The sequence below is a fragment of the Lagenorhynchus albirostris genome, chromosome X (genome assembly GCF_949774975.1).
Source record: "Lagenorhynchus albirostris chromosome X, mLagAlb1.1, whole genome shotgun sequence".
Classification (NCBI taxonomy): Eukaryota; Metazoa; Chordata; class Mammalia; order Artiodactyla; family Delphinidae; genus Lagenorhynchus; species Lagenorhynchus albirostris.
The window spans coordinates 23,464,077-23,536,165 of NC_083116.1; the positions used below are offsets into that span (position 1 = coordinate 23,464,077).

The window sequence follows — 72,089 nt, forward strand, 5'->3', positions numbered from 1 at the left end:
ATTTCTCTTTTTTTCATCATGCCTAATAAAAGGGGAAATACTTCATGTTAACTGGCTTTTGAAGTCTGGCATCCCTAAGTTGCCAGTATTGTGCCAGAGAAGTGATAGTGAAGCATTCTGTTACCAGAGAACAGCTTACACATTGGTAAGATATGGTTCTCAGGTTTATAGTTCATGCAGAAACATGACTATGCTATACTAAAATAGTACATAATAGAGCATTAAAAACACATAAACTTTGGGTGCATTGGGTTATCTTTGTGTGGTATATCTATGATATTTAGAAAATAATGTTAGAAAGGTGTTGTTAACTCAAAGTTATTTAATTAGAAAACTTAACAAAAGAAGTGAGGACTTGTGAACATATGTATGTATTGGAGAGGAGATAGTATATACTGGAAATAGGCAACCTTTTTTGAGGTTGATGACTTTCATACTTTCTAGAGAGAAATAAAGCATACTGTACACATAGAAAATAAGAGCCTTGGTTCTCCTAGTTTCCTAAATTTTCAAAGTACTAATATTCATTTAGACAGTGCTACTTTTTTTTGATAAATTAATCAACATGCTTCAGATACTTACAATACCCTGAGTGTTATTAAAAATCTACAGAGTTGGCCCCCCTCAATTAGGAGCATGATGGGGCAGCACATTGTATGTTGATTTGGGGAGCTGCATTAATTATCAAATATAATCCAGAATGAAATCAAATATACAAAATAAATCAGGAATGGGTCTTCTTTTAAAATCAATAAATGAACAGTGAGTCAAGGGTAAATGTTTGTAGGAGAGAATCCAACTTATTATCTAAGATAGGAAATATTTCTCAAACGTCAAATAACTACTTTTATTTCAAAGGAAAGTTTAGAAAGAAAAAGGATATTTGAAATTCTCTTTTGTCATGAAATTCTCCTTTTAAGACACATTAAAAATTATTAAAATCTGGACCTAAATAATTGAACTAGGTACAGTAGCATCTCTATTTTCAAAGAAGGCTCTGTCTCACCAGTGCTTGTTAATAAAAACCCCATCATAGTAAAATACAAGCTGGCATTTATTCCATGTTGTTTTAAACAAGTTTGTGTAGCATACTTGAAGTGTATTTTCTTGATAATTCCTATTGTACCATACATGGCCTCCTATTGAATGAGCAAATGATGATCATAGCAATCATCCAAGTTATAGTACTTCAAGTCCTGTTACAGTTAACTCCAGAAAGAAAATGCTGTGGACTGTTGGTTGTCATATTGTTACATTTTTTTTCAACTTTCACTTGGCTCTTTTACTTTTCTGTTTTTGTAAAATTGTTAGGATGTCAAATCAGTCTCCATACACTTAAATATTATGAAACTGCTTAACAGCTATGAATGATGACGTTACAGAAGGTAGAGGTTAGTATAAAACACTTGAAGGTCAAAAGAAAATTTTAGCTGGAACTATAACACTTAACAAAATATGGGACCTAAGCCTAACCCAGACATATGTGCTAAAATTACTATTTAAACATGATTTTATTATGTTATTTATATATTTTGGTAGATGAATAATGATGTCTTTTGCATATGCTTAAAGAGTAATTTTATGTGAACCAAAGCTTTAGTAGTAACCCACTTTTTCAAAAACTGCCAATTTGAGCAACTAAAGAACACTGGATTTCATTTTAACTGAGTTCAAAAGAAGGTTTTAGATAACTACTGATCGATTTATTTTTAAATAATTCACTTAAAAATAGATTCATAGGGCTTCCCTGGTGGCGCAGTGGTTGGGAGTCCACCTGCCGATGCAGGGGACACGGGTTCGTGCCCTGGTGTTGGAAGATCCCACATGCCGCGGAGCGGCTAGGCCCGTGAGCCATGGCCGCTGAGCCTGCGCGTCTGGAGCCTGTGCTCCGCAACGGGAGAGGCCACAACAGTGAGAGGCCCGCGTACCGCAAAAAAAAAAAAAAAAAAAAAAAAGAATAGATTTATAAAATCTTCTGAAGGGAATCACTCCAAATTTAAAACTTCAAATTCTTTCCAAGGAATTAATGTTTCATTTTGCTACAGAGCTTTGCTTGCCCAAATCCAGAAGAATATTTTTTCCCTCCGGTTATAGTGTCTTAGAGCAGAAGTAATTTATTCCTGCATACATAATTATTTATGATGTTTTACATGCTTATTATGGTAATGCTAGCTTTTTTGCAAAAAAGAACAGTGTTCACTAATAGAGAGTGGTGGGATTCTATTCTCACTGGACATTATTAAGAATCATTATTAGCTGCCTACCCTTTTATAGCATCAATACAGCCTTCTGGTATTTAGTCAATATATTCTCATATCTCATATTTAATTAATCTCAATGATAATAAATTGATGTCTGTCTCCCATTGTTTTAAGTTTAACCTTGAAAAAGCATTTTTATGTTTTGTTCTTTAGAAAAAAAAATATTTATGGGAATCATCACTTTAATCTAGTATGCATTTTTAAGCCATTGATAAAGATCACCTATCCCCTGACATTTCATGGGGTGAAATTAGCATATTCATTAATTGTGTTTCTATTCCCATTTCTACTCCCAAAGTTAATTAAAGAAGTCTGACTTAATTATGTATCTTATAGTCATTTCTGTCAGATACAGGACAAAGAAACCCATTTAAATATAATACCACAGATTCCATTTCATGGCTATGACATACTCTTGTGTTCATTTACACTATATGACCTGATTTTTTTCCTGAAGAATATGTTCATTGACATATTATCAGTTGGGACTCAACGAGAGAACCTGAATCAATAAAAGATGTATAGATATAGATATGAAAGCTTCAGATTCTTTCCTAATAAATCTTCAGGCTTATTAAAATAACTTGGCTCACATAATTGTGGGGCTGGCTAAGGAAACCTAAAATCCATAGGCAGGTTGTAAGTAAGGGCAGGATGGATCCCACAGGCATGGGCCTATACTGTTGTCCACAGGCTGAACTCATCTCCCTCTTTCTCCGTCTCTCTCAATCTCTCTAAAATTTCAGCACTGTTTTTAAGGTCTTCCAGCTGATTAAATCAGACCCACCCAGATTATCCAGAGCAAGCTCCTTTACTTAAAGTCAACTGATTAGGGAATTTACATTAGCAACATAACTTCACAGCATCACCCAGATTAATGTTTGAATAAACATGGAATGTAGCCTAGTCAAGGTGATACATTAAAAAAAAAACAACCTGTAGCCATGAAGCCTAATTTAAATCAATAAAAATCTATTACCATTTCAAAATATTATACGAATTTAAGCTTTTTATGTATTGGTGTTATATCTTTAGAAGGTAGAAAAAAAGTAACCGTTTGAACTGATCGGCCCTTTGATATTGCTAACAGGAGCAAGAGGAAATTAGAAGACATGGGAGTTAAATACTCAACAAAGTACACCAACAATATATTCCTTCTCAACCTGAATCCCAAGACAAATAAATAACTCCTGCAACCAAGGAAGACTGCAAATACGGTTAAATGATTCAGTCATGAAACTTTATGTAGCAAATAGCATATCAAAATATATACAGGAGGGGCTTCCCTGGTGGCGCAGTGGTTGAAAGTCCACCTGCCGATGCAGGGGACACGGGTTCGTGCCCCGGTGCGGGAAGATCCCACATGCCGCGGAGCGGCTGGGTCCGTGAGCCATGGCTGCTGAGGCTGCGCGTCCGGAGCCTGTGCTCCGCAACGGGAGAGGCCACAACAGTGAGAGGCCCGCGTACCGCAAAAAAAAAAAAAAAAAAAATATATATATATATATATATATATATATATATATATACACAGGAGAATTTCATTTCCAGAAGTGACAGATCAGCTTGACTCAAACAAGCCATTCTGCAAAAATCAACTAGAAAAGCTGTGGAAAATATCGTTTAAAGTATTTCTGAAGGCATGAGTGAGCTGCCAAGGCAGCCAGAATCTGCAGGGCCAAAATCCAGAAACAAAGGGGAAAAAAAATTTAAGGAAGGCATTTCAATTCAATTTTCCCTTCCATGCATTAACCAATTATTATACGGCTTCTGAGAGGCTGAGAAACCATCAGTGCTTTGAGCAGTCTCATGAGTCAAAGGGAGAACCAGAATTCAGAGCTCAATAAGGAGGAGTATCTCTCAACACACCTGGCTTTCATTTTAGACTTTTGAAGGCTCATCTTTCAGGAAAACAGGGAACTGGACATAGACAAGACCACATAAAGGATTAAATTCAGCTTCTAATGTAACCAATCACTGAATTTATGGAGGTATTATGTCCATATTCTAATGAAAGTAAGAAGCAAAAGCAAATTCTCTCTTAGGAAAGACTATACAGACTCCTAAACTTAACGATGGTTTCACTTATGATTTTTTGACTTATTGTCATTCGAAAGTGATACGCATTCAGTAGAAACCATACTTTGAATTTTGGTCTTTTCCTGGGCTAGTGATATGTGGTAGAATACTGTCTTGTGATGCTGGGTCAACAATCAATACACTTACAACCATTCTGTACCCATACAACCAGTCTGTTTTTCACTTTTTGTTCAGTATTAAACAAATTACATGACATATTCAACACTATTATAAAATAGGCTTTGTGTTAGATGATTTTGCCAAATTGTAGACTAATATAAGTATTCTGAGCAGGCTAGCTACGGTGTTTGGTAGGTTATTAAATGCATTTTTGACAGGATATTTTCAAATTATGATGGATTTATCAGGACATAACCCCATCATAAGTTGAGGAAGATCTGTAATTCTGAACCTCAAAGTATCTTTAAAACACTTCATATGCCATTTCTGTCATGTAATAAAACAATAAACATACTAGCAGATAAGACCAGGTGACCAATATCAACAGAAAACTAGATAATAGAATTATCGATAGATGTATAGGATATTTAAATGTTAAGGTTACCAGACACAAAATTTTAAATAACTGTAATTAATATTTTTAAAATGAGAATTTCAGTACAGAATAGGATGCTGTAAATAACAAACATATGGGCACTTCTGGTTTTCCAGTTCAGTATATAAGGAACTTAGAAGTCACCACTCCATTCCAATAAGTAAAAAGCTTAACAAACTGAAACATCGGAAAACAGGGAAGATGGGGAAAACAGGGAAGATGGCGGAAGAGTAAGACGCGGAGATCACCTTCCTCCCCACAGATACACCAGAAATACATCTACACGTGGAACAACTCCTACAGAACACCTACTGAAGGCTGGCAGAAGACCTCAGACCTCCCAAAAGGCAAGAAACTCCCCACGTACCTGGGTAGGGCAAAAGAAAAAACAGAGACAAAAGAATAGGGACGGCACCTGCGCCAGTGGGAGGGAGCGGTGAAGGAGGAAAAGTTTCCACACTCTAGGAAGCCCCTTCGCGGGCGGAGACTGCGGGAGGCGGAGGGGGGAGCTTCGAAGCTGCGGAGGAGTGCACAGCAACGGGTGCGGAGGGCAAAGCAGGGAGATTCCCGCACAGAGGATCGGTGCCGACCGGCACTCACCAGCCCGAGAGGCTTGTCTGCTCACCCGCCGGGGCGGGTGGGGCTGCGAGCTGAGGCCGGAGCTCAGGGAGAGGACTGGGGTTGGCGGCTTGAACATAGCCTGAAGGGGTTAGTGCACCACAGCTAGCCGGGAGGGAGTCCGGGGAAAAGCCTGCACCTGCAGAAGAGGCAGGAGACTTTTCCTTCCCTCTTTGTTTCCTGGGGTGTGAGGAGAGGGGTTTAAGAACGCTGCTTAAAGGAACTCCAGAGACGGGCGCGAGCCGCGGCTGAAAGCGCGGACCCCAGAGACGGGCGCGAGCCGCGGCTGAAAGCGCGGAATCCAGAGACGGGCGCGAGCCGCGGCTGAAAGCGCGGAATCCAGAGACGGGCGCGAGCAGCGGCTGAAAGCGCGGAATTCAGAGACGGGCGCAAGCCGCGGCTAAAAGCGTGGACCCCAGAGGCGGGCGGGAGATGTTAAGGCTGCTGCTGCCGCCACCGAGGGGCCTGTGTGCGAGCACAGGTCACTCTCCACACCCCTCTTCCGCGGAGCCTGTGCAGCCCGCCACTGCCGGGTTCCCGGGATCCAGGGACAACTTCCCCGGGAGAGCGCACAGCGCGCCTCAGGCTGGTGCAAAGTCACGCCGGCCTTTGCCACCGCAGGCCCGCCCCGCACTCTGTGCCCCTCCGTCCCCGCCGGCCTGAGTGCGCCAGAGCCCCCAGTCAGCGGCTCTTTTAACCCCATCCTGTCTGAGCAAAAAACAGACGCCCTCCAGCGATCTACACGCAGTGGCAGGGCCAAATCCAAAGCTTAGCCCTGGGAGCTGTGAGAACAAAGAAAAGAAAGGGAAATCCCTCCCAGCAGCCTCAGAAGCAGCGGATTAAAGCTCCACAATCAACTTGATGTACCTGCATCTGTGGAATACCTGAATAGACAACCAATCATCCCAAATTAAGGAAGTGGACTTTAGGAGCAAGATCTATGATTTTTTCCCCTTTCCTCTTTTTGTGAATCTGTATGTGTATGCTTCTGTGTGAGATCTTGTCTGTATAGTCTTGCTTCCACCATTTGTCCTAGGGTTCTATCCGTCCATGTTATTTTTAAAATTTTTTTCTTAATAATTAATTTTAATAACCTTATTATACTTTACCTTCGTTCTTTCTTTCTTTCTTTCCGTCCTTCCTTCCCTCCTTTAGACAACGAATCATCCCAAATTGAGGAGGTGGTCTCTGACAGCAAGATTTAGGATTTTTCCCCATTTACCTCTTTTAGTGAGGGTGTATGTGTATGCTTCTGTGTAAGATTTTGTCTGTATAGCTTTGCTTCCAACATTTGTCCTAAGGTTCTTTCCGTCCCCCTTTTTTTTTTCTAAATAAGAAGTTTTTAATTCAATAACTTTATTATACTTTATTTTATTTTTACTGTATCTTCTTTCTTTCTGTCTTTTTTCCTTCTTTCCCTCCTTCCTTCCTTCCTCCCTCCCTCCCTCCCTCCTTTCTTTCCTTCTTGCCTTCTTGCCTTCTTTGCTTCTTTCTTTCTTTCTTCCTTCCTTCCTACCCTCCTTTCCTTCTTTCTTTCCTCATACTTCTACTAATTCCCTCTACTTTTTCTCCCTTTTATCCTGAGCCTGTGGATGAAAAGCTTTTGGTGCTCCAGCCAGGAGGCAGGGCTCTGCCTCTGAGGTAGGACAGCCAACTTCAGGACACTGATCAACAAGAGACCTCCCAGCTCCACATAATATCAAACGGCAAAAATCTCCCAGAGACCTCCATCTTAACACCAGCACCCAGCTTCACTCAACGACCAGCAAGCCACAGTGCTGGAAAACCTATGCCAAACAACTAGCAAAACAGGAACACAACCCCACCCATTAGCAGAGAGGCTGCCTAAAATCATAATAAGGCCACAGACGCCCCCAAACACACCACCAGACGTGAACCTGCCCACTAGAGAGACAAGATCCAGCCTCATCCACCACAACACAGGCACTAGCCCCCTCCACCAGGAAGCCTACACAACCCACTGAACCAACCTTAGCCACTGGAGACAGACATCAAAAACAGGAGGAACTACAAACCTGCAGCCTGCAAAAAGGAGACCCCAAACACAGTAAGATAAGCAAAATGAGAAGACAGAAAAACACACAGCAGATAAAGGAGCAAGATAAAAATGCACCAGACCTAACAAATGAAGAGGAAATGGGCAGTCTACCTGAAAGAGAATTCAGAATAATGATAGTAAGGTTGATCCGAAATCTTGGAGATAGAATGGACAATAGATTGGACAAAATGCAAGAATCAGTTAACAAGGACCTAGAAGAACTAAAGATGAAACAAGCAACGATGAACAACACAATAAATGAAATTAAAAGCACTCTAGATGGGATCAATAGCAGAATAACTGAGGCAGAAGAACGGATAAGTGACCTGGAAGATAAAATAGTGGAAATAACTACTGCAGAGCAGAATAAAGAAAAAAGAATGAAAAGAACTGAGGACAGTCTCAGAGACCTCTGGGACAACATTAAACGCACCAACATTCGAATTATAGGGGTTCCAGAAGAAGAAGAGAAAAAGAAAGGGACTGAGAAAATATTTGAAGAGATTATAGTTGAAAACTTCCCTAATATGGGAAAGGAAATAGTTAATCAAGTCCAGGAAGCACAGAGAGTCCCATACAAGATAAATACAAGGAGAAATACGCCAAGACACATATTAATCAAACTGTCAAAAATTAAATACAAAGAAAGCATATTAAAAGCAGCAAGGAAAAAACAACAAATAACACATAAGGGAATCCCCATAAGGTTAACAGCTGATCTCTCAGCAGAAACCCTACAAGCCAGAAGGGAGTGGCAGGACATACTGAAAGTGATGAAGGAGAAAAACATGCAGCCAAGACTACTCTACCCAGCAAGGATCTCATTCAGATTTGATGGAGAAATTAAAACCTTTACAGACAAGCAAAAGCTGAGAGAGTTCAGCACCACCAAACCAGCTTTACAACAAATGCTAAAGGATCTTCTCTAGGCAAGAAACACAAGAGAAGGAAAAGACCTATAATAACGAACCCAAAACAATTTAGAAAATGGGAATAGGAACATACATATCGATAATTACCTTAAATGTAAATGGACTAAATGCTCCCACCAAAAGACACAGATTAGCTGAATGGATACAAAAACAAGACCCTTATATATGCTGTCTACAAGAGACCCACTTCAGACCTAGAGACACATACAGACTGAAAGTAAGGGGATGGAAAAAGATATTCCATGCAAATGGAAGCCAAAAGAAAGCTGGAGTAGCAATTCTCATATCAGACAAAATAGACTTTAAAATAAGGACTATTAAAAGAGACAAAGAAGGACACTACATAATGATCAAGGGGTCGATCCAAGAGGAAGATATAACAATTGTAAATATGTATGCACCCAACATAGGAGCACCTCAATACATTAGGCAAATACTAACAGCCATAAAAGGGGAAATCGACAGTAACACATTCATAGTAGGGGACTTAAACACCCCAATTTCACCCATGGACAGATCATCCAAAATGAAAATAAATAAGGAAACACAAGCTTTAAATGATACATTAAACAAGATGGACTTAATTGATATTTATAGGACACTCCATCCAAAAACAACAGAATACACATTTTTCTCAAGTGCTCATGGAACATTCTCCAGGATAGATCATATCTTAGGTCACAAATCAAGCCTTGGTAAATTTAAGAAAATTGAAATTGTACCAAGTATCTTTTCTGACCACAACGCCATGAGACTAGATATCAATTACAGGAAAAGATCTGTAAAAAATACAAACACATGGAGGCTAAACAATACACTACTTAATAATGAAGAGATCACTGAAGAAATCAAAGAGGAAATCAAAAAATACCTAGAAACAAATGACAATGGAGATACAATGACCCAAAACCTGTGGGATGCAGCAAAAGCAGTTTTAAGGGGGAAGTTTATAGCAATACAAGCCCACCTTAAGAAGCAGGAAACATCTCGAATAAACAACCTAACCCTGCACCTCAAGCAATTAGAGAAAGAAGAACAAAAAAACCCCAAAGCTAGCAGAAGGAAAGAAATCATAAAAATCAGATCAGAAATAAATGAAAAAGAAATGAAGGAAACAATAGCAAAGATCAATAAAACTAAAAGCTGGTTCTTTGAGAAGATAAACAAAATAGATAAACCACTAGCCAGACTCATCAAGAAAAAAAGGGAGAAGACTCAAATCAATAGAATTAGAAATGAAAAAGGAGAGGTAACAACTGACACTGCAGAGATAAAAGAGATCATGAGAGATTACTACAAGCAACTCTATGCCAATAAAATGGACAATCTGGAAGAAATGGACAAATTCTTAGAAATGCACAACCTGCCAAGACTGAATCAGGAAGAAATAGAAAATATGAACAGACCAATCACAAGCACTGAAATTGAAACTGTGATTAAAAATCTTCCAACAAAGAAAAGCCCAGGACCAGATGGCTTCACAGGCGAATTCTATCAAACATTTAGAGAAGAGCTAACACCTATCCTTCTCAAACTCTTCCAAAATATAGCAGAGGGAGGACCACTCCCTAACTCCTTCTACGAGGCCACCATCACCTTGATACCAAAACCAGACAAGGATGTCACAAAGAAAGAAAACTACAGGCCAATATCACTGATGAACATAGATGCAAAAATCCTCAACAAAATACTAGCAAACAGAATCCAACAGCACATTAAAAGGATCATACACCATGATCAAGTGGGGTTTATTCCAGGAATGCAAGGATTCTTCAATATACGCAAATCTATCAATGTGATAAACCATATTAACAAATTGAAGGAGAAAAACCATATGATCATCTCAATATATGCAGAGAAAGCTTTTGACAAAATTCAACACCCATTTATGATAAAAACCCTGCAGAAAGTAGGCATAGAGGGAACTTTCCTCAACATAATAAAGGCCATATATGACAAGCCCACAGCAAACATCATCCTCAATGGTGAAAAACTGAAAGCATTTCCACTAAGATCAGGAACAAGACAAGGTTGCCCACTCTCACCACTATTATTCAACATTGTTTTGGAAGTTTTAGCCACAGCAATCAGAGAAGAAAAGGAAATGAAAGGAATCCAAATTGGAAAAGAAGAAGTAAAGCTGTCACTGTTTGCAGATGACATGATCCTATACATAGAGAACCCTAAAGATGCTACCAGAAAACTACTAGAGCTAATCAATGAATTTGGTAAAGTGGCAGGATACAAAATTAATGCACAGAAATCTCTGGCATTCCTATATACTAATGATGAAAAATCTGAAAGTGAAATCAAGAAAACACTCCCATTTACCATTGCAACAAAAAGAATAAAATATCTAGGAATAAACCTACCTAAGGAGACAAAAGACCTGTATGCAGAAAATTATAAGACACTCATGAAAAAAATTAAAGATGATATAAATAGATGGAGAGATATACCATGTTCTTGGATTGGAAGAATCAACATTGTGAAAATGACTCTACTACCCAAAGCAATCTATAGATTCAATGCAATCCCTATCAAACTACCACTGGCATTTTTCACAGAACTAGAACAAAAAATTTCACAATTTGTATGGAAACACAAAAGACCCCGAATAGCCAAAGCAATCTTGAGAACGAAAGAAGGAACTGGAGGAATCAGGCTCCCTGACTTCAGACTATACTACAAAGCTACAGTCATCAAGACGGTATGGTACTGGCACAAAAACAGAAAGATAGATCAATGGAACAGGATAGAAAGCCCAGAGATAAACCCATGCACATATGGACACCTTATCTTTGATAAAGGTGGCAGTAATGTACAATGGAGAAAGGACAGCCTCTTCAATAAGTGGTGCTGGGAAAACTGGACAGGTACATGTAAAAGTATGAGATTAGATCACTCCCTAACACCATACACAAAAATAAGCTCAAAATGGATTAAAGACCTAAATGTAAGGCCAGAAACTATCAAACTCTTAGAGGAAAACATAGGCAGAACACTCTATGACATAAATCAAAGCAAGATCCTTTCTGACCCACCTCCTAGAGTAATGGGAATAAAAACAAAAATAAACAAATGGGACCTAATGAAACTTCAAAGCTTTTGCACAGCAAAGGAAACCATAAACAAGACCAAAAGACAACCCTCAGAATGGGAGAAAATATTTGCAAATGAAGCAACCGACAAAGGATTAATCTCCAAAATTTACAAGCAGCTCATGCAGCTCAATAACAAGAAAACAAACAACCCAATCCAAAAATGGGCAGAAGACCTAAATAGACATTTCTCCAAAGAAGATATACAGACTGCCAACAAACACATGAAAGAATGCTCAACATCACTAATCATTAGAGAAATGCAAATCAAAACTACAATGAGATATCATCTCACACCAGTCAGAATGGCCATCATCAAAAAATCTAGAAACAATAAATGCTGGAGAGGGTGTGGAGAAAAGGGAACACTCTTGCACTGCTGGTGGGAATGTGAATTGGTACAGCCACTATGGAGAACAGTATGGAGGTTCCTTAAAAAACTACAAATAGAACTACCATATGACCCAGCAATCCCACTACTGGGCATATACCCTGAGAAAACCAAAATTCAAAAAGAGTCATGTACCAAAATGTTCATTGCAGCTCTATTTACAATAGCCCGGAGATGGAAACAACCTAAGTGCCCGTCATCGGATGAATGGATAAAGAAGATGTGGCACATATATACAATGGAATATTACACAGCCATAAAAAGAAACGAAATTGAGCTATTTGTAATGAGGTGGATAGACCTAGAGTCTGTCATACAGAGTGAAGTAAGTCAGAAAGAAAAAGACAAATACTGTATGCTAACACATATATATGGAATTTAAGAAAAAAATGTCATGAAGAACCTAGGGGTAAAGCAGGAATAAAGACGCAGACCTCTTAGAGAACGGACTTGAGGTTATGGGGAGGGGGAAGGGTGAGCTGTGACAGGGCGAGAGAGAGTCATGGGCATATACACACTAACAAACGTAGTAAGGTAGATAGCTAGTGGGAAGCAGCCGCATGGCACAGGGATATTGGCTCGGTGCTTTGTGACAGCCTGGAGGGGTGGGATGGGGAGGGTGGGAGGGAGGGAGACACAACAGGGAAGACATATGGGAACATATGTTTATGTATGACTGATTCACTTTGTTATAAAGCAGAAACTAACACACCATTGTAAAGCAATTATACCCCAATAAAGATGTTAAAAAAAAAAAAATTCAACCACTTAGGGAAAATGAACAAATGCCTTGAAAAACTGACTCAAAGAGAAATGGATACAAGAAGAAATAACAAATCTAAATTGCCCTAAATTGCTTTCATAATTAAAAACCTCCTCACAAAGAAGAAAAAAAAAAAAAAAGAAAAAGAAACGAAATTGAGCTATTTGTAATGAGGTGGATAGACCTAGAGTCTGTCATACAGAGTGAAGTAAGTCAGAAAGAGAGAGACAAATACCGTATGCTAACACATATATATGGAATTTAAGAAAAAAAAATGTCATGAAAAACCTAGGGGTAAAGCAGGAATAAAGACGCAGACCTCTTAGAGAACGGACTTGAGGTTATGGGGAGGGGGAAGGGTGAGCTGTGACAGGGCGAGAGAGAGTCATGGGCATATACACACTAACAAACGCAGTAAGGTAGATAGCTAGTGGGAAGCAGCCGCATGGCACAGGGATATTGGCTCGGTACTTTGTGACAGCCTGGAGGGGTGGGATGGGGAGGGTGGGAGGGAGGGAGACGCAACAGGGAAGACATATGGGAACATATGTTTATGTATGACTGATTCACTTTGTTATAAAGCAGAAACTAACACACCATTGTAAAGCAATTATACCCCAATAAAGATGTAAAAAAAATAAATAAATAAATAAAAAAAACAAAAAAAAACTGAAACATCAACAGCTCTTCTTAGGTTGATCAGAAAAGTGAGGTCACAAGCAAATCGCTGCCCCCCAAACTGGAAGGAAACACAGGCGGATACAGAGAATCACTACATACCAGAACAGAAACCAAGGAGCAGAAACCTCCACAGGAACCAGTGCCAGGATAGGAAAACCTGAACTGTAATGAATGAAGTGCTGGAGGCTCAGTATGTACAAGTCTGAGAGATAAAAACTCCAGGGGGACCTAGTCATAGAGGGACCCCCTCACAGTGAATACTGGAGAAAATTTTCCTCATGCTTCTGGCAGGGGAAGGGAAAAAGGAACCATTTTGAAGTATGCCATATCATTCTGTTCTTAATAAAGTCTGCCCTTGGGAAAAACTATTTAGCCAAAGCCTAATTTACTGAGGTTTTTTTAGAGCCTAACCAACCTGACTTGCCCAACTTCAGCTCCCTTTAGCCATCCTGCCCCATCTAAGGGAGGAGACTGAGAAGCACTGGTCAAGTTCATAGTCCAGGAGCATAGCTCACCAAAAAACTAAGACAGAATCATGAGACTATAAAATTCTTCCCCTCCCCCAACACCTTATCACTGCATTACTAAAGACTGATTTACTGCAATTCCTTTTACCCACTACATAATGTCCCCTTTCAACAAAAATTAAAAGGCACACTAAAAGGCAAATACACAGTCTGAAGAGATTAACCAAGAATCAGAACCAGAGTCAGATGTGGCAGGAATGTTGAATTATCAGACCAGGAATTTTTTTAAAACTATGAATAATATTCTAAAGGCTTTCATGGAAAAAGTAGAAAACATGCAAAAACGGATGGATAATATAAGCAGAGAGAAAGTCTAAGAATCAAAAAGAAATACTAGAGTTCAAAAACACTAACAGAGGTAAAGAATTCCTTTGATAGGCTCACTAGTAGACTGAACACAGCTGAGGAAAGAATCTTTGAATTAAGGAAATGACAACAGAAATTTCCAAAACTTAGAAGCAAAGGGAAAAAAGAACAAAATAAAGAACTGTGGGATAACTACACAAGGTATAACATATGTGTAATGGGAATACTAGAAGAAGAAATTAAGGAAGGAACAGAAGAAATATTTGAAGCAATAATGATTGAAAATTTACCCAAATTAATGTTAAGACACCAAATCACAGATCTAGGAAGCTCAGAGAACACAAAACAGGATAAATACTAAATAAATAAACAAATAAATAAATAAAAGCAAACCCCTACAACTAGGCATATCATATTTAAATTTAAAAAAATCAAAGATAAAGAAAAATCTTGAGAGAAGACAAAGGAACAAAGATAAGAATTATATCCAACTTCTCAGAAACCATGCATGCGAGAAAAGAGTAGAGTAAAATTAAGTATTGAAGGGGAAAAAAGCCCCACCAACCTAGAATGATGTAACTTGCAAAATTATCGTTCAAAAGTGAAGAATAACAACTTTATATATAATTGTGTGTATATATACATAATTTGTGTGTATATATATATATATATATATATATATATATATATATATATATAAGGATGCTTATCTATAAGTGAAATGAATGACACCAAAGATACAAAGGATGGGAGGAAGATATTAGGAATCTTATTGGTGAAGAGTTACAGCGTTATTTGGAAGAGTTATAGTGTTATTTGGAAACGTATGTGGATTAGTTGTAAAAGTATATTTCAAACTTTAGGGAAACAAAAAGGTTTGAAATATTGCAAAAATTACTAAAATGTGACAGAGACATGGAGTGAGGAAATGCTGTTGGAAAAATGGTGACAATAGATTTGCTTGACAAAGGGTTGACACAAAACTTCAATTTGTAAAAAACAGAGCATCTTCAAAGTGGAATAAAGCAAAGCACAATAAAATAAGGTATGCCTGTATAAGGACACATATAGATTAAAAGTAAAAGGCTAGAGAAATATATACCATGCTAACACTAATCAAAAGACAGCAGGAATAGCTATATTAATTTCAGACAGAACAGACTTCAGAACAAGGAAAATTATCAGAGAAAATGAGGGGCATTATATAATGATAAAGGGGTCAATATTCCAGGAAGACAAACAATCTTTAATGTATATGTGGTAACAACAGTGTATCAAAATATGCGAGGCAAAAACTTAGAGAGCTTCAAGGAGAAATAGATGAATTCATTATTGTAGCTGGAGACATTAACATCTCTCTATCCGAAATGGACAGATCCAGCAGGCAGAAAATCAAATCAGTAAGGACAGAATGGAACTTAACAGCAACATTATATAGCTGGATACAATTGACATTTATAGATTATTTCACCCAGCAATAGCAGATTACACATTCTTCTCAAGCTCATGTGGAGCAGTTTTCAAGATAGAACACATTCTGGATCATAAAATACATCTTAACATGCTTCCATCTGGGATCACTTTCCTTCAAAAAAGACTTCAGTATTTCATTTGGTGCAGGTGTGAAAATATCTTTAAATTGCTCTCCTTTTTGAAGACTATATTTTTCTGGATATGGGATTATAGATTGGCAGTTACTTTCTTTCAGGATTGTGAAGAGATCAGACCACTGTCTACTGGCTATCAAAATTTATGTTGTTGAGTCAACTATCAGAGTTATTTTCCCTCCTTTGGGATTACTGTCTTTTTTTCTCCAGCTGCTTTTAACATTTTCTCTTTATCTTTGATACTTAGGAGTTTTAATATGATTCAGCTAGTTAAAGTTTTCTTTATGTGATCCTATTTGGGTTTGTGTTACTTCTTGAATCTGTGGCTTGATAACTTTCATCAGTTCTAGAAATCCATCAGCTATTTTGTTTTCCAATATTGCTTCTTCCCCAGTCTTTCCTCACCACTGGGACACTAATTACAAGTATTTAGAACATTTTGTCTTGTCCTATATGCATCTTATTTTTTCTCCTGGGTTTTCATTCTTTTTTGTTTCTGTCAATGATTTAATCTGTACCCACAAATCATTTCTTTAATTGTGTCTAATCTGCTGTTAAACCCATCTATTGAGTTCTTATTTTGAAATATTTTATTTCTCAGTTCCAGGATTTCCATGTTTCTTTTTTAAAATTAATAAACATTATTTTTTAGAACAGTTTTAGGTTCACAGCAAAATTGAGCAGAAAGTACAAAGAATTCCCATATACTCCCTGTCTCCACACATGCACAAACTCTCCCAATATGGTCATCCCACCCCACAGTGGTACATTTGTTAGAACCAATGAACCTACATTGATACATCATTATCCCTCAAAGTCCATAATTTACATTCAGGTTCACTCTTGCTGTACATTCTATGGGTTTGAATAAATGTATAACTAACTACATGCACCCTCCCAATGTAGTATCATACAGAATCATTTCACTGCCCTAACAATCCTCTGTCTCTTCAACCTCCCCTGCCAACTAAGACCTGGCATCTACTAATCTTTTTACTGTCTCCAGAGTTTTCTTTTTCAGAATGTCATATAGTTGGAATCATACAGTAGGTAGCCTTTTTAGATTGGCTTCTTTCACTTAGTAATATGCATTTAAGTTTCCTCCATGTCTTTTCATGGCTTGATAGCTGTTTTATTTTTAGCACTGAGTAATATTATACTGTCTGGATGTACCACAGTTAATTTTCCATTCACCTATTAAGGGAAATCTTGGTTGCTTCCAAGTTTTGGCAAGTAAAGCTGCTATAAATATCCATGTACATGCTTTGTATGGATATAAGTTTTCAATTCACTTGAGTAAATACCAAGGAGTGCAATTGCTGGATCATGTGGTAAGAATATGTTTAGTTTTGAAAGAATATCAAAATGTCTTGTAAAGTGGCTGCAACATTCTGCATTCCCAGAATCAATTAATGAGAGTTCTTGTTTCTCCAAATCCTTGCCAGCATTTGGGGTTGTCAGTGTTTTGAATTAGGCCATTCTAAAAGATGTGTAATTCTATTTCATTGTTGTTTCAATTTGGAATTCACTAATGTCATATAATATTGAGCATTTTTTCATATGTTTACTTGTTATCTGTATATCTTCTTTGGTAATGTATCTGTTTAGTTCATTTGCCCATTTAAAAAAACATCTGGCTGTTCATTTTCTTACCATTGAGTTTTAAGAGTTCTTTGTATATTTTCAAAAACAGTCCTTTATCAGATGTGTCTTTTGCAAATATTTTCTCCCAGTCTGTTGCTTGTCTTCTAATTTCTTTGACATTGTCTATCACAGACCAGATTTTTAAAAAATTTTTAATGAAGTCCAGCTTATCAATTATATCTTTCATGGGTCATGACTTTGATGTTGTGTCTAAATAGGCATCATCATACCCAAGGTCATCTAGGTTTTCTCCTATGTTATCTTCTAGTAATTTTATAATTTTGCATTTTACGTTTAGGTCTGTGATCCATTTTGAGTTAATTTTTATTAAAGGTGTAATGTCTGTGTCTAGTTTCTTTCGTGTGTGTGTGTGTGTGTGTGTGTGCGCATGCATATGTCCAGTTTTTCCAGCACCATTTGATGAAAAGACTTTTCTCCTTTATCTAAGATGACATAACTATTTATGTGGGCCTACTTATATGCTCTCTATTCTATTCCTTTGATCCATATGTCTTTTCTTTTTCCAATACTATACTGTCTTGATTACTGTAGCTTTATATTAAGTCTTTTTTAATTTTCCTTTTTTATTGAAGTATAGTTGATTTACAATGTTGTGTCAATCTCTTCTGTACAGCAAAGTGACTCATATACTAAGTCTTAATGTCTGGTAGTGTCCTTCTGATTTTGTTCTTCTCATTCAATATTGAGTTGGTTATTCTGGGTCTTTTTCCTCTCCATGTTAACTTTAGAATCAATAATTCAATATCCACAAAATAACTTCCTGGGGTTTTGATTGGTATTGCATTGAATCTATAGATCAAGTTGGGAAGAATGGACATTTTGACAATATTGAGTCTTCCTATCCATGAACATGAAATATCGCTCCATATATTTAGTTCTTTGATATCTTTCATCACAGTTTTGTAGTTTTCATCACATATATCTCGCACATATTTTATCTATACCTAAATATTTATACCTAAGCATTTCATCTTTGGGGGTGCCAATATAAATGGTACTGAGTTTTTAATTTCAAATTCCATTTTTTCATTCCTGGTATATAAGAAAGCTGTTGAATTTTGTATGTAGAATACTTTTCTACATAGACAATCATGTGATTTGCAAGAAAAGACAGTTTTATTTCTCCCTTCCCAATCTGTGTACCTTTTATTTCCTTTTCTTATTGCATTTTCTATGTCTTCCAGTATGGTGTGAAAAGCATTGGTGAGAGTGGATATCCTTGTCTTGTTCTTGATCCTAGTAGGAAGCTTCAAATTTCTCATTATTAAGTATGTTAGCTGTTGGGGTTTTTTGTAGATTTTTAACATCAAGTTAAAGAAGTTCTCCTCTATTCCAACTTTGCTGAGATGTTTTTTATCATGAATGTGTGTTGGATTTTGCCAAATGCTTTTTCTGCATGTATTGATATAAACATGTTATTTTTCTTCTTTAGTCTGTTGATGCAATGGATTTCATTGGTTGATTTTTAAGTTTTTAACCAATCTTGCATACTTGGATACCTTGTTTGTGGTATATAAATATTTTTATTCATTATTGAATTTTATTTGCTGATATTTTGTTGAGGATTTTTGCATCTGTGTTCAGGAGAGAGAGTGGTCTGTAGTTTTCCTTTTGTAGTTATAAAAGATGTTTTGTAACATCTTTTTCTGGTTTTGCTATTAGGATAATGCTGGCCTCATGGAATGAATTAGGAAGTATTCCCTCTGCTTCTATCTTCTGAAAGAGCTTGTAGAGAATTAGTATAATTTTTTCTTTAAGTGTTTGGTAGATTTCAGCTACCAAACACTTAAATAACACTTCTGGGCCTACTGCTTTCTGTTTTTGGAAGGTTATTAATTATTGATTCAATTTCTTCAATAGATATAGACCTTTTCACATTGTCTATATCTTCCTGTGTGAGTTTTGGTAGATTGTCTCTTCCTAGGAACTGGTATTTCATCTACATTTTCAAATTTGTGGGGATTGAGTTATTCATAATATTCCTTTATTATCCTTTTACTTTGCAATGAATCTGAAATGATGTCCCTTTTTAATTTCTGATATTAACAATTTCTATATTCTCTTTTTATTGGTTAATCTGGCTAGAGACTTATCAATTTTATTGATGTTTTCAAAGAACCAGCTTTAGGTTTTGTGATCTTCTCTGTTGATTTCCTGTTTTAAATTTCATTGATTTCTGCTCTAATATTTATTTTTTTTTCTTACTTTGGATTTAATTTTATCTTCTTTTTCTAGTTTCCTAAGGTGGAAGGGTAAATTATTCATTTTAGATCTTTCTTCTTTTCCAATAGGTACATTCGATGCTAAAAATTTCCCTCTAAGCACTGCTTTCACTGCAGCTCACAAATTTCAGTAAGTTGTTTTCCCATTTTCATTTAATTCAAAATGTTTTTTAAACGTCTCTTGATATTTCTTCTTTGATCCATGTGTTATTTAGCAATTTAGCAGTGTGTTATGTTGTTTAATCTCCAATTATTTTGGGAATTTCCAGCTATCTTGTTGTTTTTTATTTCTAGTTTAAATCCATTATGATGTGAGAGAGAGACACACACACACACAGAGGGAGACAAAGAAAGAGAGAGCAAATAAAGAAAAGAAACTTCACATAGGACTTACAGATATTTTTAAAAACCATAAAAGAATATTATAAACAACTTGATGCCAACATATTTGAAAGTTTAGATGAAAAAGACAATTCCTAAATTGATACAAGAATTAGAAAAGTTTAAATTGATGCTATTCATAAGAAGTTCAGATGTATTCACAAAGATGCTACAATAGATTTTATTCTCATGTATGAAAAAAAATTCCTCATCTGAAAACACATATTAATACTTTGGTTGTCTCCAGAATTCTAAATGTAGACCTATAATACATTTGAGTTTGTATCTTATTTTTAAATAGTAAAAATATATTTTAAATGATAAAATTCAAATTGAAATTTAATCAAGGGTTCTATATAATGGTTTGAATAACACTGGTCTATCCTATACTTGAAAACATCTAAGATATCTAAGATGGAAAAGTTTACTAGGTTTACAGTCTTTTCTCTGTCACCTTTTTCACGAAGCCCTTTTTAATCTTATTAGTAATTTTCTCTCTCTCTCAGTCTCACTCTTCTCCTTTAAATTCCCAGAGTGATACTGCAGCATTTCTATTTCTCCTGTTATACCTAAAGTATTTCCTTTGTATTATAATTATTAGTATAATTATAGGCTTCTTGAGGACAGGGATTCATTTTACATTTTTTTAAATACACGCAACTTTGGCATAGTATATCTTCATTAAATTGAATTGAATTGGATTTACTATACATAATACATTCAAGTATATTTTGAATCAGTGCTACACAGTGATTTCCTTTTCTTGTGGAAAGGAGAAATTCAAACGTGTATAGCCAGACCACATCAATAACCTAAATCGTTTCTCTGTGGCACATTAATATTTTGGTAATTACTTACCTTACTACCCAAATTTGGAGTCTGTGAAGCTTTCCACATAATGTCTCTGAAATTAGTAATTTGTAGAACTAGAGGCAAGATGATTTCTGGATGGAATCTTAGGGAAATTACCTATGCTCTCTGATTGAATTGAACCTGAGATGGCTTTTCTGCCCCCAAAAAGGTTCATGTGTTGGTTAGATTTACCTTCCCTGGATTATCTCCTAGTTAGATCATAACATTTAATTTATAAAATGTTTTCCATAGATGTACGTAGAAGCCTATTTATTTTGTAGTTCAAAGACATTTCTTTTTATAAGTACACTTTATTAAGATTATGTCTAAATAACTGAAAGAGAAATGTTACTCTGAACCAGCTATTACTTTATTTCATAAAATGTGTAAATTTGTATTTAAAATTCCACACATTCAAAATATATATAACCATGTTCCTCAAATGGTTACATAAACCAAAAAAGTGAAGCACACTGATTTTTAAAAGCACTTAAAGAAATATTATTAGAAATCCATATTTAAAATTAATGATTATTTTATGAAATAAATAATAATTTCCTATATCTTTGGTAGAAAGTAAGCAACACTTGCACCATAAAACCACTTGAAAATATTTCTATATTAACCCTGAATGGGACATTCCTCATCTCATTTAATTGTAGGTGTAGGTGGCATTTCATATTTTATAAATGAGAAAATTGAGGCTCAGGAAACTTAAGAGAACGCCCACATTCACAATAGGTGGCAGAGCTTGATTTGAACACAATTTTTTTTTTTACTTTTCTATGTGTAGTTTCTAACTTAGAGTCTCTAACATTCTTCAATATTGGCAAGAAAAACTACTACATATAACTAACTAAAGCCTTGGGTCAGGAAGATTTACTAGCAACTTTTACCATTTTCTTTTCCTATTTACTCTTCCATGTTTGAAGACTCCATGATATCTTAGCAACACATATTTGCTGTCTTAGAAAATATAAAAGTTTTTCTCAAGGAGACGCACACAATTAACTCTCTTGTTTCCCACATCATTGTGGTGATCTTAAATATCTGTTTTGTAATCAATCAACAATGATTAATTGAGTTGTTACTATGTGTTCAGCAGTATACTAAGTGTTTTGGAAATATAATAGTGCTATCCTAACTTAAACTAAAGTAACAAAAAATTAGGCACCTCCACCTAATGTGTTTATAATCTGATTTCATGTACACCAATTATTTCGAATATATCAGTTATTAATAATGCTGCTTAATAAGGTACTATTTGAGTAACAGAAACAATAGATGCATTAGAGTCAAAGAAGTGAGAGATAAGTGTTAACTGGAATCATCAGCCCTGTTAATGTCTGCCAATACTTGTGATTAAATAAAATATATCAATAAGTCAGGTTTATAAAAATAAATAATAGTGAAAAAGAAAATAATCCATGCACATGTTATTTTCATATTTACAAAGTAAGATGGAGACAGAAATGTGGACAGAGTTCACCTTGCAGATAGAAACTTCTGTATAAGGAATACCAGGAAAAAAGTTAAGAGTTATGTCATCATCATGGCAGAATAAGAGTTTTCTACAATCTTCTCCCCAAGGAACACTGATTTAAACAATCACCCATGGATAAGAGAGTCTTTTTGAAAGTCCAGGAGTCCAGCAGAGAAGTATAAGAACACCACTGGAGCCAAAAGAAAAAAAAGCAAGATTAGACCACTGAAGAGAATAAGAGGAAGTTTCACTTTACTCACATCACCCTCCTCCAAGGTGGTACAGCTTAGGACCAGAGAGACCTACTTAGCCCACAATTTCCCTGTGGGGGGAAATGAAAGCATGTGAATGACCACCCAGATTCCCCAGCTATGTGGGATGCTACCAGAGAGACTCATTTGTTTCTCACCCCATTCAGAATACTGACATGTGCTGTGTGACTGGAAAGCAGAAAGCAGGTGGGAGAACAGCAGATAGGGCTCTCAGGGGTCATCAAAGTAACACAGATCTTGCTGACCAGTTTGCAGACTCCATCAGGAAGTCTGACTACAAGCTACTGGGTATGCAATGTCTGTAGATTCTTCCACTGGCCATGGACACACTCAAAGCTCTATACGGCTCACCTGCACACATCTCCCACTCCATGGCTGGATCTCTGTGCACGTGCCCAATGGCAGCAAGAGCAAGGTTTTGCAAATGGGTAGTGAGCGTACACAGAAAGCTGGTCAAAGTACGTTGGACTGGGAGAAATTACACAAACTTGAGCATTCAGTAACACTCTAGGGAAAGAAAGAGGGATGCTCTCAGTACCTGGCCTGGGTTTGCAGGATTGAGCGAAAGCATACAAGCTTAATAATTCAGCCACAGGAGGGAATGAGAACTCTGGAGCAAGAGCACCCACAGAAAAGGTCTGAGAAGACCCTCAGAATTCCAACAGGGCTGATGGAAGGAATTTTACTCCCAAAGCTAGTCTGTAAAGAATGGAGGAGGTGAGTGCTTTCTTCAAATGCGAGCACAGCAATGCAAGAATTCAAGAAACATGAAAAATCAAGGAAACATGACACCACCAAAGGGACATGATTTCTCAGTAACCAAAACAAAGAAATGGAGATCTTTAATTTTCCTGATAAAGAATTCAAAATGGTTGTCTTAAGGAAACTCAGTGAACTACAAGAAAATACAAAGACAGTTCAGTGAAATCAGGAAAACAATACATGAATAAACTGAGAAGTTCAATAAAGACACAGAAATCTTAAAAAAAAGAAACAAAAATTCTGGAGCTGAAGAATACAATGAATAAAATGAAAAAACAAAAAAGCAATAGTGAACATCAACAGCAGACTGGATCAAGCAGAAGAAAGGATCTGTTAAGTAGAAGACAGGTTCTTTGCAATTATCCAGTCAGAGAAGGAAGGAAGGAAGGAAGGGAGGGAGGGAGGGAGGGAGGGAGGAAAGAAGGAAGATAGGAAGGAAGGAAGGAAGGAAGGAAGGATAGAAGGAAGAGAGTGAAGAAAGCCTACATAAACTATGAGATATCATTAAGAGAAATAATCTATGCATTATTGGAGTCCCAGAAGGAGAGGAGAAGAAGAAAGGGGAAGGAAGCTTATTTAAAGAAATAATGGCTGAAAACTTCACAAATCTGGGGAGAGATTTGGACATCCACATTCATGAAGATTATAGGTAAGCCCAAGATATCAACACAAAACTATCTTCCCTAAGACAATATAATATAATGTAATGGTGGTAGAGAACCAAAAAAGAAAATTAATGAAAACTGAAATAATTAAACATTACCAATCTATGAGTTATCTCTTTCAGTAGCCCTAAGAGGTAGAAGAGAAAAGGAAATGCTTTAAAGATATGGCCTGGTTCAATGATCAAAATAGATATTTGTAGAATGCTTAATAAGTACTAGCCACTGTGACAATATGCACTATGAGGGAATGAGAATTATGCTTTCATAGTCATTCATGGGTGTAAGTTCATTCCTTCATGTGTTTGTCTAAGTTCTCAGGGTCTCTGGATGGAAAGAAAGGGAAAGAATGAAAGATTGTATGGAGGATTCTATAGATCAAACCTAGGGGTGGCATACACTACTTCTGCTCACATTCCATTGGCTAGACCTAACTGCACAAGAGGCTGAGAAATTCAATCTAGCAGAAATCCAGTCAAAATGGAAAGCAATCATTTTGGTCAGTAGTTAGCCAGTCTCTGCCACAGGCTCATAGGTAACACCAAAGGAGTGAGAATTGGCTTTGGGGATGCAATGCGAGTGGCTGGTGAAAAGAAACAGGATAAAGGTTTTAGTAATGAAGATGCTAAAGTGACCAAATAGTATGGTTATATGAGATAAGAAATAGAAATTGTCAAGAGTACTTGACAGTAAAGTCCAGAGGGAACAAAATTCATGCAAATCATAGCAGGTTTTTATGTCAGGAGGCTGCAAAGATAACTGGATGAGAATATAATTAACTATTTTCAGTATGATATATTGGATATGTGAAAAAATATAAACTTCTAGAGAATAGTTAATAAATAGGATAATAGGGCTATTGTAATACTGATATTTCAATTAAAATGGTGTTAGGACTATAGACTGAAACAATATAGGTATAAATTTATCTCCTGAATTTCATGTAGTTCTGAGATAAAACAAATGAAATACAAACTGAAACTCTAAAATGTCTCTGAAATATCTGTACTAAAAATTTCTATATAGTACTAAACATCAGAAGCTACTTTGGAATGAGAAGACAAGTTTCCATTTGCCCTTAACATAAGTGTTTCCACAGGTAATCTTCAAAATTAATCAACGAGGTGTCCCTGCCTGGAGTCCCATATATACTTTAAACCATCTTTTGTTATTGGCCATCGGGAGTTGCTGTTTCAGGTTCCTCCCTATCCTAGGTAACTTGGGTTCCGAGTTAAATGAAAGAAAGGCAAGAAGTATGATTGAGTAATTGAGAACCAAGAGTTATTGAGAAAGTTTCAAACATAGAGTCTGGCTAGCATCTGGTATAAGTAAGACAAAAAGAGACTTGAAATCTCAAAACTTGTTATCCAGTCACATAACCATGTGGCTCTGAAACTCTGGGATCCCAGTGTCAAAATACCCATGCTGGAAAGTCAAACACCAAATACTAGTTTCTAATTTTGCTTACACAACTTATTACCTATGCTTAGCAGCTTATTATCAAGCTACTGAAATTTTATGAACCTTACTTTACTCATTGGTAATGATAATAATAGTACTTAAACTACAGCCATGTATAGGTTTAGATAACTTATTTGAAAGCTTGTAGGACATTTGGCCCTGTCCAAAATGCCCATTGAGACATCTGGTCCACACGAAAAGGTCTTTAAAATTTGGTCCTGTCCAAAACGTCTGTGAGATATTTGGTCCATGATTCATTAAATAATGCAAACATTTAACTTCATTAGAGTTTTATTTACATTATTTTTATTGTTAATTCCTGATAAATTTTGGACTTCACATTTATTTTTGTTCTTCTTCATCATGAAGTTTAGCAGGGTTAGTCTTAAGTCAATGAGCAACTGATCTCAAGTATATATCAACTTGATTATCAGCTTTATATTTGTTATATCTGTTAACAATTTCAGTTATAAGAATTTGATTTTGTTGGTATCGTCATGAAGTTGGTGGTTGTATTTGAGTGTGACCACCAAGAACCTGGGTGATAACTTGTTCGTTTGATGTTCATCTTTTAACACTCCAATAAATCTCCAAATTTAAGGATGATGCACTACCATTAGCTTTGAAATTTGCTATGCCAGTCTTCCACAGCATCATTTGTCCTGTGATTGCTATTCAGTACTGATATATAAACATTCCAAGTTTTTGGCAGAAATCTTGGAACTTCTGCTCTTCCTCTGCTTCTGCCATGACTTCCAAGGATATAATTCATTAGGTCATCTAAATATTCTTCTGCATTCTCCACAATGTACTCAAAAGTTTCATTTACATCTTCCAAAGGCATAAATGGAAGTCCAAACATCATGGATGCTCATGTACTGGTGTTAGTCTTCATTGTTGTGTACTCTCGTGTTAGACTCAAAGAAGATGTTTTTCACCACAATGACTATGAAAAGTGAAATAAGTATCCTTTTACTTGGGCGTTTGGTAGGAACAGTTGAATCGCATTCATATTTGCAACCTTGAAATCCATCATACACAATGAAAGATTAATGTTGAGATTTCTTTTCCATGCAAATGTAAGTACTTTCATATATATATATGTATGTATATATGTATGTAAGCATCCTCTTGCTTTTTCATTTTTAGTGCATAAATCAATGACATAGTATAACCTAATACTACACCATGCACAGTAGATAACTGAATGAACTGTATTAGTGCCGTCTTGAAGGTGCTATCACTGAATAATGTACTGTCACTTAAATATTGAATATTGTCAAAGTTGTGTAAATAAGAATTCTTTCCTCATCTTGAGCACCAGAATCGTGCATAAGAAATCATTCTCCATGTCTGGTCACTTTATACTACTCTGGAATTTCATTTCCATGCAATGACTTCTTCAATGAGTTTCTTTCTGGTGGCATTAATAGGACTTCTTCATCATGATGAAGAGTTCTTTGAAGTACCTACAATGGTGTTGCATTTGGTTCTTCTTCTGTGTGTCCTTTTAATCTATTCAGGGTTTTCCTTACTTCCCCTTCAACATCAGTGTTTTGCTGATGTTTTCCTTTTCCATCTTGAATAATTGCACTGTTATCCAAATCCTGACTAGCTTGTACATTGGGCATGCAGGTTCTCCTCTCTTCACAAAACCAGTACCTTTTACTCCTATCTATTAAGGGAATGGAAATGATAACAAAAAGCATTACAATGTGCCACGGGCTTTTCTTTTTGTGAGGATATTATTTCTGCCATATTCCACTGAGAATTTTCAAATAAAGATATCATATTGCCAAGCAACAGAAGAAGAGTTATTTATCATTGTTTTTCTTCTTTTGCAGCAGTCTGACCAATGGTCTATGGCTTACTGGTAGAAGAAACCTTACTAATGTCTTATGGATTTGACACCTGGTTCGACTGGACAGGATTAGCCAGTATGTCGGCACCAGTGGAGGGCATGGTGGTCAATGCCAATGGGCAGGTAAGTGTGGGAATCACACCCATTAAAATCTCTCCAAATAAGCAGATGCTTCTGGCAGTCTACCACAATTGCGAGTGTACCTCTATAGGATATCCATCCAAGGGAAACATTGCCCATTAACCATGGGTGATGAGATAGTTGTAGGGATGTTAATTAGATGCCTGATATCACCCTCATGGCAGCTATTACACCTGATCACTGTGTAGTAGGAGAGCCACACCTGTTCTCACTCCTCCTGAAGATGCTCTGTATAGTGTTTACATCAACAAGATCACTGCCTGCTTTACACAGCAGCTTGACCAAGCTCCTCCTTTCAAACTCTGTCCTAACTGAATGACTCAGCCACATCCAACCAAATGCCCAGTGAAATATTAATGCATGGAAGGGATTTTTGCCTTTTTTTTTTCACTATTAGAACCTCCTAACTAGATGTGTAGATTTGTAGATTTTATTTGCAAAATAAATGTGTTGAATAAAACTGTACAGAATTATACCATTAGAAGCAACTGGGTTTTTATATTTTATTTGTAAACAAAAGATAGTATGTCTTCATTAAAAAAAACTTGATATTTTAAAGTTATATACTATTATCTGAGGCCTAACATGTCATAAGAAATAGGACTAGTTTCCTTTAAACAAAAGATAGAAAATGGAAAATATCACTGTATGATGTATTTTCTCTTTTAGAGTTTTTTGAGATATATTAAAATTTGTCACAGTTGTTTGCATTAAAATAAGGAAAAGTGTCTTGTGAAATCAGTTCGATTTTAGCCACTGCTGTATTTGCAAAATAAATATATGTTAATTTCTTTCCTCCAAAACAGAGTGCAGATTAAGTGGCAATTACCATCCTACATACCCTTTAAGTTTAATAAGCAAGGAATCTGAGGGAATGTATAATAACTATGCACAGTAGATGCTTGTCATTTGTGCCAACAGTGCAGAGAGAGAGAAACAGATGAGAGAGAGAGGAAGAAAATGAAAGAGAGAGAGAGAGAAAGAGAAGCGAGCATTTGGCTAATATAAATCTCTCCTTATATATATTTTCTACCAACAATTTAAGTGTATGAGGCATGACTTGAAAGTAATGAAAGTGATATTCTTGTGTGACTACTAAATTAATCTACAGACAGTTTCAAAAGATGTTAAAAGATGTTTTATATAAAAGTTCTGGTAGGCTTTCTTAAAGCAAGCACTCAAACAAAAGAGCAATGCATGTGATAAAAAGTACCCTGGGCATGCTGTGACAATATTCAAAGTTGAGCAGATTCCTTCCTAATTAGACATATGATCTTTTATGATATTTTGCTTTTGTGGATCTCCTTTCCCTCAACATTGAATTAAGTAATCTCTAAAATCCCTTTCATTTGTAAAAACCATGAAACTATTTTTTTAGAATTATAGCTCACATTATGAAAGATGTTTAATTTGGGTACAATTTCTTGAGCCTTCAAAAAAATAATCCGTCTGTTCCATAGTTGTGCCCCAAAATGTTTTAAGTGATAACAATGACAACATTAAGTGTTTCAATATCTTAAAACACCCAATGTCTATTTGCCAAAACAGAAAGACTCAAAAATGCACATTGTGGTTGCAGCATATTGACATGTAACAAGGTCAGATTTACCAATATATTACCACAGTTCATATCTATGTAATTTATTTTCTGTGTAAGGAGAGAAGTTTTTCATTTAAATATTGTGACTAATCTGAAGCATATCTGAGCTTTTATCAAAAGATTTCCAAATCAGAGCTCAAGGACCTAGAGCTATTGCTTTCTCTATTTTCACTCTGTAGATGTATCCACTGAAAAAAAAAGACGATCTCAAATTTGAAAAAAAAAAAACAAAAAACTATCCTCTAAGAAGGGTGGCTACTTAAAAAAGAAGAAACATTTTTGTAAAGTGTTTGCAAATACTACATTTAGATTTAGCCTATGAAGGATTCCCAAATGGATTACTACGTTAGTACATAAACACACTAAGTTAGAAAATACTCAGTCTGCTTGATGTACCTTAATACTTAAATAATTGTTTTGTTTTCCATTGTATATCAAACTTACCTGTGAACAACAGATCATTCATTCAGTTATTCATTCATTTAAAACATATTTGTTAACTCCCAATTTCTACTTGGAATATACAAAACTGGAAAGAGCATCACTTCTACCTTTACAACAAAGCCATATATCCTGCAAATTCATAATTTTCTTGAACCTATCAGAAAGCTGAGGTCACAAGGCAACCAAATAACTTTAAATCTAAGGAAAGACAGGCAATAAGAGATAAGATATAAGCACTTATGTGAAGATGGATGTAGCCAGACACTATTAAGAAGAATTAAGCAATTTTTAAGTGAATAGTATAGTACAATTTTTTATATAGAATAATTTTTTAGTTTTGATAAATGTTCTACGGTTATGCAAGATGTTAACATAAAGGGAAGCTGGATGAATGGCACATATACAGGAACTCTCTACTATTTTGCAATTTTTCTATAAGTTAAAAGTTACTAAAAGTTTTTTTTTTAACTGTTATAAATTATTGACTGATTGGTAAAAGCTGACTATGGCTAGAAAGAGAATATAGAACCTTGAGGGCACAGGTATAAGGGGAGTACATACTCACTGCAATCTCTTCTCCATGGGTGTCACTGGACACTGAAAACATATTGGTGAGATGCTGAGAAAGCATCCCTCAGTCTATGAAAGAAAAAAAAAGCATCCCTCATAGTACAAGTCTGGGTGAGAGGAATAGCAGCAGCAAATCCTACCCAGATCTGTTTCTCTTATTTCATCTATGGAACAAAAACTGTAAACTGTGAGAGAGGAAAGGGCAACACAAATTGTCACCCTTAGGGCACTGGTGAAAAGGTACTGCAGCTGGTAGAACAGAACAAGAAAAAAACAAAACAAAACTGTACCCTTGGGGAGAGCAAGAGGATGGGCCAAGAACTATATCTGGGAGGGGCAAGAGTAGTGAGAAGGCCACACCTCCAAGACCTAGGGACACAGTTCTTGCCCAGGATAGAGGATTAATTAGAACAACAGAAAACACTCTCCATCATCAGGCTAATCAGAATCAAGTGATAAGTGACAGTGAAATAATGAGGAAAGTGTTATAAGAGCCTGAAAGAACACTCTCCCTGAGGCACAGCCCAAAGGAAGACCCAAAGCTGTGGAGCAGACATTGATAAAAACCACTGGGCAACCAGAACCCACCCTGAACTAATGTATCACTTGAGGAATTTAAAGCCTGGCACACCTCTTAACAAGACTAAAAACAGCAGCAAGAAACTCCACAATCTACTCTTGACTAGAATGACACACATACACTCACATACACACAAACGCTAAAAGCCTAGTAAATACAAAGGCATGCCAATTTCTCAACATAAGAACTATTCACCTTAGTCTCTATTGTCTTACATAAGATGTCCAGCTTTCAACAACAACAACAAAAATAGCAGGCATATTTTAAAAAGCAATTAAAAAACAACATACTGTCAAGAGACAAAGCAGTCAACAAAACCAGAATTAGATAAGAAAGAAATGTTGGAACCATTTGAAAGAAAATTTAAAATAACTATGATTAATATGTTAGGGGTTCTTCTAGATAATACTGACAACATTCACAATCAGATGGCAAATTTCAGGAGAAAAAAATGCAAACTATATGAAAGAATCAAGTAAAATGTTAAAAATGAAAATCACAGTAAATGTGATATACAATACCTTTGATGGGCTCATCAGTAGATTGGACATAGCTGAAGAAAGAACCAGTGACCTTGAACATATGCCCACAGAAATTATCTAAACAGAAACACAAAGAGAAAAAGGGTGAAAATAAAAATACAGAACAGTCAAAATTTGAAGGACAATATCAAATGATCTATCATATGTGTAACCAAAATCCGAAAAGGAAAAGAGGGAACAGGGAGTTAAAAAAGATATTTGGAGAAATATTGGATTTGCTGCTGCTATTCCTCTCACTCAGACTTTTGTACTACAAGGGATGCAATGTCAGGATCTCACCAATCTTTGTTTTGAGTGTCCAGTGACACCCATAGAGAAGAGCCTGTAATGAATATGTACTCATTACACCCTTACACCTGTGCCCCCAGGGATTCTATATTATCTTTCCAGCCATAGTCAGCCTTTACCAATCTGTCAAAATTAATGCCACACAACAAACGACAGAGTAAAGAAGCTCAGATTAAGCTAAGTAAATGTGCGTGCACCTAACAACAAGTTTCAAAATACATGAAGCAAAACCTGAAAGAACTGGAAGGAGAAAAAGAAAAATCTACAGTTGTAGTTGGAGCCATCAACACTCTTCCCTCAGTAAATGATAGAACAAGTAGAAAATCAGTCAGGATAGAGAAGATCTGAAAAACACTGTTGACCAACATGACCTAATGGACATTTGTAGAACACTCATTCCAGCAAGAGCAGAATATATTTCTTTCAAATGCACATGTAACATTGAACAAAATAGAGCATAAATTTTAAAAGAACAGGAATCATAGAATGCATGCTCTCTGACAAATTAATAAAATAGAACTCAATAAAAGGAAGATATCTGAAAATCCACAAATATACTGAAAATAAACAACAGTTCTAAATAACCCATGTGTCAAAAAGGAAGCCTCAAGGAACATTAAAAAATTATTTTGAACTAAATAAAAACAAAAGTATAACACATCCCAACTTGTGGGATGCAACTGAAGCAGTACTAAGAAGGAAATTTATATCATTAAATGGTTATACTAAAAGGAGTAAAAGTCCTTACATCAGTAATCTAACCTCCCAACTTAGAGACTAGAAACCAAAATAAGATAATTTTAAACCCAAAGCAAGCAAAAGAAAGGAAATAATCAAGATGAGAACTGAAATCAGTGAAGCTGAAAACAAAAACAGACAAAAGCAATGAAGCCTAAAGCTAGATCCTTGAAAAAAAACCTTTTGTTTTAATTGCCTTACCAAGAAAAAGAGAGAGAGAGCACGTGTAAGACAGGACACAAATTACCAATATCAGGAATTAATTAGGGAAGAACTTTACTACAAAACATACAAACATTTAAAGGATAATAAGGATATACTAAGAACAGTTCTATACCCATAAATTTGACAAGATAGATGGAAAGGAAGGATCCATTCAAAGCCATAATACCAAGTTCATGGAAGTGGACACAGATACTCTTTTTAGACTTGTATTTATTAAATAAATTGAATTTTTAGTCTAAAACCTTCCCACAAAGAAAACTAGAGACCCAGTTGAACTCTACCAAGTAATTAAGAAATAATGCCAACTGTAAATGATTCTTCCAGAAAATAGAAGAGGAGAGACTATTTCCTAACTCATTTTATGAGACCAGTATTACCTTGGTAGCAAACTAGCCAAGGATATTACAAGAAAAAAAAATCACCAACTAATATCCCTAATGAACATAGATGGAAAAATCCTCAACTTAATATTAGAAAAGTAAATCTAGTAACATACAAAAAGGATAATAAATCTTGACAAATGTGAAGCTGGTTCAGTACTTAAAATCAATCAATATAAATCACAATGTTAACAGACTAAAGAAGGAAAACCATAAGACCACCTCAGTAGAGGCAGAGAAAAAAAAAAGGACAAATCCAATAACCTGCCCTGATTAAAAAGAAACAAACAAATCCTGCAAACTAAGAATAGAAGGTAGCTTGATTAACCCAAAGGCATCAACAAAATACTGACAGTTAACATCATATTAAATGCTGAAAGTATGAATTCTTTCCCCATGATATTGGGAATAAGACGACGATGTTCACTATCACCACTGCTATTCAACATTATGTACTAAGTGCTTGCAATGCAATAAGAAAAGGAAATGAAGTCACACAGATTGAAAAGGAAAATAATTGTGTCTGTTTGCAGATGGTACAAATGTTTACATAGAAAATCCTCAAAAAGTCTACCCTAAAGATACTAAAGCAAACAGTGAGTTTAACAAGGACATAGGAACAAGGTCAATATGCATAAAATGTATTTCTATACATTAGTAATAAACTTAGAATTCAAAATTAATAAAACATCATAATTAACAATAATACCAAAGATGAAATGCTTCTGTATGAATCTCACAAGATGCATGCATTATCTGTATGCTGAAAACTACAAGACTTATTAGCAACTGGAATTCTCTTATCCGATGGTGGGAATGCAAAATTGTACAGCTACTTTGGAAGGTAGTTTGGCACTTTCTTTCTTTTTAATTAATTAATTAATTAATTTTTCATTGGATGACTTGAATAATAAATATATATATTTTTTACACAGCAGGTTCTTATTAGTCCTCAATTTTATACACATCAGTGTATACATGTCAATCCCAATCGCCCAATTCATCAGACCACCAGCCCCATCCCCGCCGCTTTCTCGCTTGGTATCCATACGTTTGTTCTCTACATCTGTCTCAATTTCTGCTCTGCAAACCAGTTCATCTGTACCATTTTTCTAGGTCCCACAGATGTGTGTTAATATACGATATTTCTTCTTCTCTTTCTGACTTACTTCACTCTGTATGACAGACTCTAGATACACCCACGGCTCTATAAATGACCCAATTTCTTTCCTTTTTATGGCTGAGTAATATTCCATTGTATATATGTACCACATCTTCTTTATCCATTTGTCTGTCAATGGGCATTTAGATTGCTTCCATGACCTGGCTATTGTAAATAGTGCTGCAACGAACAATGGGGTGCATGTGTCTTTTTGAATTATGGTTTTCTCTGGGTATATGCCCAGTAGTGGGATTGCTGGGTCATATGGTAATTCTATTTTTATTTTTTATGGAAACTCCATACTGTTCTCCATAGTGGCTGTATCAATTTACATTCCCACCAACAGTGCAAGAGGGTTCCCTTTTCTCCACACCCTCTCCAGCATTTGTTGTTTGTAGATTTTCTGATGATGCCATTCTAACTGGTGTGAGGTGATACCTCATTGTAGTTTTTTTTTTTTTTTTTTTTTTTTTTTGTGGTACGTGGGCCTCTCACTGTTGTGGCCTCTCCCGTTGCAGAGCACAGGCTCCGGACGCGCAGGCTCAGCGGCCATGGCTCACGGGCCCAGCCGCTCCGTGGCATGTGGGATCTTCCCGGACCGGGGCACGAACCCGTGTCCCCTGCATCGGCAGGTGGACTCTCAACCACTGCGCCACCAGGGAAGCCCCTCATTGTAGTTTTGATTGGCATTTCTCTAATAATTAGTGATGTTGAGCAGCTTTTCATGTGCTTCTTGGCCATCTGTATGTCTTCTTTGGAGAAATGTCTATTTAGGTCTTCTGCCCATTTTTGGATTGGGTTGTTTCTTTTTGTAATATTCAGCTGCATGAGCTGTTTCTATACTTTGGAAATTAATCCTTTGTTGATTCATTTGCAAATATTTTCGACCATTCTGAGGGTTGTATTTTGGTCTTGTTTATGGTTTCCTTTGCTGTGCAAAAGCTTTGAAGTTTCATTAGGTCCCATTTGTTTACTTTTCTTTTTATTTCCATTACTCTAGGAGGTGGATCAAAAAAGATCTTGCTGTGACTTATGTCAGAGTTCTTCCTATGCTTTCCTCTAAGAGTTTTATAGTGTCCGGTCTTACATTTAGGTCTCTAATCCATTTTGAGTTTATTTTTGTGTACGGCATTAGGGAGTGTTCTAATTTCATTCTTTTACATGTAGCTGTCCAGTTTTCCCAGCAACACTTATTGAAGAGATTGCCTTTTCTCCATTGTATATCCTTGCCTCCTTTGTCATAGATTAGTTGACCATAGGTGCGTGGGTTTATTTCTGGGCTTTCTATCCTGTTCCATTGATCTATGTTTCTGTTTTTGTGCCAGTACCATATTGTGTTGATTGCTGTAGCTTTATAGTATAGTCTGAAGTCAGGGAGTCTGATTCCTCCAGCTCCATTTTTTTCCCTCAAGACTGCTTTGACTATTCGGGTTCTTTTGTTTCTCCATACAAATTTTAAGATTTTTTGTTCTAGTTCTGTAAAAAAGGCCATTGGTAACTTGATAGGGATTACATTGAATCTGTAGATTGCATTGGGTAGTATAGTCATTTTCACAATGTTGATTCTTCCAATCCAAGAACATGGTATATCTCTCCATCTGTTGGTATCATCTTTAATTTCTTTCATCAGTGTCTTATAGTTTTCTGCATACAGGTCTTTTGTCTCCTTAGGTAGGTTTATTCCTAGGTATTTTACTCTTTTTGTTGCAATGGTAAATGGGAGTGTTTCCTTAATTTCTCGTTCAGATTTTTCATCATTAGTGTATAGGAATGCAAGAGATTTCTGTGCATTAATTTTGTATCCTGCTACTTTATCAATTTCATTGATTAGCTCTAGTACTTTTCTGGTGGTATTTTTTGGATTCTCTATGTATAGTATCATGTCATCTGCAAACAGTGACAGTTTTACTTCTTCTTTTCCAGTTTGTATTCCTTTTATTTTTCTTCTCTGATTGCCGTGGTGAGGACTTCCAAAACTGTGTTGAATAATAGTGGAGAGAGTGGACATCCTTGACTTGTTCCTGATCTTAGAGGAAATGGTTTCAGTTTTTCACCTTTAAGAATGATGTTCGCTGTGGGTTTGTCGTTGATTGCCTTTATTATGCTGAGGTAGGTTCCATCTATGCCCACTTTCTCGAGAGTTTTTATCATAAATGGGTGTTGAACTTTGTCAAAAGCTTTTTCTGCATCTATTAAGATGATCATATGGTTTTTATTCTTCAATTTGTTAATATGGTATATCACATTGATTGATTTGCGTATATTGAAGAATCCTTGCATCCCTGGGATAAATCCCACTTGATCATGGCATATGATCCTTTTAATGTGTTGTTGGATTCTGTTTGCTAGTGTTTTGTTGAGGATTTTTGCATCTGTATTCATCAGTAATATTGGTCTGTGATTTTCTTCTTTTGTAGTATCTTTGTCTGGTTTTGGTATCAGGGTGATGGTGGACTCATAAAATGAGTTTGGGAGTGTTCCTTCCTCTGCAATTTTTTGCAAGAGTTTGAGAAGGATTGGTGTTAGCCCTTTCTCTAAATGTTTGATAGAATTCACCTGTGAAGCCATCTGGTCCTGGACTTTCGTTTGTGGGAAGATTTTTAATCACAGTTCCAATTACATTGCTTTTGTTTGGTCTGTTCATATTTTCTATTTCTTCCCAGTTCAGTCTTGGAAGGTTATACCTTTCTAAGAATTTGTCCATTCCTTCCAGGTTGTCCATTTTATTGGCATACAGTTGCTTGTAGTAGTCTCTTAGTATGCTTTGTATTTCCGCGGTGTCTGTTGTAACTTCTCCTTTTTCATTTCTAACTTTATTGATTTGAGTGCTCTCCCTCTTTTTCTTGATGAGTCTGGCTAATGGTTTATTAATTTTGTTCATCTTCTCAAAGAACCAGCTTTTAGTTCTATTGATCTTTGCTATTGTTTTCTTAGTTTCTATTTCATTTATTTCTGCTCTGATCTTTATGATTTCTTTCCTTCTGCTAACTTTGGGTTTTGTTTGTTCTTCTTTCTCTAGTTCCTTTAGGTGTAAGGTTACATTGTTTATTTGAGATTTTTCTTGTTTCTTGAGGTAGGCTTGTATACCTATAAACTTCCCTCTTAGAACTGCTTTTGCTGCATCCCATAGGTTTTGGATCATCGTGTTTTCATTGTCATTTGTTTCTAGGTATTTTTTGATTTCCTCTTTGATTTTTTCAGTGATCTCTTGGTTATTTGGTAACGTATTGTTTAGCCTCCATGTGTTTGTGTTTTTTACATTTTTTTCCCTGTAATTCATTTCTAGTCTCCTAGCGTTGTGGTCAGAAAAGATGCTTGATATGATTTCAATTTTGTTAAATTTACTGAGGCTTGATTTGTGACCCAAGATGTGATCTATCCTGGAGAATGTTCTGTGCGCACTTGAGAAAAAAGTGTAATCTGCTGTTTTTGGATGGAATGTCCTATAAATATCAATTAAATCTATCTGGTCTATTGTGTCATTTAAAGCTTCTGTTTCCTTATTTATTTTCATTTTGGATGATCTGTCCATTGGTGTAAGTGAGGTGTTAAGGTCCCCCACTATTACTGTGTTACTGTTGATTTCCTCTTTTAGAGCTGTTAGCAGTTGCCTTATGTACTGAGGTGCTCCTATGTTGGGTGCATATATATTTATAATTGTGATATCTTCTTCTTGGATTGATCCCCTGATCATTATGTAGTGTCCTTCCTTGTCTCTTGTAACATTCTTTATTTTAAAGTCTATTTTATCTGATATGAGTATAGCTACTCCAGCTTTCTTTTGATTTCCATTTGCATGGAGTATCTTTTTCCATCCCCTCACTTTCAGTCTGAATGTGTCCCTAGGTCTTGTAGACAGCATATATATGGGTCTTGTTTTTGTATCTGTTCAGCAAGCCTGTGTCTTTTGGTTGGAGCATTTAATCCATTCATGTTTAGGGTAATTATCAATATGTATGTTCCTATTACCATTTTCTTAATTGTTTTGGGTTTGATTTTGTAGGTCTTTTTCTTCTCTTGTGTTTCCCACTTAGAGAAGTTCCTTTAGCATTTGTTGTAGAGCTGGTTTGGTGGTGCTGAATTCTCTTAGCTTTTGCTTGTCTGTAAAGCTTTTGATTTCTCCACTGAATCTGAATGAGATCCTTGCTGGGTAGAGTAATCTTGGTTGTAGGTTCTTCCCTTTCATTACTTTAAATATATCATGCCACTCCCTTCTGGCTTGTAGAGTTACTGCTGAGAAATCAGCTGTTAACCTTATGGGAGTTCCCTTGTATGTTGTTTTTCCCTTGCTGCTTTTAATAATTTTTCTTTGTCTTTAATTTTTCCCAATTTGATTACTATATGTCTCAGCGTGTTTCTCCTTGGGTTTATCCTGTATGGGACTCTCTGCACTTCCTGGACTTGGGTGGCTATTTCCTTTCCCATGTTAGCTAAGTTTTCGACTATAATCTCTTCAAATATTTTCTTGGGTCCTTTCTCTCTCTCTTCTCCTTCTGGGACCCCTATAATGCGAATGTTGTTGTGTTTAATGTTGTCCCAGAGGTCTCTTAGGCTCTCTTCATTTCTTTTCATTCTTTTTTCTTTATTCTGTTCGCAGCAGTGAATTCCACCATTCTGTCTTCCAGGTCACTTATCCGTTCTTCCGCCTCAGTTTTTCTGCTGTTGATTCCTTGTAGTGTAGTTTTCATTTCAATTATTGTATTGTTCATCTCTGTTTGTTTGTTCTTTAATTCTTCTAGGTCTTTGTTATTTTTCTTGCATTTTCTCAATCTTTGCCTGTATTCTTTTCCCTGAGGTCCTGGATCATCTTCACTATCATTATTCTGAATTCTTTTTCTGGAAGGTTGCCTATCTCTACTTCATTTAGTTGTTTTTCTGGGGTTTTATCTTGTTCCTTCACCTGGTACATAGCCCTCTACCTTTTCATCTTGTCTATCTTTCTGTGAATGTGGTTTTTGTTCCACAGGCCGCAGGATTGTAGTTCTTCTTGCTTCTGCTGTCTGCCCTCTGGTGGATGAGGCTATCCAAGAGGCTTATGCAAGTTTCCTGATGGGAGCGACTGGTGGTGCGTAGAGCTGACTGTTGCTCTGGTGGACGGAGCTCAGTAAAACTTTAATCTACTTGACTGCTGATGGGTGGAGCTGGGTTCCCTCCCTGTTGGTTGTTTGGCCTGAGGCAACCCAACACTGGAGCCTACCTGGGCTCTCTGGTGGGGCTAATGGCTGACTCTGGGAGGGCTCACACCAAGGAGTACTTCCCAGAACTTCTGCTGCCAGTGTCCTCGTCCCCACGGTGAGCCACAGCCAGCCCCCACCTCCTCAGGAGACCCTCCAACACTAGCAGGTAGGTCTGGTTCAGTTTCCCCTGGGGTCACTGCTCCTTTCCCTGGGTCCCGATGTGCACACCACTTTGTGTGTGCCCTCCAAGTGTGGAGTCTCTGTTTCCCCCAGTTCTGTCGAAGACCTGCAATCAAATCCCAGTAGCCTTCAAAGTCTGATTCTGTAGGAATTCCTCCTCTTGTTGCCGGACCCCGAGTTTGGGAAACCTGATGTGGAGCTCAGAACCTTCACTCCAGTGGGTGAACTTCTCTGGTATAAGTGTTCTCCAGTCTGTGAGTCACCCACCCAGCAGTTATGGGACTTGATTTTACTGTGGTTGCGCCCCTCCTACTGTCTCACTGTGGCTTCTCCTTTGTCCTTGGACGTGGGGTATCTTTTTTTGGTGAGTTCCAGTGTCCTCCTGTTGATGACTGACCAGCAGCTAGTTGCGATCCTGGTGCTCTCGCAAGAGGGAGTGAGAGCACGTCCTTCTACTCAGCCATCTTGGTTCCAATCCTAGTTTGGCAGTTTCTAATAAATGCAATCATATATTTGCCATATGACCCAAGCATCCCACTCCTCAGCAATTACACAGGAGAAATGAAAATTTATGTTCACACGAAGGTTTTATGTAATTGCATATAGCCGTTTTACTCATATTTGCCAAAAACTTGTAACATCTCAAATGTCCTTCAAACTCTGAATAGATGTGCATATTGTCAGGCATCCAGAAAATGGAATTCGACTCAGCAATAAACAGGAATGAACTCTTGATACAGCAACATCAGTAACTCTCATATGTATTTCGCTTAGTGAAAGAAGTCAGTCAGAAAGTTACATATTATATGATTCTATTTGTATGTCATTCTTTTAAAGGTAAACCTATACTGATGGAGCACAAATCAGTGGAAACCATGGTCTAGGGTTGGAAGAGCAGTTAATTACAAAGGGTTGCACAAGGGAAGTTGCAGGAGAGATGGACTCTTCAGTTTTGATTGAATAATGAAAAAGCTAAAGACAAAAGGAATTGTAAACATAATGTACTTTAGTTGTCCTCTGTCCCCCTCACCCCACAGGGGTATCAGCATATGATTATGAAACTTCTTATAACTACACTATGGATGTACAAATAAACAAATATATTGTAGATAATGAGAGTCTGAGAAAGATCCAATAAGCAAGATGAAAGGCTAGAATAAATTCTTTGGTGCTGAATTAGAGTCGAAGACATCTATAAATACAGGTAGAGAGATGAGGATAGTATATATTTATGTATATGCATGATATATATATGTATATATATATATAATATACACACACACACACACACACACACACATATATGCTGTCTGAGAAGTTTTCTCTGATAACGGGACATTTGAGCAGAGACATTAATAAAATTAGAGGGAGCTTCATATAGATACTTGAGGGAAGACTATTTCTAGCAGTGGGAAGAGTGAGTGCAAAGTTTGTGAGGCAAAAACATGAGTGGCATGTTATTGCTAATAATCTAATCTGCATAGAGAACTGTGGATATTTACCATCAAAGACTTGTTAATTTTTTTCCCTTTTGAACAAAGCCCTTTTCAAATCTTAACATTATGACAGTCCCAAACATTAATACTAGTTGGTGAAAAAAAAAATCTAAAGCTTCATTTAAAAAGGGTAATATTTCACATTCCAATGGGTTAACTCACTTTCAAAATACCTTACCACACAGTTTCCTTAGATAATAATCTGTCCAATCCCTCTTTACCTCTTAATTTCCAATAGGAATCCTGCGAGATTTTTAAAAAGTGTTTTTAAGCACTTTTCCAGAGCACATCTGTACTTGAAAGGAATCCACCTATAAAATTGCTATTGTTCTTATAATTTACTAAAGGCTTTCTTACTAACTACCTTTCATATATGTATCATCTGTTTTTTTCCCTAGTTGTGACTTTTATAGGCGACAGATAATTCTCTATTTTGTAAATATCTTAACTATACAATATATTTTTGCCTAGACTTACAAAATGCTAATATCAGTAATCCGGGAGTTGTGACCAAGTGTTCTGATAACTACCTTATTTTCTGAGCACAGTAGCAAAGTCAAAGAATAATCAATTCATGTCCAGAATTTTGATTGAGTGTGTAGGTACATATGTGTTTAAATAGGTTGGCATTCCACAACCATCAATCAAAGACAAATATGTCAGGGAGAAATTTTCAGTGTAGATCTAGCCCCATGACCACACTTTACTACAAGTAAATTATTTCTCTTTTCTGGACATGGGGATAGTTATTTTTTATTTTATAGAACTAGCATGTTTTTCTACTATATTTATGCATATTGCCTAGTAGTTTGTAAAAGCACCAAGTGAATAAAAATTTTATCAGTTCCAGTGAAAATCGATAGCTTCTAGTTGCATCCATGACCTTCCTTCTTTTAAAATGTTTGGTTTATCTCTTAGATTATGAGTTGTCCTTGATTTTGAAAAGAGTATATATAATGCTGAATTCACTATGAAAATGCTATCATCCACTTCTGCTTTTACTTAATGTCCTATATAATCTTGATGCATACAAATGGTTGGATCGTGTAATGTATCTGACAAAACATGGATAACCATGCTATGTGGTGTGATGATGAGACATTATGGTGACATTAAAACTGTAACAATGCTTATCCCCTTATCACTCTCTCTCCAACCAAGTATCCAGATTAGCACTTCTTTGTATTATTATATTCCCAGTTTTTAGATCATTCTAGCTTATTATTTTTCTTACTTTTGACATCAAACAGCTTTAGAGAATACTGTACCAATGGCTTTGCAAAGGACAATAGAAATTTGAAAATGAAATAAAACTTTGCACTTCACACAAAAGGTTCTACTAACATCCTAAATCTGGGAGGAACAGAAAAAATTCATTATAATGTTTGTCATCACATGAAAGTACCTTACTTATAATGATTTTACTACACCAAATATTTTCCATATTTCCCTACATTTTCATATTTCATATAAAACTATCTAGTGTATAGATTTAATCATCGAGATTATAAATCTGTTTTCTAAATGCCTCATTGTTGACATGAATTTTAAATTATTGCATTTCTTAAAAACCAAACAGAAACCTCAGCTAGTAGCTTCACTGCATCAATTAAGCATTCTGTGGAATAAAAGACATTCTTTTTGTTTATAACACTTTTTTCTCCATTATCACGAAGGCAATGGAAAAAATGCACTTGAGGTGAAAGAAATAGCATTTCTTGGCACTGTGGCTTAAGTAGATTTCCTATTCATTGAACAGATAAATGAAGCCAGTACAATGTGTTAGAAAGAGTGTTGTTTCGACTGTTACTGTATTACTTTGTGATATCCTCCACAGGAAATAGTCTATCACTGGTACTCACTGTCAAATCCAGTTTCCAGCTGTGAAGTTGTACCCCTTCCATTCATTTAAATGGTTGCCTTTTGCTTCAGGATGTTAAAAATGCCATGGAAATTGTTCTCAGATTTCCATTTCCTTGCACAGCCAGGGTTTAAAAATAAATAGACAAATCAGGGAATATTATAGGATTAACATTAGGTAAACTTTAAATACACAAAATAAACCCACTGCCTTAATTTAGGTTTCATCGTACAAAAAATATTGTATACATTGATGGTGGAGACTTTCTGCTTTCTGTGATTTATTTCTTCATCCTAAAATATCACTTAATCACTGGTTAATGCTCTATATTCCTAATATATGTCTGGCTTAAGACAGCACCTTAAGCAATTCCTAAAGTTGCTATTCCAAATAATATTCATTTAGCTAAATCATTTATCCTTCACCTATCCCTCAGTCTCAGGCTTCTCCAAAGAGAAAAGTGAGGCTATCATGATGGAGTCCTTCAGTTGTTATACCGTACATCTTATACTTGCTTATAAGAGCACCCATTCCTTTCTCAGTCCTTCTTTCAGAGTTTTCATTTATTCTCTCTAAGGATGACACTTCAACATTTACAGTGAGTTCCGTCACCCTTAATCTCTTCCAGGCCCCTACTTCTATTACAGTGCCCACTTTCACCTGTATATTCAAACTATTTTCAGCTACTCCCTGGTTTCCAAGACTTTCCCCTTCTCCTGACCGTCTATACTCTCCAGAATCATCCCATTTGCCAGAATCAGGGATATAATTCCAGGAAATTAAACCTAGACCAGCGACAAAGGCATAGCACCACCTAGTGTCTAAACTAGTAGCTGAGAAATAAGGGGGGTTCTGTTGGGTCACCAGGTGAGTGAGTTATTCAGTCAGAATGAAGTAGGAACTGGGGAACTGAAGACAAAAGCAAAAGCCAGGCCAGGCTATATAAGCAATAAAGCTACACTAGGAATATATTTAAGTAAAGAGTATTAGTGACATGACAGAAAGAAAATCAAATGTTAAAGGAGCCAGAACTGGATAAAGAGCCAGCCAGCCATAGGACAAAGACCAAGATTGAACAGAACAAAACCTGTAGTATGAAGCTTAGTTTAAGCCAGAAAAAAAGGGACTTGAAGTTGTTAAGCAGTAACAAAGCTGTTTGGCAAATCAAAAATCTAATTATCTGAAACGAGGTTCTCCTTTTGTGATGGCTCAGGGATAGGAATTTGCCTTAAAGTGTTCTTAAAGTATTCTCACTCTATGGATCTGGGATTGAAAATGGAAACTGAGAGCTTTCCTCAATCAAAATTGCCATTTCTTCTGTGCCATTGCTGTTGCAGAGGAATTCAAATTAATTCACTTGAGGGTGGAATCACTTGAGGGTGGAATCACTGAGAGGAGATATTTAAATAGAAAGAGGGCTGACTCTATAAAAGCATACCACATGGGCCTACTATACATATAAAATAATCTGTCCTGGGTGGAATAATCGTATGTTACTGTGGTAGACTGTATTATTTGTTCAAATTATTCCCTGCCTCTCTATTCAGGTCTACTACCTTCCCCCTGGGGCCTGTCCTGGTGGGAAGATTATCATTTCTACTATACTGCTGTCAGGCTTATTCATGTGACTTGCTTAGGCTAACAGAATGTGAGTGGAAGGGATATATGGCCCATCCAAGTAGAAGTGACAAGAGACATTGGGTGGTTCTACCAATGCTCTTTTTGCTCTGCAGCAAGACATACATGCCTCAGATGAGGGCTGCTCTTTCAACCTGGGACTTTGAATGACAAGGTCCTAGAGCAGAGCCAAAACTTACCTATAAAGGATATGTAAGGTGAGTGAGAAATGAATATTTTCTTTTGTAAGGCAGTGAATTTTTTTTTTTTTTTTTTTTTTTTTTTTTGCGGTACACGGGGCTCTCACTGTTGTGGCCTCTCCCGTTGCGGAGCACAGGCTCCGGATGCACAGGCTCAGTGGCCATGGCTCACGGGCCCAGCCGCTCTGCGGCATGTGGGATCTTCCCGGACTGGGGCACGAACCCGTGTCCTCTGCATCGGCAGGTGGACTCTCAACCACTGCGCCACCAGGGAAGCCCAAGGCAGTGAAATTTTTAGGGCATTTCTCATACCTTAATCTGACTAATATTGTCAGCTCTCTTACTGAACTACTTAGCTCCTCCACACTACCGGTTACATTCCCTAAAATCATAGACTATCAGATATAAGAAGGTCCCCCACAGATAATTCAATTCAACTCCAATCTGAGGCATGAATCCCATTTACTTCCTTCTTAGAAAGTGCCAAAGGGGAAGAGAGAGAGCATGAATGATGATGGTGAGGAGGTAGGCCCAGCATATATATCATACATGTTCACATTTCATTGGCCAAAACACATTTGGACATACTGAAACCAGCTGCAAGGGAGACTGAAAAAAATATAGTCTTCCTGTTTTTTTTCAGGAAGTGAAAATAGGATTGATGAGCATCTAGTAATAGCTAGTTTATGGATTTCCTTACGTTTTGCTTTAATGCAGAAGATAGTGACCTGTGGTACACCACTAGTGACCTCGCCCTAGTTTTAATATTGATATTTAATAAGGACACATACATTGTAAGATATTCAACAGTTATAAGTCTACCTAAGTGTACTTACTTTCAGTTAATATTTCTACATTTAATACACGGCACAAATTATGAGACTCTATTGTATAACTAAATACTAACATGCTATGTCTGCAACCTTCCTCTAATCCACCAGTTTAGCAATCTGATCAGAATAAGTAGCCTAATACACCCTGAGAAAACCATAATTCAAAGAGTCATGTACCACAATGTTCACTGCAGCTCTATTTACAATAGCCAGGACATGGAAGCAACCTAAGTGTCCATCAACAGATGGACACATATATACAATGGAATATTACTCAGCCATAAAAAGAAACGAAACTGAGTTATTTGTGGTGAGGTGGATGGACCTAGAGTCCTTCATACAGAGTGAAGTAAGTCAGAAAGAGAAAAACAAATACCGTATGCTAACACATATATATGGAATCTAAAAAAAAAAAAAAAAATGGCTCTGAAGAACCTAGGGGCAGGGCAGGAATAAAGACACAGATGTAGAAAATGGACTTGAGGACACAGGGAGGGGGAAGGGTAAGCTGGATGAAGTGAGAGAGTGGCATGGACATATATATGCTACAAATGTAAAATGGATGGCTAGTGGGAAGCAGCTGTATCGCACAGGGAGATCAGCTCGGTGCTTTGTGACCACCTAGAGGGGTGGGATAGGGAGGGTTGGAGGGAAGCTCAAGAGGGAGGGGATATGGGGATATATGTATACATATAGCTGATTCACTTTGTTGTACAGGAGAAACTAACACAACGTAAAGCAATTATACTCCAATAAAGATATGAAAAAAAAAAAAAGAATAAGTAGCCTAATTCATTGATGCAAAATAGCTGCACAGAAAGAGTCCATATTTCTGTCCTTGATATCCACACATACAAAAGCATTAGCAGTGATACCTGCCCCCATTTCCTCAATGGTTTTGCCAAGGTTGGAAGATTTATGCAGTTGTCTATAAAATAGGATATATTTTCAACTCAAATATTAATTTATTCATTCAGATACTTAATAGTGCTTTCTATGTATCTGAAGCTCTGTTAGTATCTGGAGAGACAGAAATGACCAAGATATAGATTCTGTTCTCTAGGGACTCATGGCATTGAAGCCCAAGAAAGAGATTGAAACAAATAATTAAGATTAAATATATTCAGTCAGCAAAAGTGATGTCATAGGGAACTCAAAAGTCCACCTCTCCACAAACATAGTGAATAAACTGGCAAAAATCTGAGAAACAACTTTATGAAAACTCCAGAAACTAATTTACAGCAATCAGGTGAATGCTTTAGTTGAGTAAAACAAACAAACAAAAAACACCTGAATATTAATAAGAGAGATTTTACGACGTTTCTATTTATCCTGACTGCGTCCCCTACTCCCTGGCAGCTTTGAAGGCAACAGGCCGCATTACCAGTATAGATTCCTAGTATCACACAGCACAAAATGGACTTTATTCTCAAAAATTTATAGCTTCATGTTTTGATCTGTCTGTAGCTCTCTGAAGGGCTAAATTTAAAACCTTGCCTTTACTTTACTAACTAAGAACTCTCCCAGGATGGAGGTAGTTTTCCAAGGGGCATTTGTCAAAAGTATTTCAAGGCAAATGCCTGAGCCACAGACAACAGTGGTAAAGTATAATAGTTGGGGCAAACAATGGACAAACCAAAATCTTGGGAAAAGAGAATGGAGAATGAGATGAAAATCTAGAAGGTAACACTCATGAACAGGCCTGGGCACATGCTCAGAGTAAACCTAAGAAAGGCCTAAGCTCTCACCTCTGGATGATCTTTAGGGTCAGCACAAGCAGGAAGTGAAGGCTAAGGCAGAGGGGTTTTTTCAGTTTTATTAAAGTATAATTGACATATAAAATTTTGTAAATTTAAGATGTACAATGAATGTAGTGATTGTATATATTTCAAAGGCAGAGTTCTTTTTTTTTTGGCCATGCCACATGGCGTGCGGCATGCTAGTTCCCTGACCAGGGCTTGAACCTGAGCTGAAATGGAAGTGAGGTGTCTTAACCACTGGACTGCCAGGGAAGTCCCATCAAGGGCAGAGCTTTAAACTGTCTGGTTCAGAAGTGAAAGCATTCCCCACCATATATTGTATGATTACGTTTATATGAAATGTCCAGAAGAGGCAAATCCATAAAGATAGAAAGGAGATTGCCAGAGGTTGAGAGGAGAGGAGAATGGGGAATGACTACTTAATGGCTACTGGATTTCTTTTTGTGGTTATGAAAAAGTTCTACAATTAGGTACTGGTGATGGTTGTATAACATTGTGAGTGTACTTAAAATCACTGAACTGTACACTTTAAATTGGTGAAAATGGTGAATTTTTATCTCAATAAAAAAAGATACAATATAGTATGCAATATTCAGATATATGCACATAGTACCACAGCAGCACAGAGAAAGCCATCTAACTCATGCTTAGTGGTTAGGAAAAGCTTCCTGCATTGGGTAATATCTAATTGAGATTGACTTATCTAGATAGTTGCTTACTAGATGTGAAATAGTGAGAACTGAGCCTGTACTATAAGGAAAAAATCCCTCCACAAAATCTTGGCTTTTTGTAGAGACCTATAATTATTATCATTGACATGGTCCGGCAACATTTTCTTAAAGGACCAGATAGTAAATATTTCAGTCTTTGCAAGTCATAGGTCATAGTAGCAACTGCTCATCTCTGTTGTTGCATTCCAAAACCAGCCATAGGCAATATGTACGTAGGCATGATGCTGTTCCAATAAAATTTTATTTCCAGAAACAGGGCTGAAGGCCATAGTTTCCTGACCCTTGACAAAGAAGAATAGCTATCCAGTCACTGTTGATATAATTTTCTGAATACTGGTCAGAAGTCAAATAATTGTGTAGAGGTTTTTATGACCATATTTTATATTTTGAAACCAAAAAGATGCTTTATCTAAAGTGATATAGCTAGTTCTATAATTCAACCTTTTACCCCAGTCTTCTCCTGTTCTGCTTTTCTGTGGTATCTGTGGTAGATGATCTCTAAGGTGGGTCCCAGTGCTCCTTATACCCAGAAATGTACACACTTGTGCAATTTCCTTCCCTTGAATGTTGGCTGGACTTATTGAATAGCTTGTAATAAAAATAATATGGCAGAAGCAGTGAGATGTCACTTCCGAGATTTGGTTAGGAAAGGAATATAGCTTCAGACTCCCCCCCCACCCCCGCCCTTCTGTTGGTCTCTCTCAGAAGCAAGCTGCCATGTGGTGTGTAGCCATATAAAAACTGGCCAGGAACTGATATCTCTGGTCAACAGAGTGCAAGGACCTGAGGCCTGCCGATAGCCATGACTGCAGCCACAGCAGATGCCCTGATTAAAGCTTTGTGAGCAGCCCTGAGCTGCAAGAACCAGCTAAGCTATGCCTGAGCCACAAAAAACTGAGAGATAATAAATGCTGTTTTAAGCCACTGAATTTGGGGTATTGCAGCAACAGATAATGAATACAGTGTTATTTATTTACTCCCTTCATCCTATGTTGAATCTTTCCTAGTTAAACTTGAATGTGTGTATTCGGAATTATATTTTTATGACTAGGAAACAAATGAACTGAGGGACATGCTAGACAGACAAACTCAAATGTAAATACATAAACTAGACCACATATATGAAAAAACCCATCTTAAGCTATGACCTAAAGTTCCACATTCCTATGTCATAAATCTTTGGGTTAGATTGTACCAGCATCATTAGGAACTTAACATGGGAATGATAATCATGTGAGTCTCTGGTCTAAAAATATATATTCCCTCTCACTTGAAGGACATTTGTATTGTATAACAAATCAGAAAGAGACATGATTGAAAGCACTGACCTTATGCCAGGAAACAATGCAGAAATCTGCACTAATCACTCCTTTAGACTTTTAGATGAAATGATGATCTCTTCCTTTATATCTATTTTTCACTGATTCACTTTGAGGGGTTTATTTATATGATTTAAACTTTTCTCTGAATAACACAGATAAAATTTCAGGCTGACATTTGCTGAATTAAATATGCCCATCGTTTGTCTTTATCTTTTTGATATATGTATAGCAGAACTCTTAAAATGTGTTCATTCAGTCATTTCTGTCAATTATTCATTATTAATTTGTAGAGCCATTTTTTCATTATTTCCTCCCATTTATCTATATAATTGTTCATAAGAGAGGATGTTAAAACTTTTGGTTTAATTTGAGGTAGCATATGTAATTGTACTCTTTTATATTTCAAACACATCAGAAGAATTTCATTATTAAAGATATTTACTGGAGATAGAGCACTCTCCCTCTCTCTCTCTTTACACACACACATACACACAAACACACACACACACACACAAATTCTTTTTTTCTGAAAAGCTAAGACAGCTCTTTTATTCATGTAAATAAATAAATGTTATGCTTACTTTTTATATGTTTTGGGTAATGAAGTACCTTCATTTTGTTCAATCTTCTTTCTACGTGAGAAATGATCAAATCTGAGGAAAAATGTGGCCTTTATGAGCCTCTGAGGTTATAGAAGGTTATATATGATGGGTGTGAAACCATCTTACATCTTAGCTGTGGGACATGAAATCAGACATAGGAAAATAAGAAGTGTGTCTTTGAGGACTACTGAATATCAATGTGTGGTCAGTACCAAATAGACATATCAAATTCAGGATCTAGGTAGGGAACACGAGTCATGATATGAAGTTGAAATGGTGTGGAGATAGAAAAGTTGAATCCAGTGCTGTGCATAAGAGCAGTAAGTACTGTAGAAAACAAGTGAGAAGAAGGCCTAAATAAATCCGGAGACTACATTTGAATTCCAATTTTTTTATACTGTTTCTATCATGTCATCAAGCTGCATTATATTTACCTAAAGCACAAGACAGACAGCCATTCACTCATTCATTCATTCCTTCAGAGAAAACATGAATTCAACACATTATGTTCTACTCATTGTACTGGATAATGAGGATACAGATATGAATAAGAAACTAACACTGGAAAATAATATTTATATTTTCTGATTATGTAATATAGTATTCATTCAGCATACATTCATTCAAAATTATTTATTGCGCATGTACTGTATTCCATTTATTATGTTAAGGACTACAAACACTTTGATGAGCCAAAATGAACATGGCCCTTGCTTTCATGTTACTGATTATGAAGTAGCATGTACATATAATAACAAATCATTATACGAATGAATCTATAAATATAAACTGGACTTGGAAATCTGGTGTTAGGAAAAGATTCTCATAGAAAATTATTTAATCTAGCATATAAAGCATGAGTGGGACTCAACTAGAAAACTAGAAAATTTGAGTGTGGGGAGATGTGAGGAGGTGGGGAGTGTGGAGATAGAAAAAGTATTCCAGACAGAAGAATTAACAATTACGATGGCCTTGTTATGAACGGAAATATTTCCCTCAGATCCATATATAGAAGTCCTAAACTAAATACTTCAGAATGTGAGTGTATTTGAAGATAGAGGTGATTAAATTAAATGTATTTGAAGATAGAGGTGATTAAATTAAAATGAGCTCTCCCGCCAGGGTGTGCCCTAATCCAGTCCAACTGGTGTTCTTTTTTTTTTTAAAGAAGATGTTGGGGGTAGGAGTTTATTAATTAATTTATTTATTTTTGCTGTGTTGGGCCTTCGTTTCTGTGCGAGGGCTTTCTCTAGTTGTGGCAAGTGGGGGCCACTCTTCATCGCGGTGCGCGGGCCTCTCACTATCGCGGCCTCTCTTGCTGCAGAGCACAGGCTCCAGACGCGCAGGCTCAGTAGTTGTGGCTCATGGGCCTAGTTGCTCCGTGGCATGTGGGATCCTCCCAGACCAGGGCTCGAACCCGTGTCCCCTGCATTAGCAGGCAGATTCTCAACCACTGCGCCATCAGGGAAGCCCTGGTGTTCTTATAAGAAGAGGAGATTAGGAAACATGAGAGACACCAGGGGCATGTGCGCACAAAGGAAAGACGATGTGAGGACACAGTGAGAAAGCATCCACACGCCAAGGAGAAGGTTCTCAGGGGAAACTAAAATTGCTGACACCTTGATCTTGGACCTCCAGTATCCAGAATTAAGAGAAATAAATTCCTGTTTTTTAAGCTACCCAGTCTGTGGTATTTTGTTATGACAGCCCAAGCAAACTAATACAGGCCGTATGGCAGGAAAACACAGAAAATGTGACAAATTCGAAGAAGACAAGAAACCATAGTGAAACAGAGTTACCTTAGATGAATCTGTGGAATAAAGAAGTAGCTGGACTATGCAGGCCATTATAGGCCACATTAAGGATTTTGATTTTGTCCTCAGAGTAATTTAGAAGCCACTGATAGTTTTTAAGCAAATATCTGTATACCAGTTAGGATGCTTTCAGCTATAGCTAGCAGGAAATCCAACCAGACATACACTAAGCTGTAAAGATATTTATTCATAAGAAGTCCAGAGACAGAGGGATTTCAGAGTTAGTTAATTCACTGACTTAACAAACTAATCAAGAAGAAAGATTCCTTTTGTTTTTCACCCCTCCAATGTTTGTTGGCTTGTCTTCCTAGACTAAATATTCCAATGGTCATAAATTACTGATATAGTTCTAGGCAGCATTTGCTAATGTCAGTATTTAGAGGAAGAACAGTGAACATTCTTGTCTCAGAATCTTTTGTAAGAGTAAAACCTTCTCAGAAGATGCTCAGCATGCGTTCTCTCATATCTCATTGCACAGAAATGCATCACATTCCCATTCCTAAAACAGTTACTTGACCACGGAAATAAAACCACGATAACTGAGTTAGAGTAATCAAGATGCCCACTCTATCTGGAAAGGGGCCAAACCTTCCCTGAAGGAAATGATCTCTTAGAGAAGGGTGGACAATGTTGGGGTCCATCTAGGAAGGAAGAAAGAATGGCTTTTGGTTAGTAAAATCTGTCCAAGGCTTTCTATAGTGCCTGTCCAAGGACTATATGATTAGATGTGTGTTTTGAAATATCAGTCTGGCTGCAGTGCAGAGAACTGTTTGGGGGTGGGGGGTGGGAGGGAGCAGAATGGAAAGAAAATAGATCATTTATTTAACTATTACAGTATTGTAGGCTAGAGAAGATGGTATATTGGACCAGAATGGAGGGCATGGAGAAGAGTGGATGGGTAAAATCTGTTGAATTTGATGATGGATTAAGTATGGGATATGAGTGAATGGGAGGTATTAAGGATGATTCCTAGTTTTCTGGTCTGTGCAACTGGATGGAACACTGAAAGAACACATTTATTGAGGAAAATAATGAGTTTTACCTTGGACATGTTGAGTTTGAGCTTCCACTGAGCTAGTCAATTGGATATATCTGTCAGATGATTGGATATATGAATCTTAAGCTCATATCAGGGATCTAAATCTGGAAAAATATATCAAATTATTTATATGGATGGATGGATAGATAGATGGACAAATGAATCAAACTCAGATGAGAAGTTTGGAATTCTCTGATATCAAATGATCAGAAAAAGATTATGGAGCCTAGAAAGGAGACTGAGAAGGAACAGTCAGATCTATGGGAGAAAAAGAAAAATAAATAAATAAAAATGGACAGACATGATGTCAAGAAAGAGAAAGGAGTTTTTTGAGACATAGGGCCTAGTTGAAGAAAACATTCCAAATTCTGTTAAGAATACAGAAGAATTTGATGATTATGAAGGGCCCTTTCCAGAGAGTGCAGTAAAATGTTTTTGAAAGTAGAAGAGTGGAGAGCTTGGGCAGAGATGTACGTGCACATTAGGCATGGAAGTGCAGTAGAGGATTGATGTTTGGGTGGATCACACATTAAACATTGACAACAAGAAAGTGTGGCAGAAAGATTGATGCACTGCTGCAAATTTATGGAATTGTTACCTCTTCATATGCAAAAAAAAAAAACCCAAAACCAAAAACCTTTAGGATACTCATTTAAGGACAAGGGATTAAGCCATTGGTTTACAGTAAACAACCTCTACTGCCACAATCTAATTCCTTTCAGGCTTAGGGTTCTTCAAATAAGTATACACGAGTTCCAATTATGTTGCCCTATTGAGCATATATAATATGTAGAAGAAGTTGGGTGCTTTATTCAAGAGATCTATAACTGTAAATGTTAAGAAGCCTTGAATATGTGGTTGAAATATTAAGGTGCTTAGTCATTCTTTGCTTTCTGTTATGAAGTAATATTTAGCCTTGGTCAAAAAACTTCAATAGGGCTTCCCTGGTGGCGCAGTGGTTGAGAGTCCGCCTGCTGATGCAGGGGACACGGGTTCGTGCCCCGGTCCGGGAAGATCCCACATGCTGCGGAGTGGCTGGGCCCGTGAGCCATGGCTGCTGAGCCTGCACGTCCAGAGCCTGTGCTCCGCAACGGGAGAGGCCACAACAGTGAGAGGCCCGCGTACCGCAAAAACAAAACAAAACAAAACAAAAACTTCAATCTAAAGAAAACTTAATTTACACATTGAAAAAATAGAAAACATTTTCAACATCTCCCCAGAGATTCGGAAAAGCTGGATTTTTTTATTAATTCACTTTGCTTAAAGATAAATATTTACACAAAATATTTGTACAAAAACTTCAGTTAAACTTGAAATGTGCGTACCATTTCTGAAGTTACAGTATTCAGTTATTTACTAAACAAATATTTATTAAGCATCTACCATATGAAAAATACTTTTCTATGCACTATGATTACAAATAAAGTCACAGTATAGTCCATGCCCAAAAGGAAAGCATTTGAAAAATCATACCTGTATATAAACAGTTACAAGGAGTTGAAAGAAGTTGTTATGATGCAATAAGGTGAAATAAATTGCCCATTTATACAATCACTTATATTTTACCTCATGCCATATATAATTTATTTCAGGAGGAGGGGAGAATTTGAATATGAATTATTCTCTGTGGTTAGCTTTAGTCATCAACTGTTAGCACCAAGCTGACTACATATCAACCAACAAAGATGTATTAAGACTCTAAATCTCTGAATCTCTTCCTCTACATTAAACCGAAGCAGGTCAGGCATTTCCAATTCACTCATAGGCCATCTTTTGATCCATGATTCAGCCAACCAACCAAACATACAGAGCTCTTTCTAACTCCTACAGCTGCAACATCAAATGCAAAAATCTCTGCTTAGTGATCCCATATCAGTAAATTCAGCCTGATCTAACTTTATGTTCCTTCCAACACTATCCTACACCCTTAGTGTAGGGTATCCCTTCCCACACATGTTCCTGGATTTCTTTCTGTATAGATTAGAAAATTCAAGTATTTCTTTTGGAAGGTATCACACCTCCTCATGGATCACGCTATGTTCTTAACCATTAGGGACCTTCTGGGACTTGAGTCTAATTATAAGTTCAGAAGCAAAGAGGGATGGTGGGGGTAGATCCTGAGAAGAACCAGTATTGTCTTGCATGGCAACAGCCTTAGAGGAGGCCATTAACATTTCCTCAGGCAATGCAGGCTTAACCCTCTCAGAGGGAAGTAGAAAGGCCATACCACTGTGGGGAGGCGACTATCACTGGGGCTGGAGATGCCACTGCCATTTCAGGTAGGGAGGATACTTCCACTGGCAAAGAAGACTCATCAGAATTTAGGGGCTCAATGTCTCCAGCTCCATCAGGCTCTTCCCACACTTCCCCATCTCAACTAATAGGATCTCATTCTTTGCCAATCAATGTTTTCCCTTTAACAGTAGACACTTTGCAGGACTGAGTTCAACTTGCATTTAATTCAATCACAGGATGAGTTTCTGCATTTCATCTTCAGCAATTTCAGCCCAGCAAGCTACAGGAGATAAGGGTCTTCTTCAGGGCACACATAGATGCTCTTAGATCATTTATGCAGTATTTGAGCTGAGAATTAGAATCCCTGAGCTCATTCTTTTCCTTCACCACTTTGTCCAGAGACATTAGGAGCAACCAACCAATGTCATTATATTCCTTGTTTTTCCAAAAATGTTCAAAAGTATCATACATAGAGTCACTTAGCTCTTTGCTTCTTTGGTTGATTAGGAGTATCCAATGAAGATAGATTGTGAATTCTATAAACAGTGCACTCCATGGACTATCAGTGTTCTCTTTTCTACCGGAAATAGACTCATTAGTGTTTTTCAGTCTAATCAGATTAGAGACCCAATTCCAGAAACCAAATCAGAGAAACTCATCCTTAAAATTCTGTCCCAGAACCAGTTTTTGTACCAAAATCTGTTTGTCAGGGTTCTCTAGAGGGACAGAACCAAGAGTATATATAATATATATAGTTGATCCTTGAACAACACGGCTTTCAATTGCACAGATCCACTTATACATGGATTTTTTTCAATAGTAAATACAGTACTACCCAATCTGTGGTTGACTGAATCTGTGGATGTGAAACTGTGGATACAGAGGGCCGACTATGGGACCCTCAGGGTCCCTGCAGATTTTTATATCCATACGGGTCTTGGAACCAATCCCCCAGGGGCACTGAGGGGGATCTATATCTATCTATCTATCGATCGATCGATCAATCGATCGATCATCTATCTATCCTTTGATTATACATATATACTGTCTTCCGAAAAAAAATATATATATATATATTCAAACAAAGACAGCAAATCTGCCTTCCTCCACTTTTCTATTCTATTCAGATCATCACAGATTGGATGATGCCCACACTCATTGCTGAGGGCAATCTTCTTTATTCAGACTACTGATTCAAACGACAATCTCTTCCAGAAACATCCTCATGGACACACTCAGAAATAAAGTTTTATCAGCTTTCTGGGAGTCCCTTAGTCCAGGTAAGTTGACACATAAAATTAACTATCACAGGCTGGGACATCTCACCTCATCCTCTCCTGCCCTCTGGGATCTACATCATTAGCTCCCTGGTTCTTAGGCTTTTGGACTAGGACTGAATTAAACCACTGGCTTTCCTGGGTCTTCAGCTTGCAGGTGACAGATCATGGGATTTCTCAAACTCCATAATTGTGTGAGCCAATTCCTCATAATAAATCTCCTTTTATATCCTATTGTTTCTGTTTCTCTGGAGAACCCTAATACATCTATTATTTTTCCTTTGCTATTCATGCACTTGGTGTCATATTTAAGAATCCATTGCCAAACCTGAGATCTTGAAGACTTATTGTATGTTTTCTTCTAAGAATTTTGTAGTTTTAGGTTTCATATTGTTGACTGAAAAAAAAGGCACAACCTAAAAGTTGATAATCATATTTTATTTGGTGGACTTACTCGGGACTTAAGCCTGGGTTACAGACTATCAGATAATTCTGAGGGACTGTTCTGAAGAGGTAATGGAGGAGCCAAGAAATATAGGAGATTTGTTAAAAAAAAAAAAGAAAAGAAAAGAAAAGAAAAGAAAAGAAGAAAAACCCAGGGGGCCAGAACACCAAAAGACTAATGTTAATTAAAGAAAACCAGACATCTCAAGTTAATGGATTTAGTGCTTTTCTATGTATAGGAAGATGCAAGAGTCTGGGCTTACTGAAATTATTCCTTTGATATTACACCTTAACTATCTAGAGCCAGTACCCTGGGTTTTTTTTGTTGTTGTTTTTTTCCATTCTGAATCCCCTCAGGGTACACCACTGGTGGCTGCGGAGGCTGACAGCTTGGTGGTAGGCAACCTTTTTTTCTACATCCTGAATTCCCCTCAGGGTGCATCATCAGGGGGAGCTGCAGTGGCTGGTGGCTTGATAGCCACAATATCCTTTATTTACTGAAATAGCAGGTGACCCTCTTTGTCCACAATATTTAGGTCTCTGTCCACTTTTAGTTAAATTTTGTAAGTGGTGTGATGTCATGGTCCAAATTCAATCTTTACGATATGGCCATTCGCTTGTCAAAGTACCATTTGTTGAAAATTATACCCTTTCTTCACTGAATGGTCTTGGCACCATTGTTGAAAGACAGTTGGTAACACACCATTGTAAAGCAATTATACTCCAATAAAGATGTTTAAAAAAAAAAGAGGGCTTCCCTGGTGGTGCAGTGGTTGAGAGTCCGCCTGCCGATGCAGGGGACATGGGTTCGTGTCCCGGTCTGGGAGGGTCCCACATGTCACGGAGCGGCTGGGCCCGTGGGCCATGGCCGCTGAGCCTGCGCGTCTGGAGCCTGTGCTCCACAACTGGAGAGGCCACAACAGTGAGAGGCCCGTGTACCGCAAAAAAAAAAAAAAAAAAAAGAAAAAAGAAAGTTGACAACAGACACATGATTTTAATACTGGACTGTCAATTCTTTTCCATTAATCTATATGTCTATGTTTATACCAGCACCACATTGTCTCGATTACTGTTTCTTTGTAGTATGTGTTATAATCGGGAAGTGTGTCTTCCAACTTTTCTCTTTTTCAGGATTGTTTACCTTTTTTTTTTTTTTGCGGTACACAGGCCTCTCACTGCTGTGGCCTCTCCCGTTGTGGAGCACAGGCTCCGGACGCGCAGGCTCAGTGGCCATGGCTCACAGGCCCAGCCGCTCTGCGGCATGTGGGATCTTCCCGGACCGGGGCACGAACCCGTGTCCCCTGCATCAGCAGGCGGACTCTCAACCACTGCGCCACCAGGAAAGCCCTGTTTACCTATTTTGATCCCTTGCAGTTCCATATGAATTTACAATCATTTGTCAATTTTTACAAAGTTTATGCATATTGTAACATGTATCAGTATTTCATTCCTTTTTATTATTGAATAATATACCATTGCATAAATATATCACTTCTGTTTATACATTCATCCATTGATGGACATTTGGGTTGTTTTTTACCTTTGGTTATTGTGAATAGTGCCGCAAAGCATATTCATATCTAAGCATTTGTTTGAATACATATTTTCAATTGTTTTGGCTGTTTATCTTTTGTTATGGAGTTAAAAGTGTTCTTTTTGTATTCGAGATACTTGGCCCTTATCAGAGACATATGAATTACAAATATTTTCTCCCATTTTGTGGATTATTTTGTCCTGTACACAACATACAGTCAGTTCTTGTTTTGGTATCCACTCTTACTACCTCTGTCTTTTATTGAATTGTTTAAACTCTTCATATTAATATTATTAATGATAGTTTGATTTATATCTTTCATTTTAATGCATTTTTCTATATGCATTATCTTTTATTTTTTGTTTATCTATTCCTCTTTTATTGCTTTCTCTTGTATCAAACAAATACTTTCTGGTGTCAATTTTTCTTTAATTTTCTCTCTGTTCTTTGGATTGCATAATACCTACTGATCTGTCTTCAAGTTCTCCAATTCTTCTGCCAATTCCAATTGTAGATGAGCCTGTCTAATGTATTTTTCCTTTTAGTTACTGTGATTTTCAAATGTAGAAATTTCTTTTGGTTCTTTTTTAAAAATAATTTCTACTTTATTATTGATATCTTAAATTAGATGAGACTCTGACTTCATAACTTTATTTTTTAAAGAAATTTTCTTTAGTTCTTTGGGCATACTTACAGTGGTACTTTAAAGTATTTGTTAAATCTGACATCACATTCCTCACATAGACAGTTTTTGTCACTTGCTTTCTTCTCCCTATATATGGATCACACATTCTTATTTCCTTTCATGTCTCATAATTTTTAAGCATGGACATACAAGGTAATACGCTGTAGTAATTCTGTATACTGATTCCACGCCCTGCCCCCCACCCCCATCCCCCACTATGGGTCTTTTTTCAAAAAAATTGTTTTTGGTTTGCTTAATTGTTTTTTTGACTTGGATAGACTATTCTTGTGAAATCAATTTCCCTTCAATGTGAGGCCTTTTGTTCTAGCCCTGGGTGTGTGCAGTCAAGCTGAATAACAGTGGATTTCCTTGGGCTCTCTTTGATTGTCCCATTCTGTGACCATACCCAGCTATTAAGGCTGGCTGATTTCACTATTGTTTTCAACAATACCCTGGGGCATAAATTGCTGAGCAGACCCATCAATTCAAATTCAATCTCTTTTGAAGTGACAATTCCTGAAGTCAGTGTCTGAGATATGTTCTGACCCCTGGATGGCTCTTGCCAGCTATCTCCTAGGTTTTCTCCTGCAATCTAGTTGGCCTATAGTTTAGCCTATATTTCCAATGTATCTACCAACATCCTTCCAATTAGCTTTCACTAAAACCAATACTGTTTTTGAGAATGTCCTTCAAGCTTCTCCACATTCTGTTGCAAATGAAGTCATTTCCTTTGGGAGAAGACTGAAGCTCTCTGTCCTTATGGCCATCTGCTTCCCCAGACAAAATCTCTTAATTGGCTCTGGAGATGAGTTTGGGGACAATGGTGCTCTCCTCTCTGAGTGACACCCCCAAATTAAGAGCACTAGTTGGAGAGTGGCAGTAGCAGGAGCTGAGTCAGGGATGATCTTGTATTCCTAGCATTTCCAGTGGTGTTGTTGAAGAGCTTCCAATGTATAAATAGGGGCTGAGTTAAAGAAGGGAGCTCCTATCTCTCAACCACACTCACCAATACTTAGCCTGAGCCACAGGTATCTGGGGTCAGGTGAGAAATGCTGACTCCCTACCCTTCCTGGGAAGGTAGCCCTCTGGGAATGAAGGGTAGAGGGAGCCCTGTGTTCTTGGCTGCACTAATCTGGAGTGAAGTTTTCATCTCAAAATACTGAGGAGGGGGAGGAAAGGGGCAGGTCTCAGTTCAAATACCATAGACTGCTTCCTGGGTGAGCTAAGTTTGAGGCTTATAATATGATTTATCCTAGGCACAACTGTCTTCCTGCGAGGAACAAAACCCAGAAGAACTTTGGGTAGCTGTAAGAGCTAGCATGACAATGTAAAATCAAGAGAAGGACAAAACCTTAAAATATTCAATTTTAAAATATTTAATATTTAACCACTGGGTCATTTTTGAGTGTTACAGCAGCACAGGAGGTTAGGTGTGGGGTGTCACTGAAAAAGCAGAGGGTATCTCAAACAGTCTTGAAGTGCTTGGAAGATAGAGTCCCTTTGGAAGTAGAACCTTGCAAAGATACATCATACATTGGATATCACCACTGAGATTATTGAAACCTGAGGTGGATTGAGTCTAATTAAAGCTGCAATCCAGTCTTTACCCAGATCAGTCCTTGATTTCATTGACGTGATCTGCATCTCAGCTTTTTTGCTTAACAAATGAAAGGGTGAACCCTCTGGGAGACCTCCAGTCTCTACAGTTCTTTTATACACATTTACAAGCATATAATGAAAAATTATGAGAAGTTTGAGTGTAGGAAATGTGGCAAATACTCAGGATAAAGAGTGGAAAATAAAATTTTTAAATACTACAGTTGATTCAGATATTGAAATTAACAGACAAGGACTAAAGTAATTATATGTCAAAGATAATAAAGGAAAGATTAACAAAATGGATGAAAATATGAACATTATCATTAGATACTGGGATCTAAAAAAAGTCAAATGGACATTTTAGAAGTTAACAAAGTAATATTGGTAATTAAAAACTCAGATGGGTTTAACAGCAGACTGGACGTAGATGAAAACATAATTCGTTATCCGAAAGAAAGGTGAATAGAATGTATCCCAACTAAAGTATATACAGAAAAACAAGTAGACAGAACAGAGCATAAGAAATAGGTGGGACACCATTAATGGTGTAAAGTGCATGTAATTAGAGTGACAAAATGGGAGGAGAGAGAGCATGGGCCAGAAGCAATATGGAGAGACACAATGGTTGAAAATTTGCCAAACTAATTAAAGATATCAACACACAAATTCCAGAAACTCCATAGACCCAAAGAAAGATGAATTCACAGAAAATGATACCAATTTTAAAGTGCTGGAAACCACAAAGAGCTAATGTTAAAAGAAGGCATAAATAAGAACAATTAATTACCTTCAAAGAAGCAATAATAGGACTGTTGACTGACTTTTTTAAAAGAAACTGTAGAGTCAGAAGATAATGGGATTGTATATCTAAGTTGCTAAAAGATTTCTTAAAATTCCAACCTAGAATTCTTTATCCATATAAAATTTACTTCAAAACTAAGAGCAAAATAAAGACAAACAAAAGCTGAAATACTAGAATCAGAAAAACTGCATTACATGATAAACTAAAGGCAGGTGTGCAGGCTGAAGAAAAATGACCTAAGTTGGAAGGAATTTTGAAAGGGATGAAAAGCAGCTTAAAAAGATTTAAAAAAATGTTTTCCATCAACGTCACTTCTATGCAACATTGTACTGAAGTTCATAGCCACGGCAGTAAGGAAGGCCAGGGAAAGAAATAAAGGGAGTGAAGATTAAAAGGAATGGAATAAAGCTGTCTTTATTCATAGATATTATGATTTCATATGTATACAAATAATGAGAATTAAGAAATGGATCTAGTAAAGTTGCTGGTAAACAGTCAATACATGGTATTAATTGTATTTCTATATACCTAAAGCCAAAAATGGAAAAATAAAATTTGAAAAAAACCCACTATTTATAGTAGCATTTAAAAAAATCAAATCCCAGAAATAAATCTAATTAGAAATGAGCAAAATCTCCATACTGATATCAACAATTTATTGATGAGATAAAATTAAAGCAAACCAGAAAAATAGAAAAGCTAACCTTTTTCATGTATAGTAAACTCTGTACTTTAAGATTTCACCTCTTCCCAAACTGATCTCTTTATATAACACAATCTGAATTAAAATACAAAGAGGGTGTCCAGTGATATTCTCTTCCTTTTATCTGGTTATACAAATGTGTTCATTTTATAATAACGCATCAAGGTGTACATACATGACTTGTGTTCTGTTATATATGTGTGTTAACTGATGAGACCTGTTCATTAAAACACATAAACTACCAAAAAAAAATACAAGGAGATTTTTTTGGTGGAAATTGACAAATTAGTTATCAAGTATATATGGAAAAGCAAAAGGCCTAGACAAAACAAGAACAAAGTTGGAGGTTTACTGAATGAACTCACATAATAAATATAATCCCTATTAAAGGATACTTTAAAAATGGCTAAATTAAGCTTATTATCAATGTGATAATTATCAATGTGATAAAAGTCAGAATATTGTATACATCCAGTAGGGTACTGAATCTGAAGGGCCCTGAGGAAACTTCTTGGAGTGCTGGGGATGTCCTATAACTTGATTTGGGTGGTGGTTTCATGGGTGCATACGTATGAAAAAAATAACAAAGCTTTCCTATTAAAATTAGTATACTTTACCTAATAAATGTATGCTATACCTGAGTAAAAATGTATAAAAAACAAATCTGATGTCAGTTAATGCATATTTATTGGAATTTGATATTATACTAAGATAAGAAGCTACAAATGATATGTAGTAGAGCTTATGTTCTAGCCAAAATTTTTTAATATAATTATAAGATAAAATTGGAAAAAAAAGCCTAAAAATTACCTAAAGTAATTTAAATTCATTATCCCTTGGATTGAATTTACTAGAAAACACTAGTTTGAATGATACCCTCTTCTCACCTAAAATTTTCCTCATCAGTAACAGGAGTTTTTAACTCTCCTTAGGGAATTTAATTTCTCATTAGAGAAATCTCTAGGTTACAATGGTGTTTATAATTATCAGTGAATCAAGAGCAATGTTTTTTGAGAAAGTTCACTAATCATTAGCCTCTTTCTGCTAATGTCTCTACAGAACTAGCTAATACAGTATTAACACTTTAAGCAATCTTTAGCTATTCCAGGAAATCACTCTGTATCTTCTCCTGATATCACCTAGGAATGGGGATCCAGGTTAGACTGGGTGCATTCTAAATATAACTAAAATTTGTTACGTGTCTCACTTTTAACAATATCCACACAATAGAAATTCAAAAGGCCGTGACAATGTCCAACCTTCAAGTCTATCCTCCCTCTTATTCCCATCTGTTGAATTCTTCATAGTGCTTATATGCTAGTAAGAAGAGGGGGGGAGGAAGTAATAAGACAAGTGAATAAAATGATCGATATTCTGGGAGAGACCACAATCTAGTGGAAGAAATAGATGAATAAGAAAGAATTTTCATGCAGTTTAGAAATTGTTATAATTATGATATGCCCATAGTACAGTAGCAATAAGAACAGTAACTATTTCTATCGTGGGCAAGGTGTGAGAAGGGGGTGGATATTTACGTATTTTGGAAACTATGCAACTAGCTACTCCTATCAGGTTTCATTTCTCTGTTGTTCCTGATAATAATTTAACAAATTAAACCTTTTCTCTCATCTATTCTCTTTAATCTTGCCAACTTTCGAGTGCTTCTTCCCTTGGAGGGGTATAAGACTGGAGGTGGAGAAACCAGCTAAGAGATAAGATGACGGTCTGAACTAAGGCAGTAAGGTCAGAGAGGAGACAATTTTAACCGATATTTAGAAGTATAAATTGATGACGGTAAATGGGAATGTGAGAGGTAAAGGTAAGGAAGAGGTCAAGGCTGACTATCATGTTTCTAGCTTTAGCATATTTGGGGACTCACAGATCCCTTTGAGAATTTTATGAAACTTGTAGAGCTTTTCTCCCAAGGAAGGAAAATCGATGTACACAGAACTTCACAAGCAATATAAAAAGGTTCAGATTTCTCTGGTCTGGTAGGCATAGTGGGATCAGTGGTTTGAGTGTATGGAGCTGTTTTGAAATCCTGAAAAATCTTGGTTGATTGAATTTACAAACTCTCATTTAATTAAAAATTATAGAACTAGCCAATAAATCATTTTAAAATATGAATATACATTAAAATGGCTGTTTGCAAATAATATATACTTGGGGTCAATAATTATGACTATGTCAAATTTGAATGAATAAAAAATCCTAGCCATTCTAACATTCTGGTTTACATTTTACACAGAGAGATAAAATATTCTTCTCATACCTAACTAATATTTAATGTTTATTGAATTCCTATTTGCTATTTATTGTAGTCCTAGGTATATTAGATACAACCTCTCAGGAGCACAAAGATTAGTAAGATATAATATAAAGCACACAAATAACTAGAAAATAAAGATCAATATGATAAATATCATACAAGTGTAGCCATCATAGCTGTTTGGGAATGAAGAGACAGAATCACATACCTGTTTAGTGTCTTAACAGTTTTATATAAGGTCTCAAATGGATGTCTGTGGCCATTTTGCCTGTTTTAAATTACAAGTTTTTAGAGGTCAGAGACACTAGATTGCTTCATGTGTCTAATAAATACTTTTGGAAATGGTAGTGAGGTTTTTTTAAATCTCAAATGTAAGATTATTTACATAGAGGTGTGAGATTCAATTAACTTTTATTCTGTATATTCATTCCTTGCCTGGGATGTCTACTCAAGAAATAAGATGTGTGATAGTGTTTAATTAAAAATGCACATAAAATCATTATTAGTATAATTAAAAGAAGTAGAAAGCAAAGAGACTTTCCGTAAAAAAGTAAAATGGATATGTTTATGCAAACAGATCTGTGATGACATTAAGGAAGATATGAGGTATTGAGAAAAATGTATCCCCTCCATTTAATCTATCGCATTGTCAGGCTCTTCCTTCCATATAATAGTACAGACTTGCAACATGATAATTTCTTTTCAATAACCAGCATCTCTGTTTTTTCTCCATCCTGGTACTTATGAAATGAGAACATCAGTTGGCTGAATGACAAGCATGAGGAACTGAAAGCATACAACACTTCTAAATACATACTAAATACTCTTTGTAAACCACGTAAACTTGATTTTCTTCCATGTTTTCTATTTTTACCTTTAAATGAGAATAGTGACATTTTACTCATTTAACAGTTGTTCTTTACAGAAGTAGAATTCAGATGACCATATTAACGGGTCAAGATAAGAAACCAAGTGGTTACTACTGTCTTGATTTCCCAGAATACATGTGAGCTTCACTAGCTTATAATTCCTAAAGAGTGAAGATCTTGTAATACGCATGACTGCATATCATATATATTTATTTTTTATATTTTTACCTCTATAGAAAATAAAATAATAATTAAAAGCATGAAACAATATGGGCTTGAGAGCTTTGTTGTCCCTACAACAATATGTGTCACCCTGGGCTGGTCAAAGAAATACATGTATACTTTTATACCTAATGTGAGGTAAAATTTAGAGGGTTTGGAAGTAGATGTAGAAATGGAAAAGGAAAATCACATTATAAAAACAAAATTGGTATGATTTGACAAGATATTAGATATAATGAGTGAAGCAGAGTCACATTTCAAAAAGCTCTCCCCAATCCCACCCCAGCTCATGTCTACACCTTAGTTCTTTAAGATGTGTAGCAGTCAGGATATACTAGGTTATGTTGTAACAGCAATACCAAAATCTCAGTTCTTTAACACTAAACTAGTTTATTTCTTACTCATGCAAATTCTGCTGCAGGTCCCCATGACTTTTCAGGGCAATATTCTCCCTGTGGTGGCTAAGTATTTCAGGTTGCTTCTTTCTATTTTATGGCACAACCGTTTCAACATGATGCTTTGGGGTCCATTTTGGCAGGTGAAGAGAGCATGACACACTGGCTCTTAAGTGTGTCAGCCCTGAAGTGATACATATCACCACCAGTCACAGTCAATTAACCAGCATTAGTCATGTGGCCCCATCCAATTTTCGAGGCTGGGAAATATAATCTTCTATATGACTAGGTAAGCTCAGAGAAGTGGAAATAATGGTGAGCATTAGTAATGTTTAGCTAGAATATAAGGAATTTGGTGGTTCTAGACCAAGAACTTGAGCGAAATAAGATCTTGGTTTGGCCAAAAAGTTCGTTCGGGTTTTCCGTGCCAGCCTATAGAAAACCCGAACGAACTTTTTGGCCAAACCAATAATTACTTCAAAGGGAAAAAAAGATTAAACAATAGATGAATACAAAAAATGTGTAAGGGGTTTAAAATGCGGGACACTATATGTTAATAATTTGAGGTAATCAACATTATTATGACACAAAATTTTCTAAGGAAAATGTACAGTGATGATAATTTTGAGTTTTGTCACTGAAAGTGCCGTATCAAGTTGAACATGCCCTTAGGCACAATAATCTTTAAGATTCTTTTGTAAATGTCAATCTTCCTGGTAAATGTTTTCTCATGTAAAAATATCAGTATGATTATTTTGACTGTTGCATGATATATTAGCTATATTAGAAATGGAATAGAGCAACTCTTGGATAAACCCTGTAACAATCATCAGATATCAAGAAAGTGAACTTAAACTTTCTGCTCCCTAGTGTCTTCCTCTCAACATTTGTCTCACTATTACAAATCAAAGAATTATGTGAACATCCTCAAATATACTTTCAAATGTTAAATTAACATTCATGGAAGAGGACATTTGCAGAGTATTTTGAGTTACTCAAGCGAAATAATTGCCAATCAACTACATTTTTAAAATTAAAAAGCTAATGAATCTTATGATGCCAGAGCAAAATGAAATATTTGATTCTTTATTTACACTTTTTAATTAAAAATTGTCCACCACTTTAAATATGTAGCTTTCTGTGTACCACCCAACAATATCAATAAAAATAATTCCCTCAACAAAGCTAGTAACTGCACTGTCAAAGATAGGGTAATTGGAGCTAAATAAGAGAACTGTGTTTGTTTTGCTACAATTTAATGAATTGCATCGTATATTCCTTAATGTTACCCTAAAAAATGTGAGATAGAAGTGGAAACACAATACCAATTTAAATTATTTTGGACCTTTTCTACATATACCTTCATATAGGTTTTGTATTTATGATCATTCTCATTTATTCCTCTTTCTTTCTTCTTTTGTTTGCACAAAACAAAACAAATACTGGGCATCATCAACCCATATAGGAGCCTTGAAAGTTTTAGTAGCAAAAAAGGTACCAGCTAAAGGAAGAGAAATAACAGAATAAAAATAATGATAATTCCATTAAAGGAAAAATAATAGAAAAATAGCAGAAAAATAGGATAAATGAAAAAACAAATAATAAGATATATTTAATCTCACATATAGAAATATTTACTTTGGAAATGAATGAGCTCTCTGTTTGAAGGAAAATAATCCCAGATGGAATCAGTGAACTACAGAAAAGAACACAAAGTACCAAAAAAGAACAAATATGTAGTATATAAATTCCATAGACCATTGAAAGTGACAAAATCAACAATGTCTTGCGGGGTTTATAACATACATAGAAGAAAACTATATAACAATAGCACAATGAGTATTGAATGGAGCCAAACTGTTTTAAGTTTCTTGCATTGTTCATTAAGAGGTAATCATTTAAGGTAGGCTATAATAAGTTAAGCATGCATATTGTCATCTCTAGATTAAGCACTAAAACTATTTTAAAAAGTTATATAGCTAAAAAATCTAATAGAGAAGGTAAAATGGAATAAATTAAAGTAATTGAGTAATTTTTTAAAAAGTAGGCAAATTGAAACAAAGGGACTAAGAGTAGATGGGAAATGTACAAAGGAATAGCAAGATGGCAGATGTAAATATAATTATAATAATAATTGCACTGAATATAAATGAGCTAAACACCAACTACCTGAATTTTAAAAATAACTATATGCTGTTTAAAAAAGAAATATTTTAATATAAAGATGAAACAGGTTAAAAGTAAAAAGATGGAGATATTTAATTCCACATATGAAGGACCTTTACAGGAATTGTCTTCCAACTGTAAACAATGTGGGACTTAGGTAAAGTACATGAAAAATCGGTTTTTGACATTTGACCACAGGGAGCACAAACAGTGACCTCTAGAAGAAGGGAAACAAAGGAGTACAGCACTATAATTTCCCTGAGTAACTTCCTGGAGGCAATTTCCAAGTTAAAGTGCAGGGAGCTGAAACCAAAACAGGGCCCTGAAGTCTTGCTGAGTTGAAAAGACTGAGATCAAAACATGGAGGATTGCAAGACAGAATTTCTGAAGCACATTTTAGAAAAGGGAGTTCCACAGAGAGAAAAAGAGAGTTCTCAAGATATACGGAGGGGTTCCCTCAAATCTTTGGCTGAATACTGGTCTAGGCTTGTACGTGTTGGATCTCCATAAGGATGAAGAAACAATCAGTGAAGTGTAGGCTGCACATTTTCTGAAGCTCATACAAAGGCTGGAAGTAGTTTGTGTTCCCACAAGCCAGAGTAGTGAGGCCTCATACACAGCGCATCAGGTAGAGTTCTCAGAAAGTTATTGCCTTAGAGTGGGGATAAATTAGCTCTATATTAAACGTAACCCTGGGTACTCCCTAAAATAGTATACAAATAAGCCTTGAAAATATAAAACTTCCTGACAAATATAACTGCCTGCCAGAATAAAACCCTATGCTCTATAGAGGAATTTAACAAAATCCATAACCAACAATGTAAAAATCACATTTGGTATCCAATTCAAAAAATGCCAGGCATTCAAGAAAAGAAAAAGTATAATCCAAAGAACAATCAATAAAAACAGTGCCAGAAATGAGAGAAATGATAAATGTAGCAGACAAAAAGCCATTGCAAATATGCTTCATATATCCAAGAATGTAGAAGAAAATGTAAACATGAGGAATAAAGAAATGTAAGATTTTAAAAAGACCAAAATGAAACTTTTTTTTTGCAGTACGCGGGCCTCTCACTGCTGTGGCCTCTCCCGTTGCGGAGCACAGGCTCCAGACGCGCAGGCCCAGCGGCCATGGCTCACGGGCCCAGCCGCTCCGCAGCATGCGGGATCCTCCCGGACTGGGGCACGAACACACGTCCCCCGCATCGGCAGGCGGACTCTCAACCACTGCGCCACCAGGGAAGCCCCAAGATTCTGTATTTTTAAACAAACTGTAGAAATTACAATGCTGATGACTATCTACCCCTGAAAAGCCAGGCAGTCTAATATCCTCATCATTTGTACTTATTCAAGTTAAAGAGAATATTTTACATAGAAATATTTTCTTGTCACCAATGAAGAGGTACAGAGACATAATTAAAAGCTGAACAACTACATTTTATCACAGCTACCCAATGTGGCCATTTCTGTAAGCTTCTCCAGAATTACGGAAGATCTGAAACACGTATAAATGCGCGCACACACACACACACACACACACACACAGAATTTTTCAGTCGGTCTGTTGAGAAGTGAAATGCTTTGGGATTAGAGGGAGATGAAAATTCAAAGGAAGGTAACATTGCAATATCTCAGGCAACTTGTTCATGCATTTGATAAGACTGATGTCTTGCGGAAGCTGAGAATAGGACTACTGTATAACTTGATTACTCAAACTGATTCGTGGATTGAGCAATGTTGCCAGGGCACATACTTTTCTGTGTGATGCTTATTAGATATTCCAAAATCCATTCCACTTGTGAAGCAGAAGCCACACTTTACTGTTCTTTCTGAATAGATAAAAATTACTAATGTCAGTGGTTGAGTTGGTATATTTGAATAATGATCACACCAAGAGGTTTGAGGTACATCAGTTTATTATGATAGTATCATCTTCATGACCATGCTGTGATGTGTAAAACAACAGAGAAGACAGTCTCATATATTTGAAAGCCATGGTAAGAGGGAACATGGCATAGTCACCAAATCTCAGAGCATGCAACTCAGCCCTTTTTTACTTCCTCAGACACTTGGGTTTTAGAAGACATGGGTTTAAGTTATTATAGGACCTAAGTTTTTCACTAAGATTCTAATTCTAAATTTGTATACCTTTATGCTGCACACTAGATAAATTAATAACAAAGCAATCAGTTCAAGCCTCCCAATTTGTTCAAAGCAGTGGTTATCAACCACAAATTAGCTAGCTGTGCTTGGGAACAATGATTGATCATCAAGGTCAGAAAAGAGAACTGACATTAATATGACAAGATGGTCACACAAGTGAACAACAGCACATGTGTGGTTGAGAGTCAAAGCAGTAATTCCTACTTAGGAGGCTTTCTCTTCCAAAGGGGACAATAACATGCAAATAAGTAACAAACCTGCATAGCTCACAAATCATGGGTTGTGTTGATTATGGGCACAAAACTTCCACAAAAGTAAACAAAAGCTTTTTAGAAGTAACAAGACCTCTGCAATATTTTGCAATGTCCCTGGACTGACCATAAAAGCTTGCAACTACAGAGGAAGTGATTTGGGTTGTTGGTATAGCAATCTTTTATTGAGTGCCTAATCATATTTTAGGCAGTGAATATGTTAGCACACTGACTCCAGGGAAGTGGATTTGATTAATTCTGGTTTGGCAAATCTGAGAGAGCTTTAGAAAGGAGTTGACATTTGTGCTGAGCCTTGAAGTATAGGCAGGGATTTCAGGGAGTGGTTTCCCAAGCAAATGGCATATCTTTAAAAAAGACAGAGTTGGGAAACACTGAGCATGTTCAGGAGAGGGGTGTGACCAGAGCTGTGTCTTCAAGGGTTAACTTTGAAGGAATATGAAGGGTAGAGGAAGAAATTAAAGACCATGAAACTACTTTTTTTAGGTATTAAACATTTTAAACAGTCTACAATATTTTCATTGAGCTTTTACTATACCTACAGATGATAGATTCATATTATGTCAAGAAGAGGGGATTTTAGCATTCCTATAATCTTGAGACTGATCTATTAATGGTCATAGAGAATTAGTATAATCTTTTTCTACAAAATTTTCTTTGATGTCATGTCACAAGACTAACAAACGTTTGCTGGGCCATGCAGAGACAATGGAACATAGGGGGATTTTAACAGACTTTGCTAGGCTCCTCCTTGTCTACCATACCTAGTTCATAGTATAGTTACCTACGGTGATAGCTCCCTTTCTGGAACAGGTCCTCTATCTACGTTCTTTGAGGCAGTTAGGGGGAAGGTCAAAGGTTCTTCCTGAGTATTTTGGGCCTTGACTGTTTTCAGCTCAAAATAATCCACATGCCAAAGAGACATTTTGGGGTGGCAAATTTTGCTCCCCTACATGGGCATAGGAAACTGAGCAGGTATTTTTCAGAAAAGAAAGGGATATGATTTATCTTATACTACCTAATAAAAACCAAATTAATAAAATGAATGTATCCAGGCTGGTGGAACAATGTATTGAACAATAATGTTATCAAGCTTGGTCAAATCTGCATGGGTGGTTTATAGCTGTGGTTTCCAAGCTACAGGCAACTATGCCCTATTATTCATTGCTGAATGCTACACCTCAAGAGTATCTTTAAACAGTACCTTCTGCACTACCTTTCACATTATCTTCTGTAGACTGTAGTAAGTGCTAGGATTCATGTAAGTAGGAAACCTATGGAGGTAGCCAATGGAACAGAGTCAGTTTGTTTGCCGGTCCTGCCCCTAATGTTTGTGAGGCCCAGGGTAAAAGTAAAGGTGGAAGTACATATAACATATACCTAGATATTTAAACTATATAAATCAAGATACTAAAATATCAAATATTAAATAAAATATGTTGTACTCCCCTATGTTGACAAATACACCTGCATAAAGATCTGGAAGAACAGGCTCAAAGAGAATTTTTGGACTCCTTGGAGTTCCGTGTAAGAATGCGCCAGTGTGGGTGAACAATTTCCATGTTCATCTTCCCACCACCAGCTATATCCAGCACTTGAGGGTCCTCACACGTGAGAGTCTAAATATACAAACAGACAATGGCCAGACCGTACATG

General features: G+C 36.6%; 1 long non-coding RNA gene across 1 annotated transcript; it reads left to right on the plus strand.

The window, feature by feature from the left end:
• The first annotated feature begins 17,179 nt into the window (after positions 1-17,179).
• On the plus strand, positions 17,180-27,614 carry LOC132513451 (uncharacterized). Its single transcript, XR_009538479.1, has 3 exons — positions 17,180-17,209; positions 19,835-19,895; positions 27,483-27,614. It is a non-coding gene; the product is annotated as an uncharacterized LOC132513451 (long non-coding RNA).
• The last annotated feature ends 44,475 nt before the right edge of the window (positions 27,615-72,089 follow it).